At 47.0% G+C, this 72,089-nt stretch overlaps 1 protein-coding gene and 1 long non-coding RNA gene across 3 annotated transcripts; both read left to right on the forward strand.

Moving 5' to 3' along the window:
• The first annotated feature begins 7,134 nt into the window (after positions 1-7,134).
• On the forward strand, positions 7,135-44,327 carry LOC126536651 (uncharacterized). Its single transcript, XM_055073664.2, has 2 exons — positions 7,135-9,390; positions 40,904-44,327. The coding sequence occupies exons 1-2, from the start codon at positions 9,379-9,381 to the stop codon at positions 42,917-42,919; spliced, it is 2,028 nt and encodes a 675-aa protein (XP_054929639.1). The 5' UTR covers positions 7,135-9,378; the 3' UTR covers positions 42,920-44,327.
• A 12,925-nt stretch (positions 44,328-57,252) lies between these two features.
• On the forward strand, positions 57,253-61,996 carry LOC126537045 (uncharacterized). 2 transcript variants are annotated; one of them, XR_011893594.1, is made up of 3 exons: positions 57,253-57,556; positions 59,463-59,590; positions 61,655-61,996. It is a non-coding gene; the product is annotated as an uncharacterized lncRNA (long non-coding RNA). The 2 variants fall into 2 exon arrangements; XR_007600740.2 differs by lacking the exon at positions 57,253-57,556 and adding an exon at positions 57,916-58,487.
• The last annotated feature ends 10,093 nt before the right edge of the window (positions 61,997-72,089 follow it).

Genomic DNA, 72,089 nt, shown 5'->3' on the forward strand with positions numbered 1-72,089 from the left:
GCCCAAAAAGCTTCGCAGATCTTTCACCGTTTGTGGCTGTTGGAAGTCGCGAACCACTGCTATCTTTTCAGGATCTGGTCTTTGCCGTCTTTGTCGACCAGAAAGCCTAGTACGAGGGCTTGACGCTCACTGAAATGACATTTCTTCGAGGTTAAAATAAGGCCAGCTTGCTGGATACAGTGAAGGACCATCAACAGGCGCTGATTGTGCTCGCGAAATGTCCGGCCGTAGATAATGACGTCGTCTAAATAGCACATGCAAATTTCCCATTTGAGTCCGCGGAGCCCGGTATCCATAAATCGCTCGAATGTCGCTGGAGCGTTGCATAAGCCAAGGGCATAACGTTGAACTCAAAGAGACCGTCAGGTGTCATGAAGGCTGTCTTCTCCTTGTCTGAGGGGTGCATTGGAACTTGCCAATATCCTGACCGTAAATCAACAGAAGAGAAATACGACGCGGAGTGGAGGCAGTCGACGGCGTCATCTATTCGTGGTAGGGGGTACACGTCTTTCTTTGTGGCGGTGTTTAGGCGGCGATAGTCGACACAGAACCTCCATGAGTTGTCTTTTTTCTTCACTAGGATCGCAGGAGCAGCCCAAGGGCTACATTATTCCTGGATCGCTCCTTTCTGTAACATTTCTTCGACCTGCTCGGCGGTGACTTTTCTCTCTGAAGGTGAAACGCGGTAGGGCTTCTGACGAATTGGCGTTGCTTGCCCTGTATGGATGTGGTGTTGCATACGAGACGCCGGTGGTGTATGGGACCCTCGTTGACCTTGAGCAAAATCAAACACTGTGGTGTAGCGAGCGAGCACAGCTTCTAGCAGAGACTGCTCACTAGAAGACAGCGACTTGTTAATCATGCGCTTAAAGTCAGCAGAATTATCATGGTTGGAATCGGGGTTGGATTTTTTTTCGGCAGTTGACATTTCGACCGTTCCGACGATGACAACGGCTTGTTCATCAAAACTTGCCAGTTTAAGTCCTAGCGGCAATGTTATGGATTGGGTTGAAACGTTTACGGTCCACAAACGAGTACAACCATCAGTGGTGACAACGAGGGAGCGAGGGACTATCACATTTTTCTTGAGCGCACTGTTATAATCGGGCTCGGCTAAACCAGAACAAGAACCCCTACGAGGGCGAGAAGTATTGACAGGTACAAACATTGCAGTCTGAGGGGGCAAACACACATCTTGTGACACGGAGAGAACGTCGGCGGCATCACTGGTGCTATCTGTCATTGAAGTTCGCGCGTCGCGGCGAAGAGAAATCGCGCCACTTCCACAATCCAAAGTTGCCCCCCGTTCACGCAAGAAATCAATTCCTAAAATAATGTCATGCGTTGTACGTGCAAGCACAGTAAATTCACTTCGAAATGTCTGGTCCCCTATCGTAACTGAAACAGAACAGACCCCAAGTGGGCGTAACATTTCCCCGCCAACTCCACGAAAGGTAGCGTTCCGATCCCAAGAAAACATAACTTTTTGTCCAAGACGATTTTTGAAGGACAGGCTCATAACAGAAACTGCCGCCCCGGTGTCAACTAAAGCAAAAGCACTCACATTGTCAACTAAAACACACACGATTTTTTAAACAATTTTACACAAGGGGGTCTTGATGACGATGAACATATTGCGGCCTCACCCACGTCGGTCGCACCAGCTAGCTTCCTAGCGGCGGCGGTGATAACGAGCGACGACGAGGTGATGGAGAGCGTCGTTGTCGTATCGGTGGTGGTGTGAGGCTGCGATCGGAAACGGATGAGTCACTGCGGTTCGCGCGTCCCTGCTGCAGCCGCTGGAAGGAACTGGGATACGGCCAGGGCTCGTCAGCGGGCACGCAGCGTGCGTAGGAAAAAAACCGCGGGGCACGCTGCTGGCGGCGGTGGCAATACCTAGCAATGTGCCCAGGCACACCGCAGCTGTAGCAAATGTGGGAGTCGCGGCTTGTCGCCGGTGACACCGGTGACATGGGTGTCACGGGTAGAAACGTACTCTCAGGCTAGTTGTAGGAGGGAAGAGCCCGCGGAACAAATCGTTGTGGTGCATCTTGTCGGCGCCCCAGACTTGTCGGTTGCGGTGGCAAGTTGCTGCTCTCCGTACGATCAGCATAAGTCCTGCGAGGTTCTCGGTAACTCGGAGGTGCCCAGGTGGCCGGTGGCACACGAGAGCGACGATCAAATGCACACTGATGGCACACATGAACGTCGTTAACAACTTTAAGGCGTTCAAGCTCTTCTTTAACCACTTGCCGAATCACCGAGGAGATGTCGTCGTGGGTTGGGACGGACACACTTGCAATAGTAGTAGCATTGTCCAAGCGTCCAAAGTTTGGCCCAATCCTTCTCATTTTCAGCGCTTCAAACGCCCGGCAGTGTTTCTTCAGATCAGACGGAGTATTAAGTTCTTCCTTCGTTATAAAAAAATTATAAACATCTTCAGCGATTTCTTTAAGCAGATGTCCTACTTTGTCTTCGTCTGTCATGGTAGCGCTGACAATTCCGCATAATTTCAGAACAGCCTCTATGTACGTTGTACACGTTTCGCCAGGTAGTTGAGCTCGTCGGGAAAGCGTCTGCTCAGCCTTCTTTTTCTTAGAGATCGGGTCCCCGAAGCACTTGATGAATTCTTCAAAATTATCCCAGCTTGTCAGATCGTTCTCGTGGTTTTCAAACCAGAGGAGCGCGGTTCCAGCGAGAAAAAGAACCACGTTATCAAGCTGCTTCGTAGTGCTCCAGCTGTTGTGGCGACTCACTCTGTTGTAGTGTTTAAGCCAGTCGTCGACGTCTTCGTTCGCCTTCCCCGAAAAGGTGGGTGGCTCTCGCAGCGGTGTCCAGTAGCCAGCCTGACCTGCGTGATTGGTGTCTGGTCCGCCGCAGGTGGGGTCGTCATTGCCTTCTCAGGAATCGGCCATGACCGCTGCTTGTGGTCGTAAACCGGCCAAGCGTCTACTCCGTCGGACAGTTGGTAGAGCCGGGTCGTCCAGGGTCGTCCAAGATTTACTCCGTACGTTCACGAAAAAGGTTACGAATGATGTTTATTTACAGGGTGAAACGAGGTCCGAGAGGGAAGCTACAGGCCAGGCTCAGCCGTCGCCGAGTACCACGAAATCACGCGTGCACACTCTACTTCTTCTTTCTCTGCCTCATTCGCGCAGTGTTGCGACAACATATATATATATATATATATATATATATAAAATGATAATTGTGAATGGCATCGCAGATTCACGTGCGATATGGCAGCGCGAGACCTGTAGTTCGGCTCATAACGTCTTTTGGAGTGCACGGTATACACACGGGCAGTCATTAGCCAGAACACCGCATAACTTCAGCAACCTTCCACCCCATGTTTAACAGTATGCAGCGTCGTGTGCAGACATGTCTTCGAGCCGGTGGTAGACATTTTCAGCATCTTATAAAGGATTAACTGCACTGCCGTAAGTGAAAGTTTAAATCTTAAGACCGCCGTTTTCATTACACATTTATTTTTCAGACTACCAGGAGCATATGCGCAGCGGTAAAGGAACACCATGGGCGAAATGTCTGAAATCAATACGAAATCTTGTTGGGCAGAAAAAATAAATAAATAAAAGATGGACACCATCCGCCATTTTATGCGGGACAGGACAAAACAAAACAATACAGTGTGCACCTTGTTTGCATTGAACGCGAAAAGCCATGAGCCAAAGCTTCACCGATGCTTTTGTTTTGTTTTGTTTGGTTTTCATTCTTGTTTGCTTACCTGAACAAAAGGCGGAGGCAACGTCGCCTTGCACGTATGCAGGTCTATGGGTGTGTACGAGTAAAACGAGCTTACGAAAAAAACGGAGTTGCGCAGAGCCTTCTAGTGACGCGGCGCTAAGCTTTATAGTTGCCTTCTCGCGTGCTTTTGCAGTGTAAACGAGTTGTTCCGTCAGCGCCGGCCTTTTCGTAACCTCTGTACGCGTCTTCTTAACGCCGATGCTCGAGCGCGCTGTCAGTGTTGCAGCAAGAGATGCTGCAACTCGCAGTTCGCCCTTTAGACGTCTCGAAACTGCTTTGCAAAACGCGCACCTTCACCGAAACACAGACGGAGGGCGTCGTCTTCTTGAAGCGCCGCTTCCGTCATCTTCCAGCCACAAAAGACGTATACGATAGGCGCGGCTCACTTCTTTTGAAGGGAGGCGTGAATACGCGAGTTCCAGACGCGGGCGACAAACGGGACGGCGGCACAAAAAAGACACTTTGCTGCGTGAAATCGTTAAGTCACGGCGTCCACGCTAGTAGCATGCAGCGCTACAGAATATACGACATGCGTGAGTTACTGAAACGTTGAAATAATAAAAAAAAAAATGTTACTGGCATGAAAAGAGAGAAGAAAACATTGCTTTCTCAAAAAACAACTTTCGTTATGGAAAGTTTTGCGCACACTAAACGAAGACAGCAAGAAAAGGACACAAACACCAGCGCATTTGACAACTGAAATTTATTCCTAAAAACAGCACATATACACTCTCGAGAACCATCTCATGATCACCGCGCATGGGCAACAGAGCATCCATTCCACACGATATCATAAAGAAATGCAGCATTATCGACACACTATCTTCAGTTATTGAGCAAGTTAGTAATTTCGCTGCCATTCAAACCGATAGACGGATGACCAACACATGCTGCTGAGGAATCACGAATTACCAGGATTTACGAAAAGCGTGAATGCGTTAATCGAGGCACTGGTCAACCCCGAACCTTCTTTTGTTTTGTAATGATGCCTTCGTTAACGCTCCTTCTGACGCCAGAAACAAAAGGAGATTGAAGACTCGTATCTATGTCTTTTTTTTTTTCGAGATGCACGCCATACTCGAAAAGCATAGGCGCAAGCGCAGCAGTGAGATATGCTGATCTTAATGAAAAGCTGGAAGAGATTTTTGCCTCGTGGACCCTCTGTACGCTGATTCAGGTGCAGGGTGGTTTGTATGTGACACACAGAATAAATTCGACGTCTGGTCCGCGGTGGCCCCTTACAGCTCAAGCGTATAGCCTTGGGAAGTAAAGATGATTATATTTATGCGCATACCCGTGCGGAAGACGTTATTGAACCAGGGGCTCAATTTACGAAGGTTCGCATCTGAAATCCCTGTTTGTTACTGACTGACACCAGCTTCGTCGTATAGTGCACTATCATGATTGAATGGTGGTCGTCGCTGAAATTGCTTTTGCTGCGAACGGCGACGAATCAGAGTATAGAATGTCTGTGATAATTTTAACAAAATTCCTTTCATTTACGAAAATGTGGCTTGTCCTTTTTTTCAATTCTAGGGTTGTACGTGCCATAACCACGATCTGATTATGAGGCGCGCCGTAGTGAAGAGACTCCGGATTATTTTGGACCCCCTAGGGTTCTTTAACTTGCACCCAATGCGCAGTACACGGGCGTTTCTTGCATTTCGAAATGCGGCCGCCACGGCTGGGATTCGATCCCACGACCTCGTGCATAGCAGCGCTACACCAAAGCCACTATGACGGCGGGTTGGCTTGAAGTTGACCAAGCGGAAACCTATAGCTATCAAACTGCGGAGACTGAGGGTCGACCAATCATGAAGCGGCCTCAAACAAGAAACCTTCCATAAGCCGCCCTGGAGCCTCTGTTGTGTTCGTTGTCCTTTTCACGCACCGTCTCCTTTGAGGTGAAGATTTCTTAGTGATCCCTCCCGGACTCTGCTGACTCTGGCTGCTGGTGGCGTCTCGCACATAAGTAATCAATCTATACATCAAACTCGAGAGAGCTTTAGGTGCCATGACCCAGATCATGTTTTTTGGGAAACCATAGTTGGGTACTCCAGATTAATCTTGACCACCTGATGTTCCTTAAGGTGCACGCAATGCCCGTTCACGAGCTTTCTTTTTGCATTCCATCTCCCACTGGGATGCAGCCGCCCCGGCCGGAATTCAGCTCGCCACCTCACGCTCAGCAGCGCGACGCCTAGTAGCGACTGAGCTATTGTGGCGAGTTTGCCGCAACGCTCACACATAGACAAATGTTGACAGTCACTTTAGCGTATGCTAAAGAGAATAAAGGCGAAAGCCTGCCCGCTCACGAGACATTCATTATATTACTTAACATTTTTCATTCTAATGCGTTGTTACTTCCTATTACTTGTTTTCGCTCACGAAAGGTTGTGGGTTCGAGTGTCTTAATTAACTATGTCTTAATTACCCGTGCCTTAATCAACTTCGCCCTAATTGACACCAAAGATCGTGGGTTCGACTCCCACCAGAGGTCGAGGGTTGGACTCTAGCCCTTTTCACAATGTCAATTGGAATCCAACTTGGACATATGGCCGGTTCGCCCACATCTCCAAGTAGGCTTGACTCCCACGGAAGGTCCTGGGTTCTAGTGCCTTAATTAACTATATGTTAATTAATAGTATCTCAATTAAGGTTACCTTAATTAACTTTGTCTTAACACCACAGGTCGTGCTAACGCTTCTTCTTCGCCTCGGCTTCACGCTTGTTTATAGAGAAATTCAAGGCCTCATTCGGCCCTAATGAACGGCAAAGGTCGTGGGTTTGACCCCCGACAGAGGTCGAAGGTTCGGCCCCCTATGAATTTTGGTGCCATAACGCCGGACATCGGATTTTTTGTCCCGCGAGGCGTCTAAGGCTTTCACCTTAATAAAATTAATTGCGTGTCCGGTGGTGGGATCGAACTTCGATCTCCCAGAAAAGAGCCCGATGCTCTAACCACTAGGCTGTAAGGTTTTTATTATTTCTTTTAATTATAAACGTGAAACGTCATTAATGTTGGTCAGAGGGGGTCGCTTGCTAAAACCGCATGTGAGAAAAACATGTTGGAGTAGCGTCACTTACATCTTTACAGCAGTGCTACCCACGCGCCTTATTTCGGCATTAATGTCGTTATGTAACGGAGAGAACCCATTACTAGATCATCCATGTGTCGCGTGCGCAGGTGGCAATATTGTCGAGCCATGGCGCAATCGGGGCTACATTTAGCCTCACGCTCATAGGTCGCTGAAGCGTATAGCTCCCCAGCACGGTTTGTCAGTTCGATGGGACATTGTCGCGTTTGAGAGAGCCCACTACGATATAGTAGGTACGATATATATGAAACTTATACTGGTGTTCCCCAGGAGTTATAAGGCCTTGAAGTGCACAATTTGTTATAGAAGTTTCACACTTGCTCGGCTATGTACTTTCACGATAATATCTCTGCATAAACAAGGAGGAGCACTTGCCAGAGTAGCTCAGGAAAATAACGATGACGTCGCCTAGTTCCTGCCTACATGCAACGAGACATTGTTAAATCGTAAAACCAATATTCTTAAGCGAGTTTGCAATATCGCTTGCGGCACCATCGATAATCTTGGATGTCTTTGTCGTCTAGCAAGAAGATCGAGGACTACACACATAGTTTGAACTATGAAGCAAACAGCGGTGAGTGTAGTTCGCACAGATTGCAATTCACAACTCGACACTGAGTGCCTCAAAGAAAGCAGGAAGAATTCCGGTTCCGTCGTGATGTGTCGAATCCTATAAGTAAAAGCAGGTAAAAGCCTGAGCAAACCTGCTGTGCTGGGAGCGCTGCGGGCGTGACTCGCGCTGCTGACGCCTCAAATAGGAACATACTAAATAAAAAAATAAAAAAATAACTATGAACAGGTGCCGATCACGCTGTGCCGCCAAACGCCTTCTCGAAATGGAGTCGCCAGTATTAAGCCAGAAGCTTATAAAGCGGTACAACAGCGTCTGCTTTATGTTTTCTTTTTATATGGAGTTGGGGATGGTGTTACTGCGGGGGCAGGGGGGGGGGGGGGTGAGCGAGGCAGGCGCTCGTTTACACTCCGGAATAACTGTGCACTCCGGCAGAACTTGAAGGACAAAAAGAAAGTCATACTCGGCACAAAAAAAAAAAAAAAACGAAAAAAAACGAACAGTTCTTAACCACATTATTATACAACACACACTACGGTACCTTGTCCGGTGTAAGCGAGCGAAATATAAAGTTTAAGGAAAGACGCTCTCAAACGCAGTATTTCATTTAAAGGACATTCCTATTCGTACAACTCAATATCATAATTGAAAGAAATCACGCGGACTACAATCTGATAAGACTTGGTTAGCGTGAGGGCGCAAAGAGATAGAAGCTTACAACAGCTAATCACACTATAGTGCAAGACTTCATTAGAGCATGATCGCTTCTTGCACTGCACTTCACTCCGATCGTATACTTTCAAAACACCGGTAGGTCGATGCCAGTAGTCATCAAATACAAACATAAACATATAGGACGTTCGCCGCCGCTCACGTAATCAAGATCGCCCATCACTCAAGCACTGCCCGGAGAAGCTAGAAGCAATTTCATCAGGTTTGTGATCCTCGTCCGTGGAATACATGTGCACTATACCCTCGCACCGAAAACAAAACGAAAGCAAAGAGATGCGCGCATGCAATTTCACGAGCACGGAATTATAGGCGCGGCCCTGTCGTCGGGCCACGTTTACCCAATCCCCGCATGCAATTTCAATATTGCACGGTGATACCCGTTGACACCGAGCCACTATCCCCGTCCCGGAACGGGGATTTAAGCGAACCGTTACCGGCGGGACGGCGCGTTCTCGAGGCGCCTTCCGACAACGGGACGCCGCTGCAGAGCCTTCACCCGCGGCCGGCACGGGACACGCGTTTTCTTCGCGCCCATCTTTCACTTGGCTGTTTTATTTTCTTTTTTTTTTTTTTCTCCGGCTGCCACTCAGAGCCGGCATCCCAAACACGAGGCGGCTGCGGCGGCCGGCGCCCCGAGCAGCGCCGAACGGCGCGATGGCGGTTGCCGCGAGAAGGTTGGGTGTGGGGTAAGAGGGGGGGGGGAGGGGTCGGGCTCGGCAGACAAGGAAACAAGGTCATGACTAGTCCTCCTCTCTGGCCGAGCCCGCCCGTCGTATAAAATCTAGAACAAGTTCAGGGTGAAATAGTTGCTGGCTTGGCATTGATCCCTGTGGATGCGGCGCACGACGACCTGCGACGAGCCACAACGTCGTCGACGCTTCGCAACAGACGCCGCCGACCATCGGCGGGCCACCGTTCACCGCCCCGGCGAAGGAGAAGGACCGCCGAATCGGTTATCGCCCCAACGCGCGCTGCAGTGATCGGACGTTTCGTACGTCGACTTCGACTCTGTGCGTTCGCGAAGGAAGGCTTTCTTCCCGCACCTCCGTTTGTGTCGCCCGATCCTGTGCCCACGGACGTTTTTCTTTTTTTCTTTCCGACGATACGCCGCTCGATTCGTGCCGACCTTGCTGGACTATAGAGTGGACTACTACTCGCTGCCTTTGACCGTGTTGTGAAACATCGAGTCGGATCACCGCCGCCGTTGCCAGGATGTTGCCGGCCGTAAGTATACGCGGTGGCGTTTCTCACCCGTTTGACAAACTACCAGTGTTTTGAGGCTTTTCGCAACCTCGCAATAACGAAGTTTGCGGTACCGAAGAAAAGAAACGTATTAACCGTCACTTCAGATAAAAGGGAAATCTCGTTCGCAACTCTTCCATACAAGTGCTACGTTTACCATCTTGTCATTCTGGGAACCGCGAGAGAAACCGAGCGAACCGGCACGGCAGGCACGAAGGAATTTCGTTGTAACGAGTTGCCCCCAGCGCGGCTGCCACGTCTCGCGCAGCTCTCGAGCTGTGTTCAGTACTTTTCTTCGATTTAAAATATGCATTTATCTCCGCACGTCACACTAGGAAACAAATGATCTCTCTATGAGCAAGGATTTTCGTTTCCCACTCTCGCTGATAACGCCGACAATTTTTAGAAATTCTGAGGCGCCAATGCTCCTGTGCATGATGCCTTTACTAAGCGAGCAAAATATACGTTCTACTTCGCTTAGAAAATTTCGAACGGCTCTTAGGAAATCTAAAGAAATACATACGGCGAGTTTATCTCAGATACCTTTTCAAAAGTGTCGCCAATTGCGGAAAGTCTTATTGCTCGTAATGTCGCGGGCGTTAAAATGTAAAATGTTGCTTTAAGTACTATAAGGGCAAACAGATGAAAGTATCGACGGAAAGACCCCCGTCTACAGTTCGCAGCCGTATCTAAGGATATTAATGCTGCATGATAGACAGAATTCTCAGTAAATAAACGGAGGCTATATCCAAGCCAGCCACCGGGCTACCATCTGTTATTCATGATTCACATCCTGGACGCCTGTTGCACTTTATTGAACATTATATTAATAGCGAGTTTTAGAATAGGGTGCCCGAAAGTTTGGGGCCCAAAAGAACTTTCGGGTATTAGCGTTGGGGCACGCATGAGCGAAGAGTTTCAGAATAGGGCTTTGCGTTTGCGGTTAGCGTCTTGCTCTTGCAGCACCACTACAGCGTCCATGAAAACGTATTATAAATAATTAGATAAAATACACCATTTTATGATAAGAGCAGCAATTTTTTTACGTTAGTGCTTTCGCGTTTAATTACAATATAGAGGCTATTCTATTAGAAGTAAGCAATCTCTCGCGCTTACGTTTGGATAACCAACAGTACGCACCTTCAGCAGCCAAGATAAGCCGTATTAGGCCAACGAGCCATGAAATCGACAATCGAATTTGGAATTGGCGGCGTGTAATGAATCAATATTCATGACACACGCTAGTTGAGGGAAAGCGATAACCGCAGTCACTCCTCTTAGCTTAAGAACTTCGCGCGTTACCACGAATCGAGTCCAGTTTGGTGCTAGGTTAGAGTCGTCGCTTCGGTGGCTGCGGCCAAGTTCGTTGACGCAAAGATTTTGGGGCTCCCGATAGATCAGTGAAATAGCGCGCTCGACGCAAAACCCAAAAGCAGTTTGCGTCTTGCGCATGCGCAGTGGATTCGACGCCATTTCATTGGGGCCATTTTTTGGGGGGCCCCATTCTAAAGCTCTCTAATATATACAAGAACATATAAGATGATTCACTTGTTTTATGTCGTAATAGGGCCAACTTTCGAACTAAAAATAAATAAATCGAGCTATATCCATGGTGTCACGAAAAATAATAGACGCAGTAAAAAATGGAATAAACAATTTCCTTCATCCGTCGCGAGTTCGAAATGTAAAAGTGCACACCTATGTCGATCTATATGATCAAATGTGCCCATGTTTTAGTGAGTGGTATAATAAGATGTTATTGTTTCGAACGCGACGGCACGTAATATGTCCCCTTTACAAGAGAGGCACAACCTAACAGAGTGAAAGTAAACGACGCAAAAGATGGCCTCCGCTCTCATTTGATTGCTCAATGAAGTAGTTTGAGTGAGCGAAGTTGCAATAAAATGATAAACATGACTGTACGGCCGGTTGCAAGCGAGAATAGGGGACATATTATCTCTCAATCGTTAGACCTGCATATAGCAGGGCTGACATCTCCAGCCGCCGTTAAACTCTCTCTCCCTCTCTCTCCTGCAAGTGTCCTCAACATTTTGCTCATAGATTATCATCTCAGAGCAAAAAGATAGTGCCTGCTCCTGCGACGAATTCGATAAAATATACGAATTTCGATGTCACGAGTAGGCAATCGCTCGGAAAACGGCGTGAAAGCCATACGCATTTTCGTATACGCTGTTAAATCCACTAAAAGGAAGGCATCGAATCGATGAAGAGCTCTGGTCGCACGCTTGGATCGCATCTATTCGAACAACTACGGTTCTAAACCGTATTGATATGTGGCTTCCCCATTTATAAGAAATGCAACATGCCTGCATCTTTAACGTGACCCGAATGCGCGAAGATACGGTCGTTTTTGCATTTCGCCCCCATCGAAATGTGGCGGCCGCGGCCGGCATTCGAACCCGTGACCTCGCGCTTCGCAGCGCAACACCACAGCCGCTAAGCCACCGAGGCGGGCGGAACGCAGACCGAATTGGTCAATGTGGGGTGCAGTAGGATACTTACTTTGGATATGCTCAGAAATCAATATGAAATTAAAGACGCGGTATGCCGCCTACAGAGGGCCTGCCCCATGCGCACATCTAAGCGTTACCTGAAGCGTGTGGAGAAATCAGGAAAGGCGTTCTACGCGTGTTTATTGCCTTACATCGAGACAACTGAGTTGATCAATGGTTGATTGAACACCAAGGTTAACAACGTAAGAGAGAGAGGTAGAGTCAGGAGCTCTTTAATTACCCTGGAGAGATTTGCCCGGGGGCCCACTATTACCACGTTCAATAACATATGTAATCGTAACTAAGAGGCAGAAGGAACTGCTTTCAAGTGGGCCAAGGTAACACCACCTGTTGAACCAGCACCACCACCTTGTTACGCAGCTGCGTATGCGGTATAAGTGCTTTTTGAGAGAACTGATAGGCGTACGTGTCTTAGACAAACGTGTTTAACACAGAACGCCAGACACGCACACAGTGGTCCCAGAAATATCCAGTACGTGAGCCCCGTCGTATAGTTTTTGTCGAAGGAAGGAAATGATATAAAAATAATTAACGCTCACTCGCTCGCGACACAGACGTATAACATATGCGGTTGCGTGTAGAAAAGATAAAAAAAAAGAAAAGTCACTACAGTTGCGCTTTAAAAATAGCCGCGTAAGGCGTTACGTAATGAACAAGCGAGTGAATAAACGCAAATGACACGGTGGTCTATTTGCGCAACGTAATGAGGTCACTTTACCGCCGAGGCTGGTGCGGGGAGGAAAACGCGCGGCGCAAAACGCTTCGACCTCTTTTGTATGCAGCTCGCGCGTCTCGCGGGCGTTCGCGGGCTGTAGTCGATAAGCGCGGAATGCGGAACACCTGCTCGACCTGCTCGGCGCGGGCTTACGGGGCATGCGTTCCCACCCGAAAATCGCTACACTGTGTGTGCAATGTGTGGAACATTTGATTAGCGCGCTTACACTTAGCGTAGTCGCGAGAATAGAAGCCAAGGAACGTAAAACTTCGCTGTTCGATTGTAGGTCGCACTGTGGCAATGGGCGCTACAGGTTGGCCAGCACTCACTTATCAGTGCATTTCTTCTGGGGGGAATGTGCACTCACGCGCACTCATACCTCTCTCTCTCTCTCTCTCTCTCTCTCTCTCTCTCTCTATATATATATATATATATATATATATATATATATATATATATATATATCTATATATATATATATATATATATATATATATATATTATAGCAAGAACGTGTGTGCGAATACTCGCTGCCGCTGCTAATCTACATTGGCTCAACAAGTAAAGCTTCAACGCTGAGCTTTACGCTTTCAAGCTTTACTTGCTCAGCCAGTGCAGATTAGCAGAGACATTGAGTATCATTTGCACAGACGTTCTTGCCACGTCGAAATTATCGCTGCTTCCGAGCGAAATATAGCCGCCTGCTACACGTTGTTTGCTGTAGAGCCAACCTCAAGAATGCCATTTCTAAAGATCGTTTGAGATAAATTGGGAATTTGAAAGGCACGACGAGCCCCTACTGGCACCCACGCATTCAACGTGACGTGAGGTTTAGAGGAGCTTGCAAGACGGTGCATCGCTGTACTTCACGGAGTCTGCGAGACAAGAGCGTGGGTGATAGCTGCTTTCTTCCTAGCTCCGAATTCGGGGCATCGTTGCTGACGCACGCGTTTAGTTGTTGTTGAGCATCCGCGAAGCTATACGCACAAATGCCGACATGCACGTCATCGGAGCAGAAGTTTGGAAAACAAGTTTCAGCAGAATTCCTAAAACTATGAATACAAATAAGGAAGGAGAGAGAGAGAAAGAGAGAGAGAGAAGCGTCGAATATTGCTGCGGCTATTCGAGTTGATGGAACTTCTTACAGGAAAGAGCTACGGGGCTCCAAACATATTTATTCATGCATCGTATGATTATTTATTTTGCTTATCGCTGCTTGAAGAAGCCATCATCCCTGTAGTAGATGAATAAAATTCCTTTGCTATCCTACATGCTTATACAATTACCTGTTTTAATATGAACAGTGGTTTCATAATAGAAATGATCGACCAAATACGCCATCTGGTCATAAAATTCCAGTATGCGGAACAGAGGTGCGATCAACTATACTATGAGTTGAGTGAGCTGTTTCTCTTGACAGTCTTCTCATAACATCATTAATAACGAGGACGAAAATAACAAAATGAACAGCGCTCATCCTGTCGTATGTGTTCTTTTTTTGGCCTCGTCCTGTTATATGAGCTCAGCCAGATGTCATCACAAGCACTGCATTGTTGGTTAAAAAGTCTGTGCCACATAAACCGGAGTCATACAGCGTGAATGATACTCACTCACACGAAATCCAGGGGTGGTAGACAAAGGAAGGTCAGATATGGATAAAAAAAAAACGTAATTGCATTATGCGAGATACTTACCGGACTTCGTTGTTGCTGTCGCCTCGAACTATATCTAGTGTATTCCAAAGGAAACGTAATCAAAGGCCTGGGTTGACCAATTCTGATATCTTTCCTTGATGTGCGTCCTCGCAAACGGTTTAACCTGATTTTGTAAAACGTGGGTCGGTCCTGATGGCATGCTATCGAATTACACTAATACGTTTGTGTTATGAGGAACTGTGGGATTTTACTTTTAGACAGCGGACATACTTATCAGGAATAAGAGTGGAGGAACAGTAAAGTGGGCATGTTTGAGCTGATATATGATGAGCAAGATTGCGAAAACCAAAAAAAAAAAAAAAAAATTCTGCACGTTCTCTTTTTCCAGTGCATTTCAACATTTTTGTTTACAGAAAAAAAAAAGAATTCGGAGCGGGTTTACAATACGTGAGATGCGGGTAAGTGGGGATCATTCGCAGTCAAGTAGCCTTTTTCGGAGCTTCGCAATAGACTCAATTCGGTTGGTTACGATGATGCTGACGAGGCAGCTCAGATAGGTGAAGCCCGCTGTACGAACTCACGCCGTTAGAAAGTGAGAAGTTTAGAGGACGCATTTTTCTTCTGAGCCCCGGGAACCACGAGCCCAGTTTCCAAACCATTTCATCCGTGGGAGCTGTTTATTATTGACAAGCCGCTTTCGGTGATGATACACTTCTCATCGCGACTGGTTTGCATCTGCTCTCACGAACGTTTGAAGCGTAAGTACTCTTTCTTTCTTTCTTTCTTTCCTTCTTTCTTTCTTTCTTTCTTTCTTTCTTTTTCTTTCTTATTTTTTACGAGCAGTTCTAGCACAAGTACATTTTTTCGTTGATAAAAATCCTAATTTTGCTGAATTCAGTTTCGTCGGTGAAAGACTGAGCAACTTCGTCCTACGCGCAAGTATAGCTGCAGAATGTAAATTCTCAGGAGATATTTCTTTTTGTGTACTGAAACGTTCAGTTGAGAAGGTCCGTCGCCATCGACAATTGCCGTTTTGGCTACATATAACAGATCAACAGATACAAAGACATTGACGAAAATTCGCTGCGAACCCACACGCTATGCGTTCTTTAGTTTCGAAGAAACACATACACAAGAGAGAAAGTTGAAAGATGACACTTCTGGATTAACTACGAGCAAAATTTCTTCAGTGACATGCAATATTATTATTTGTTTTCAAAACGTATACTACAATTGACAGGAGAGGGAAAGCGACGAGCAAGCTGGCAAGTGCCACCGGAAGGGGCACAACGCCTGCCTACGCTTCAGAAAGGAGGAAGAGAGAGAGAAGCATGGAATATAGGAAGGAGAGGAGGAAAACGCGGTGCAACCGCTTTGCAGGCATGAACTCGTGGCTTTGCACGCTTGCTACCGAGAGGTGAGTAGTCGATATTTTGAGGGGGAGGGGGGGGAGAGGCTTTTCATCAATCAGGATAATGTGCGTGGTAAAAGAAAAAATCTTGAATAAAAAAAAATTAAATTGAGACTCACATGGCACCCAAAGCTATAACCGCGCGAGCACCGCATTATGCTAGCCGCAGTTGTACCAAATGAACACTGTACACAGACCTGACAATTGTGGCGCATAGACAGAAGCGAGGGGTGTTGTGACCTCCCTTCATCCCCCATTCCCCTAGCGGTTAATCAACACGACAAAAGAAAGAGAGATGTATGTTTTATTGAGTTGTAGTGCTCTACCTTAATGTAACACGCAGACAGGCCAACGTACACGTTACCACAAGAAAGCAGGCACTTGCAGATAACGCCGGCACTGTAGGGCGTAGAGTTGGCAATATGGTTTAGCAAAGCTTCCGCTGTATTGACCAACCCCGCTGCATTTAGTCATTCTTTGAATGGACGCAAAAGTGTTGCCAAGTGCCTTTCTTTCTTTCTTTCTTTCTTTCTTTTTTTTTTTGTAGGTGGAGACCTCAACTTCTTTGGCACTGCCATTTTTTTTAGACGGTGTGATACCGAGCGCACGTATGCAATCACTACATATTTGTCCTTATTTCGGGAAAGGAAGTGTTCATTAGAGTGCTTCCATCCAGCGAATTTTATCTTTTCAAACAATCTCTGAGAGAGAAAGAGATAAACAGATATATATATATATATATATATATATATAACATTTATTTCATTTTAGCCCCCTGTCCGGGGCTACTGGGCCTTGGTGTGATGGTGAGAGGCGGAGTGAGAGTGCTATGTTGATGGCGTCGACCCTTGATTGGGCTTGGTGCGCTTCTACTGGTAAAGTGCGCGCAAGGGACGTGTTAAGTTCCGTCAACGCGGTCACTTGGGCTGGTGTGGCGTCAGTCGGCCACTACTGAGGTGTCCCAAGTATAGATTCAAGTGCGCGCGCTCACTGCGCGGGCAATCCCAGAGTAACTGAGTCGCTCCACCTGCACATAGAAAACTAACTTGCATGGTACGGGTTCATGATCTCGACAGTGCAGCATTTAAGCACGATAGTATCAAACAGTTTTCTTGCTATGTGAGAATGCCCTTAAGAAACATCCAAAATGGCTTAACTGATGTCGATACATACACCTAGCACGCATCCTTGTCTAGAAATGTAGGCGACACATAGAAACTGCAAGTTTTTACAATTTGAAGCCTCGCATCTTCCCCGTCCGGGTCCATATTTTGCATGGTTACATCAGAAACGTAATCCAACTAACCCAGTCCTCTCTACTTGTGCTGATGCACTGACCACCTTCCATGGCAAAGATCACAAGTAAGCATCTCTGGAAGGCTCTATTGTAGAACGAGAACGAATCACAGACGTAATGTTCGGTCTCTAGAAGGAAAAAAAGAACCAAACAAAATGCGCGAAGGAAAGAAGGAAGAAAGAAAGAAAGAAGGAAAGAAAGAAAGAGAAACGAAACAAGAAACAGTAGGCCATTCATATTCCGGTGCTAATGTCGTTTTCATTGCAAATTCGCTGTATTCGACACAAGCATACTGCACATAGTCCAGAAATCTGGTCATGTAGTTGAAATGGAGTTGAGGCGCAACACAGGCTTCCACTTTAGACGAGGGCATTGTGCGAAATATCTGTGCAGAACTTGCGATCGCTATTCTTCTCGGCGATTAGGACACCTTATAGGCCACGCTCAAAAAAAAAAAAAAAAAAGAAAAACGATGACAAGAAAAAAAATGAGTACATCGCACACGCCTCTGCACATTTGGTTCACTGGGAACAAAAAGCGTGCTATGTTTTTCCTGGTGACCCATTAGCTCAAACGACTTTTGCAAAGTATCACACAGTACCAGCTGTCGAAACCTATAGGCCTATAGCGCCCCAAGCGGGTCCTTAATGGCACGTCGTTAAAGCCGCCCGAGAAGCACGTCGAACAACGTTAAAGCCAATGGCCGCGCGTCTTTTATTGCTCAGCGGCTTCGTGTGCGTGCCTGCCTGCTCGCGCAACACTTACGATGAAGCTAAGCGAGGCGAAAGGGAGCACCTGTAGCGTAACGGTGACTCGAGTGTGTAAGAGGGTGAGGGAGTGGGAGAGTGCGAGTGGATCAAGCTTCTGTCTAATTGCATTAGTCAGAGCGCGAGCGAGTGACAACAGGACCGGCGTAATGTAAAGATTCACATTGCTCGCGAATCTATTGCGTTCTTATCATCCAGCATTCACAGTCGGCTGATCGCCGTGATATGGGTGCAGCGCCGGTCCGACCACTGGCGAGGTGAGGAAAGGAAAAGAGTTACAATAGATACGCTCACATTATCCCGGCCTACGTGGCTCTCATGTTACTTATTTCAGTGAAAAACAGACCACGTGAGTGACTCGTTTGAGGGAAAGTGAGTTTGCTCTTCGACATCTCTCGCATCAGGGAGCGAGCAAGTAGTCCTCGATAAGGTTAACCTGTTATTGATTTGACTTGCTTCAAATTTCTACAACGAAATGAGACGGATTTCAGCAGCTCCCGATGATGTTCACGTGGCCAGACATCCTAACCGAACTCTCCCGTCGAAGAAGAAGAAAAAGAAGAAAAAAAAAAAGACTTGGGCGTGCCGGATGTACTTGGGTGTCGCATTCCCGAACACTTACTCATTCCTCATGGCCAACAGCGCCGCATGTCACCCTTGCGGATGTGTCGAAACTATATAGCACATGCCGTACCACTCTCCATCCTTCGAGTCTCAGCGATATGCTCCGGTTACGACTTTCCCCCACTCACACGACAGACCATACTCGGAAGCGAAGACCTTAGCCGAAGAACTCTAGTATACACAAGGCCACCAAAGAGCTAATGCGTTTCTTGAAGGCAACTGGACTGATCTACATATCATACTTTATCTACCTATCTCTCTCATCGAATCAAAGATTACATGAGTGACTCTGCTGGGTGACGGATGAATACAAGTGTGATAAAACCTTTATTTAATCGGAGCTAGGGAGCGAGTGGCTGAGTGAAATACAAGGTAAGCTCTACGCTGATTTCACCGAATGACAAAAGCATGAGCCGTGAGTCGAGACCGAGCTTAACAAGCAGCTCGAAACTCTCGGACAGCAAATATTGGCGAATTCGGAGAGGTAGGTATACCGAGGACATCGTTGTCATCCACCAAGAGCAGGCTGCAGATGCTTGCCAAGGTCCCGTTGTTCTTCGCTTCTTTTTCTTTCTTCATTTTTACGCTTCGTTTCCTCGTCCCGTCAGGAACCGCGTTTTTTCCGCGCCGCGCGCGCAGCGCTCGCGCCGCTATACGATTGCCGGAGGCGCCACGCTGACCGCGTTTAATTGCAGTCCAAATAGGAGCGAGCTCACGCGCGCGCAAGCCGTTTCTTCTTGTTCTTCTTGCTCGCCTCGTCTTCGTTTTGGGCTCCGAGAGCGGCCAACCTTCCGAAATGAGGCTAACACGTGACCGGAGAAGAAGTGCCGACGACTCGACAACCCTCCTCTCGTGACCGGCAGCCGACTTCAACCACCTCCGCCTCTCTCTCTTTCGCCTTCTCCTTCTTTCGTGCTCGCGTTGAGAAAAACGGGCGAAAATAAGATCGCCGAGAAGTCAGAGTGGTTGGTGCGGGTATGTGGTGCTGGTATGGGGGGAAGGAGGAGGTGGAGGGGGGGGGGGTCATCAACAACGGCGCAGCTTCTGCTGGCACGGGGCCTCAATTGACCCCTTTCGGAGCTGGCTTATGTGTGCCGCGCCATTCCAGCAGAAAACCAGTAAACTAAATACACCGCCGGAGGAGCCGCGCACAGATACCCCGCGCCGGCCGATGGGGTGCATTGGCGCGAGGAAAGGCAGGTATAAGATTGACACAATAAAATTTTTTGCCAGGTTTGCAGATAAGGCCGGTGCAGATCGCACAGATTTCCAAGGGCTACGCGTATCTGCTTAAAATCTGCTCAGAAGTAGGCCTCCGTATCCTTTGAGGACGCGAGAGACGATGTGGGTGGCAGGCCATTTCGGTTAAATGGAGGTGTGTATAAACAGTTACACGTCTTTTTTTCTTCTTTTTTTTGCTCTTTAGCGAAAGAGGCTAAGACGTGCCTACTGTGCCTGAACGAGTAAAAGCTGGCAATCGAGCCCTCGACCTCGCAATGAGCAGCATGTACGTGGCAATGTCAAGCTACTCGAGTTGAAGATCATAGGATAACAAGAAGGGCGTTCGCTGGTGTTGACATCAGACCCGAATGTCTGACGTTGTAATATTCGCCATACCTTTTGACTTCAGTTTGCCCCTTTGTTTAGATTCATTTAATTCGCACAAATGATCACGGGTGCGAGTTGTATTGGAATGAGTTGCGGTTCATGAATTGAGAACGAATGATAACGTCAATCACAAATGTGACAATCATTGTTGATATGCTGAAGAAACTGGTTCAAGAGCGACAATGACACGACGAAGACACGACACGATGAGATGGCTACAAGATTAAAACGACGTCGTGACAACAGTGAAGCGATGTCTCATGTGTCGTGATCGTGGTACGGAGTCCTAGATGGGGACTGATTGCGTGTTCTTTTGCGGTGACTCTTTCTGCTTCAGCAATTTGACGATTACTAACGCGAAGATGATATTTCTCTTTCCTACGTCCCAGAATATCGAGGATGAAATGTAGCTTAAAAAAACGTTTAAAGGAACATTAACCAACTATAGTAAGGTAAGTTGCAATAATAAATCAAGCTTCTGCAATAGCTAAGCGGCCGCTCTTACCTTCAGATGAGAGAGAAAGAAAGAAAGAAAGAGAGAGAGAGAGAGAATGAACTTTATTCAAGAACCCCGGTCCAGGTTCGCCCGCATTGTTCTAGTTGTCTGCCAAGCCGAGCGTTATGACGAGCTCGATCATGGCTTCTACGTAGTCGGAGGAAGAGTCCTCCAGCAACTCCTTAAGTGCTGCAGGTCTACGGGTGGGTGAGAGGTTGGCAAGGCTAGCCTGAATAGCGAGACGGCTCCCCGTACAATGTCATAGAATGTGAGCATTATCCGGGAAGCCGCCACATGCCGTGCAAGCAGGTTTACCAGGCAAACCTTGTATGTAGTGCTGGAAGTGTGGGGACAAGAGAGAGTGCACGGATTTGTAAGTCAGGAAAGAAACAAACACGAACGAAGGCCAAGTAGCGACGCCGGCCAAAAAACGTTGTGACGCCCGGGATTTAGGCAGGTTTATTCAAACCTAATTTAATGCTTATCATTGAACAACGATTACGTTACATTCTATAGATACAAAGGAGTCAATATATCGAGTTCCGAAAAGCTTCTACACGCTGGAACAGCCAAATAAACAAAGAATAATTTTAAATCTGTGAGGTTACATTGACGTGCTACTCTTGAGGCTCTTGCGCGAAATTCTAAACAGAAAAACTCACTCTTCATTTTTTCCCGTAATAAGCAGCCTTTATAGCCAAGTCAATGAAAATAGTATCTAAAAAAAATACTTCACTGGCATAAACTTATTGAGCGTTGAACGAGACGGAGGAAAACCGAGGGGCCCGGTTTCTGTTAGTCGCAACTATGTAGTGTTGCCGTTTGGTATCACTCCAAATAATAATAATAATAATAATAAAGAAAAGGGGGCCCGGAAAGCTTTCCTTGATGAGCTGCGCGATACTGTTACGAAACACGACCGTGGACGCGACATTTTTCACGCAGCGAATCCAAACTGATCGCACGCGCAGTCCGCGACGCCCCCGCGGAAGGACCCCCTTCGAATGCGCGTTCGTTTCACAGGCAGATGATCCCCGAACGTTATTTGCTCGTGCCACGAAGAGTCAAGGACCCCGCAGGGTGGTGGCGATGTACACGCGCCTTCTGTGAGTGAATCGGCCGCCCCGCTGCACTCACCCCTTTGGCTGGAAGGGGCCGCCCTCAAACCACTCGGCACGAGTCGCGTTGCTGCTTATTACACAGGCGCACACGAACGGCGTCGGGTGCGAGGTCGAACGTTGCCACCTCTCGCCGAGCGCGGCCGCACCGTCGCGCTCCACCTGCTCCGTGGCTCCGGGATCGACCCTCAGATGCATCACATCGCGGTCGCACGAAAAAGTAAACGAAAAGCCCATGGGAGGCGGCACAGAGTATGTGGGCTCCGTGCGTATACGCATTGTGTATAAATAGACGCGCCGCAGCTTTTGTACGCCGCTACACCACAGGAGCACCGCCCCCCCTTCTGCTATATTCCTCGATCTTTCTATATTTCCCTGCGATGGCAGAAGAAGAGGTTGCATTGCCAGCAATACGCCGCGGCCTTTCTTTCGGCAACCCGAAACTCCTTTCTGATACTTGGTTCACCGCCCCCCCACCCCCTACCCTCACTTTCTTATTCCACCTCACGTACCGAGCTGGCGCGAGCGTCTATTTTCGACATTTTCTGCAATTCTTTGATTGCTGTGGCATACGCGCGCGCACACACACACACACATGACGTGAGAAACTGGCCTGTGTATCTATCTATGCGTGCGCGCGGATAACCTCCGTCACGAGCGTAAATCTTGCTTCTTGGTCGGCGATGGCGGCGTGGCGCAGTGTCGTGAGCGTAGCTAGCCAGCCTTTACAGGGTGCCGCGGTGTGCTATGGTGCTTGATGGAGGAAAAAGTTGGGCATAAAACGAGGTAATGCTGCATATGGGACGCGAGGAAGAAAAGATAAAGAGGAAATAAAAGGAAGAACCTGCGGCGTACGACGCAGAGTCAATACCTTATGAATTATGGGCGCAGAGAGGCGAAAACGGCCCGGCGATAAAAATAAGAAAGAAATGATGATCCGGCGCGCCGTAGCCATCGTGAAGAGAAAAGGACCAAGAAATGAGGACGGAGAGGTTTTATTATATATGGCTACGCGAATGCTGGAGGTGATGGTAAGAGCCTCAGCGTGGGCAACAACTTCGTGCAGTCGTAATAAGCAAAAAAAAGAATAGGTATGCACGCCGCGTACTCTGACGCATTCGGTCGTTCGCTGCTTAATGATTAAAACGGGTTTATTTATTAGCATCGCTCAACATTGCACTTGCATATATTTTGTCTTACCCTAGATACAGACAGAAAAGTGCTTACTGCATTCCCGTCGAAAGCACTAAGGAATATGCTGGTATTAGACTTGGGAGTCTGAGCCTGGGAGTCTGGGTGCGACCACAGGGGGTCAGACTCCTGGGTTTGACCCCAGATAGACAAAATTAATCCCGAGCCTTCTAAAGCAGCGTCCCTGATTGCTCAAGAGTTTATTTGGGACGTTAAGCCCTAAAAATCAGCCAGTTAAATAGGAAGCTGGATCAGCAGACGTGCTGGTCCTGCGCGACATCTTGCCCACCACGACAGTTCTCATGCTGACGTAGTACGTCAGAATGGACGGAGCGACGTCTCTGGACTTCCAAGAATGCGGTTGGCAACTCGTCCTGCATGCCTCGTATACGCGGTTGCGTGTGAGCGTATGTGTGAACGGCGGCGCAAGTGACCACGCGGCCCTCAATCGCCTGCAGCCGTACAGCGAGACGTGGTTGGGGAGCTCCAGCCTACAACCAACTTGCTTTCCGGCTGACCTTCTCGGTCGTGGCGGAAGTCGGGCGCGCGGTTCAGTGTCAAGAGCGGGCCGACAACGCGCACGCCGCCGTCTCCGCACGCACGGGCGGCTCGCCGTTCGTTTGCGGAAGCTTATAGCGTCGTGTATGTGCCACACACGCACCCTCTTCTGCGCCCTCCTCGCCGCACCCGCACGGAATATTAATCGAGCCAAGGCAGGGGACACCGGTCTGTGGGCCTTCGCGTTCGCTGCTGCTGCTGCAAGCGTGCGTGGCACATCGCGACTCGGCCATCGCCGCCCGCAGGCGCGCGTGGTGCGTGCGCCTTCCCTCTTCGACGAGCTGAGAGCTCACGTGCCGGAAAATCAGCGGCGCGCCCGTTGTCGCGTGCTTCTTCCCGCCGTGGCTGTCAGACGAGGGCACGCACGAGGAAAGAACCAACTGCCCGTGTTGTGTGTTGAGCGTAACACCAACGGCGCGGAGGCCTTATAGCAGCGCTTGCATCGCCTACCCCCCCTCCATTTGCGCAACAGAAAACGAGTCAATCGTTCGTTGGCCGAGCGGAGATTTCGGCGTTCGACAAGACGCTCGCGGAACCTACTATAGTAGTGCACTGCCGCGCCGCGCTATCTGGCGCGATGAGAGAAGGACGGCTAGGAGCAAACTGTTTCAGGAGGAACGGGCCATCGTCCCGTGTGCTGGCCGCCGGCCCTGTTACAGAAGCCGCGGTGACACGAAAGCGCTTAGTTCTTTCGACATCGATGGGAGGTCGTGTCGGGTGAACGCGCTCGGGCAAGTTGCGACTGAGATTTGGAACGGCTGCTTTTTGGTACGTTCACGGTCAGTGAGTCGGGCCGGGTCGTGTACCGCGCTCCGTGGCCTTAGAAGCTGGTCTATGCGGTGATAGCGCGATTTCAGACGCTTAACGCGTTCGCTTACGGCCTTGCGAAGCCACAGCGTGCGTCGTTTCTGATTCGACATTGCAGCAAAACAAGTGAAATGAGCTAAATCTTTATCGCTTTTTTTGTTTCTTCAGTATACTCAGTACGCCTGCACGCGGATCAATGAAAAAATCCGGCAAAACGGCATGAAAGTCGCCGTTAAACCGTGAGCAGATTATGTGTGCATGCATCCCTTTTCTGTGTGTTCCAGTCTTCCGCACTGTGCTTGTATTCGCTACCCATATACGTTCAAGACAAAACTAAATTAAGCGACCATCCATTCTTGCCTGCGAGGGGCGTCTTATAGTGTTTACTGATAAAATGGTCACCTTGCGGGCAGGAATTGACGTAATCCGTTGGGGCAGTAGGTCTATAGAATGTCAATAGATAGCCCGCGGACTTGGGATCTAACGTAGAGTTGTCGACTACAGGCTGTTCATAGGCAGCATATGAATATATGAGATAGAGAGAGAGAGAGAGAGAGAGAGAGGGAGGGAGGGAGGGAGGGAGAGAGAGAGAGACGATGACGGCTGCATCAAGCTGTGTTAAAGAAGCAACATAGAAGTGGCGCCGCCGCTAATTGTGAAAACACGCGGAGGTCTCACGAAGGACAATGATCATGATCACTGGCTGATTTATGCCAACTTCAACGCGAACGTCTCTCCCAGAGATATACAACTAAAGCTACACTGTGTGAGCCGAACACAGCCCATGAATCCAAATTGCGTTGTCTCGCAACACCGTCGAGGCCTCTGCCTCACTTGAATGCCTTTCTATCGCTACGCAGGAATCCAATGCCTTACTCTACAGACTATGGGTTATCTGTACTACTCAGTACATAACCTGTCAAACTGCCTTTGTTTGGAATCTCAAGGATAGCGAACCCAACGCATTTCTGATTAGCGTCCCTGCTTTCTTTCTTTCTTTCTTTCTTTCTTTCTTTCTTTCTTTCTTTCTTTCTTTCTTTCTTTCTTTCTTTCTTTCTTTATTATAATATGAACTGTCCGCGCTTGCCTACCAATATATGCTGCCCTATTTCTATCGCTTAACGTTACGCCTATCATCTTTCGTTCAATGTTTCTTCCTTATCCTCTACAATTCAGTCCCGCAAAAGACAGCGACGCGAAACCGCGAGTTGAAAGCGTTCGAGTTGCGCGGGCAAAAATAATTGCCACCCTCCATCCTGTCGACTGCGCTTTTAGAGTTTCCTTCCATTTTAATTCCTGCTTCTATGCCTAACCGACTTAGCTTAATAGCAGCGCGAATTTGTGGCCTTCACCTCTCCCTTCTTTGATGTCACCCCTAGTTCATTCCACCCAAGGCGTCATCCTAGATTGTCACTGAGAGCATACATCGGTTATACGCTTTCGTTCGCAAGTATATCCGTAAGCTATACCGCGCTTAAGCTGGGAGTGCTTGCCGAACGCTATCCATCACGAAGGGCGCGGGATGAAGATGGCAAAAGAAGAACGCGAGAACAGATGCACGGGCCGATGCCACAAGGCGGACAGTCGCGAAGCGCGGTGCACCTCGACGTTCTCCGTTGCGTGAAAGCCGTCGACGGCCCCCACAGGAGAAACATGGCTTCTGCTAATACTAAGCCGCGCCACACCAAACGGCCACAGCTGGTGGACGCGCGGCTTCCTCTAACGGGACGAAAAGAGCGCCAGCTTGCTTGCTTGCTTGCTTGCTTGCTTGCTTCCTTGCTTGCTTGCATGCGTGCGGCGGGAAATCGTCCGTGTCTGATGGCCGTCACCCACTGACCATGGCCATGAGGATAGATGCACGCCGAGCGGAGACAGATAGAGAAAGAGAAGAAAGCAGTGCGCCTCATGAGGCTCTACCAAGGCCTTGCCGGCGCACCGCTCGATAGATACCGCGAGAGCAGACGCGCACACCGACTCAAAGAAAAGTACGGGAGAGAGGGTAAGAATGAAAGAGCTATGTAAAAAAGAAAAGAAAGTAACGTTCAAGGGAAGGGGTATATCTAGAGCACCTAGAGCCGCGAAGGTAAACGCATTACACATTTGGAAAGAAAAGAAAAATATAGGAGAGAGAACTGCCCTTCGGCGCAGGAGGCGCAAGGACCTTCTTCTCCTAGGTCCCGTAAAACGGCATCGACCTGCCCTGGTGTGTGTGCGCGAGTTTCTGTGGACCATCCGAACAGAAACAAGGCGTGCGTCAGAGCGTGACATCTTGCTCAGTGCCGTAGGAGCGCGTGGTGCATAAGAACCAAAAGAGAAAGAAAGAAGCGCCGAAAGAGGAAGAAAAAAAAACAGAAGAAAGAAAGAAAGTTGGGAGAAAAGTCAACAGGTACTCCTCCAGGAGGGAAAGCGAAAAAAAAAAAAAAATAAGACGGCAACTGGGCTCGATTGAAAGTTGCTACGGCTTGATGGTTCAGTCTGGATTGTGGAGACGCCGCCGGCTCGGCGTGAAGCTACGGCGCGGCACGCGCTCGCGGCAGTGCCGGCGTCGTTGACGCCTAAGGTCACGAGTTCCATTCCATCCTCCAGAGGCTTTTCTGTTAATCTTTCTTTTATGCGTTATTATTGCTATTTTTCATTCCTGGAGGCGCGTTTTTTGAAAGGAGGTGTCTCCGTCGTTCCCTTTCGCGCTCAGCTCACTCACTGACTGCGCTCTCGCGGCGGCGCCGCATCATTTAAAACCAGCTTAACGATCATTCGTGAATGGAGCTCGCCTTTGGACGGCGGCGCGTATACATGAAAGCCGACTGACTGCCCTCGTGAGTGTCTGGTGGGAAGAGAGAGAGAAAAAAAAGGATTAAACTGCGGGAGCATGCACACCACGAGCCATGACTAAGCTTCTCTGTGCAGTATAAGGCGCCCACGATGCTCTTTGTCGGAGGAATGGCGCAATCTCCGCCGCGTGAGCGCGTCTCTGGAAATTGAGCGCCGTGTCTGCCGGCGACGCTGACGAGTCGGCAGCGCGTGTCACTGCTGCGCGCCTACTATTCCTGACTTGGTCTATAAGAAGTCTGTGCTTGGTGCAGCGAACACGCGTTAAGAAGGAACTCGGTCATACTATACCCGTGTCGGGTATGCGCGTGTACGCGCGTGACTGTTGGGTTAAGTCTGCTATGCCAGAGTTGGCAGTGATGCCGAGTTGTCCGAAATGCGAAATGAATGAAGTGCTCCCTTGCGCACGCTGTACGCTGGCTCCGTAGCAGACAAATGAAGATTTAACACGGAGGCTCCGCAAGGCGAACAACAGAGGAGCTCTTGAAGACCGAGGAATCAATTGCCTCCTCTTGTGACCAACTGCATGCAGATTGTCAGTCTCGCCTGGACCTGACGTGGTGCGGAAGGCCAAACCGCTGGGCGAAACTCGCCGAGGAGACCGCAATATTCAAGGAATACTTGCGTATCTTGCTCGTGAAGGACGCCGCCTGTCTCAATGAAACTGTAGCTGTTTTGTCTTTTAGGCGCTCTTACATATGTCGTTTGTGCTACCTGCGTACCCAAAGTAAGCGTATCTTTGGTTCCGGCTTAAGGTGAATAAGGGTTTACAAACAAGTCCTGAAAGATGAAATCAACTCGTTGATACCACAGAATATCGAAGACATAACAGTATACTAGATACAACAACCAACGTTTCTCCGTCTTCTTCTATTTTGTTGATTACTGACTTACATTTGTGAACGACCTCGAAATGTACTAAAGTGTGCCAAGTTTATTCCGCAGTGTGCTATTATGGTTTCCTATTTTCTCTGTAACCGACGCGTACTGCAGTATGGCGGATCTCGGACATGCGCTCTCAAGCATTAGGCCGAGGAAGAGGAAGAAAGTATATATACGTTGGCTGGGCCACCGTCAGCGCGAGTCCTCGACCTGTCGTCTCTAAGGTCGGCCCGCATTTTGTCGCACACGGGAAGACAATGCATCTTTGTTTCCGTGTTTCCCACGACCGGCTACGACGACGACGACGATGTAGACGCCGTCCCGTACGACACAGTGTCGCCGCGTGGAGGACTCAAGGGCAGCGACCTTCCAAAAGTGGCCTTTATAGGGAGGGAGAGAAAGGGGGCGCCGACTACACGTAAAACCACAACCAACACCGACAGCTTCACGTATAACCCTTTCCCTACAGGGCCAGATGCACGGATAACGGAGTTGGCTCGACGATTACGCACCACGTGAGTGTGCGTGCGTGTGTCGCTACTTATGGTTTGCTTGAGTGCAGCCCAGTTCCATGCGGAATCCGCCGAGCCACCCTTGTGACCTTCTTAAAGAGATACTGGCCGAGATGAGTAGTGGCGGTCGACGAGAGGGCATCGCCACACCGAACCTGGAAGAAGAAGAAGGTACACGCCATCGCACCGTCGCATCAGAGGAGGATCACCGCTTGTTTGCGCGGGCTGAGCTAGTAATGCCCCCCCCCCCCCCCCTCCCTCCCCAACCACTCTGTACTAAAGAAAAAGACACCGCAAGGGTTCTGAGTGGGGTCGGGCGACGAATGGTTGCGACGCGCTCCGCGGCTTGAGGTGTCCCCCCTATGCAGGCGCTTCAAAAGCGCACTCTTCCTCGTTCTAAAGCACCCGACTCGTTTTACTTCGCCGCGAACTTGCCCCCGCTTCGTCTGCAGGCGCGTTAGTATACGCGAAGGGTCGTAGAAACTTCGTCACTACACTACAGCCGTCAGTTCTCGGAGTGGAGCCACCGAGTGCATTGAACTTTGTGAGGGGCGGGCGTGCTTTTATCACTTTCTCAATATAGCAACGACGTAGCTATGAACTTGATCGCGCTATTCTACACGTTTTCAACGTGAAAGCAGCCAGTCTTGTTACGGGCTCCACTGCTGTGTGCCCTAATTTGCATGAGCAGCTAGTGCATTAGGTTTCTTCACAGCATCAGTCAGACGGCTCACGTTCAACTCTAGCGTACGCGTAGCTTTTGATTACCGAAGAATAACAAATAGGCCCCTGCCAAATCTTTTGCATATTGAGATATGCATATTTCTTGAGGCTTAAATTTCAATGAATGACGCAATGACGGTGGGTGTTTATCCATTTCCTTCAATTCCTTGTGAAGGCCCAAGAATTTAACAGAAGTTCAATACTTACAAATCGTCGATTAGTGCGGCAGTGACCTACAATTACTAGAACGCCTTTTTGCAAGACACACATTAAAATGGAGAGAGTGAGAGGGCAGTATGCAGGCACCGCAATTTTCGGCCCATTTAAGTGCACTGCGACCGGAAAGTTCCGCAGCGAAAATTATTCAGTCTTGTGAAAGGCAGGGCGGCATCAGCTGAAGTATTCGTACGCACGAATTGCTACATTTAGAGCGTAGCAAAACCACGTTTATCGCTGCGAGAGATGTCCCTAGTGTCCACATTTTGTTCCCGAATGGGCAGTGCTTCCACTGCAGAAAAGAAAGTTGCCACCGACATTGAATTAGCCCGAAAATACAAAGAAAACCCCCTGTTACGTCTCAACACGGCCAAAGGGCATTATTTGGACATTTACCACGAGGCAACCCCACCCATTCATCAGCGCCTACCGAAAAGTCAACGCAGCGTTGATACCGATTGCTGACAGGTCCACAAAAGACCCCTTCCCTTGCACCTGTCAACCTGAACTAATGATGAAAAGGGCCAACGTCGAATGCTACCGTGGGAACGGCTTCAACCTCGGATTGCTATGCGGGGCTTATTTAGATATGCGGGGCATATTTAGAAACACTGGAGGTGAGTTCGGCGGAATGGTGCGATATCATGGGCGGGATACTGCTACCGATTCGACGATTGTGATTGGCCGTGATACAGTCATCAGATTTCCTAGTCTAGTTGCTTAGGGAATATGACGGTATTTAAAGCGGTGACCTTGGTGCAGTGAGCGGAGTACTTACGTGTACTGATGTAAACTCAGACGTTTAATATGCTTCTACATGGAGTGGGCTTCCGTATCTGGAGTGAGTGTAAAAATGTAAAATAAACCTTTTCCCCCTCATTCCTACCAGCGGACGTACTTGTCGATGGCCTTGGTGGATTCTTGGCCCAAACGGCACCTCAAGCCGCAACACCCCCAAAAGGGTTCCTCAGAAATAAAAGCATAGCATTTGAAGAAATGTTCATCCCATTTCAGATATAAAACCTGGCATAATCGCTTTCTTCTTATCCCGCTATGTCACTCTACCAACTAAACCAAACACAATACGGGATTGTTCGAGTTAATTAGTTGTCATGTCGATGCGCTTAGAGTTAGGGAAAATCCGAGTTAGGGAAAAACCTTAAAACAACCTCATGACATTCGGCGGATGCCGTGGTGAAGGGCTACTGATTAATCTTGACCACCTAGACCTCTTCAACAAACATACTCTCAGTGTCAGGAATTTGCAGAGTGTAGGATCTGCCAAGTAGAATTTTCGCAAGATTTGGTGATGAAACTTGGTTTTCGCGAGCATTATAATTAGAGTTGCTGTCCGCAGCAGGATGCGAAACTGACGGAGTATTGCATTACTTGTCTGTTTGTTTCTTTGCTTATGCAGTTAGCCCAAATAAAGGGTCATTGCATGAGCGGAAACGTATGTCACAACAAGTGACATTGATTTCACGTGAATATCTTTATAGCTAACAATGGCTCGCATTGATGACGTCACACATGACATAAATGAACGCTACACAAATGAATCGCCGCAAGCACTGCTCAGAGTTGTAAACTAATTAGCTCAGACCCCTGTTTTTACCAGAGCAGGCAAGTTAATCTAGAGGCTGTATCTCCACATAGAAAAGAAATCGAGGTTTCTTGTGGAATCAGTGCCACGTAAACTTTCCCTACTGACTAGATCGTTTTCATAATCTTAAATCTAGCTTTGCCGTGATGCACTTTGTCAAACTAATGGCTACAGTGAGTCATTTTTGCAGTTCACACAAAACGAGCACAGTTTGCTTCTCTTATGTCATGAAAAATATAGGCATGGCGTGATGAAACTATGCACAAGAGACAAGCCACAGCATGTGCTGCGAGCACTTCGTCTTCATGTCAAACATGACCGGAGCGGCCATTAGTTGGGGCAAATAAGCATTGCAGGAAAGTGCACTTCCAATTTGGGAAAAGTGTTATATACAAAAAAAAGGGGGCGGGGGAGGAGCATTTCTGCGTTCCGGTCACATCGGAAAGCTGCAGTCGCTATGAGGACTCAATTGCACGTCCTGGTGCTTGTCATAAAAACGCTGCCGCCGCTGAGATTCAGTGGCTAATTGCGATTTGCCTGGCTGTAAATATAGACTCGCCAAAGAGTGCCACTTTGGCTTTTCCGCAGTACACGGAAGGCAGAACATTGTTAAACCCTCAATTACTGTGTAGCTCGCGTGTCGTCCTTGCTTTCATGCGCTTAACGTGAATGGTTATAAACAGAGATAAAGTGCCTCAGAATGGCTGGCCGACGTTTCGATAGGAAGACGCATCTTCGTCAAAGGCCCTATCTTCGCTTTTGGCGAAGATAGGCGCCGAGACCGAATACGATGCTCCAGCTGAGCACTAATGCTTCTTGTCAGCGATGTGTCGAACGGCACACTTAAGGCTATTGTGCATTGCGGGAAAGCTAGCTTGGCGCTTTTCTTCGAAAGCATCTGCTGCGCATCGCGCATCCTTAGACCGTGTTGCTCCTTCATGCTCGAAGCGCGACCGCTTGTCGCATGAAGCATCGCTGCTCCCTTACACGAGGCATTGTTTGTTTATTCTTTTGTTTGTCTGCTTGTTTATTTGTTTGTTAGCTCGCTGCTCGTCGCCTCCGCTCAGCGAGAACGCCGAAGATGAGCGGCAGGCCAGCGTCTCCACGCATGGCCTGCACGTTTTCCTATTGCGCGTGCGCTCGAGGGTTCCTTTCCTCGTACCGAGGTGCGCGGAGAAGGCGAACGGAGGGGGGTCGCGGGCGATGTAAGACGCCGCCGGCGTAAGCTGCAGCTCCCGAGGCGAGATCGAGAAACTGGAACGGCGGGAATCTCGTGCCGTGGCCAGAAGCGCCAACTGGTCGCCCCAGCGTCGTTCCATTTTTTCGAGGGCAGCAGCAGCAGCAGAAACAGGCGCAGCCGTTTCTCTGCCGTGGCGTCGCCCTCCCGACGATGAACGAGTGCTCAAGCTGTGCGACGCCTTCCTCCGCGGCGACAACCGCGAGAGTCGACCCGCGTACCTTCGCTCCCGAGATGCGCGGTACTCGCGAAAGTGATTGATTGGTTGATTGATTGTGGGAATGATTGCTCGATCGATCGTCATGTGTGCTCCGCCAGCTTCAGGGTGTTGTCAATCATTACGCGCTGGTAATGTGTTGTATATTTGCTATAAAGTGTGAAGAAGCACCATGGAGAGAGAGTGAGAGAGAGAGAGAGAGAGAGAGAACCCATTAATGGATGCTGTGATGTTCCACTAACCATACGCTCAATATGCTGCTACAGATAATTATAGTGTCTGTCGAGGTAAGTTTCCCGTAACCATACAAAGGGCCATCGTTGATACACTAGAAAAAAAAAAGAAGGGACAGTAGAGGGGCGTTGTAATCAACCGAAAATGACATCGCGTCTTCGCGACGACACTAATGCATCTCCGCCAGCCAACCCTGCTTAATTAGACTCGAAAACTGAACTCACCGACTGCAGCATGCTCGCTCCACTTGGGGCTGCTAAGCACGAGGTCGCGGGATCGAATCCCGGCCCCGGCGGCCGCATTTCGATGGGGGCGAAATGCGGAAACGCCCGTGCCCTTAGATTTAGGCGCACGTTAAAGAACCCCAGGTGGTCCAAATTTCCGGAGTCCCCCACTAAAGCGTGCCTCATAATCAGAAAGTGGTTTTGGCACGTAAAACCCCATAATTTAATTTTAATTTTTTTTCACTCCACTTGGGAAGACGTTTATGGAATTATATTGGCGAAAGCTTTCCAGAGAGAGACAGAAAGAAAGAGAGTGATATAGATAGATAGATAGATAGATAGATAGAGAGAGAGAGAGAGAGGGAGAGAGAGGGGAGCGAGAGAGAGGAGAGAGAGAGAGAGAGAGAGAGAGAGAGAGAGAGAGAGAGAGAGAGAGAGAGAGAGAGAGAGAGAGAGAGAGAGGGATGTTAAACAGGAATGTGTCTGGTTGGCGTCCCTTCGCTGGGGGAAGGGAAAAGGGAAGTATAAAGAAGGGAGAGTGAGAGGAAGTCGGTGATAGTGCGCATGTGCATGGACAGCACTACGCAGTGAAAGGCGCGCTCGCGCAAGCCAGTCGCTTTCAGAAAGGATAGAAGTCCCTTTCAACGTGCCGACAATGTCTGGCGCCATATTGAGCCATTTCGCAGTGGGAGACGCGTCGTAAGAAGGCTTCGCCACGGCGCTGAAACGCACCTAGTATTGCGGCAAAGCTAGCCTTCGATATGCTGAAGACAATCTGGTGATCTCCTAATCGGCGTGCAACGCTGCGGGAGCTGCGAGACTAGTGCAATCACAGACTTCGTATCACTCCGTGTGTTTTGTGGCAAAGTGGCTAAAATCTGCGGCGCTGTTTATATAACAACCTTATCATACGTTAAAAAGTTCTGCGACGTATGGATTGAAAGGCACGATAAAGACGAACATTAAATTACTTAACGCTCGCAGATTTAACGCTTTCAGAACATCCGTCTGCATTTCATCAGCGCAATAGCGGCTCCTTATAAGCGAAAGAAAAACAGGTCCAATTTTTTTTTGGCAGTGCATGAAGGCGCAGATTTGACAACACAGATGAACACGACAGGATTTAAATTCCCGGTAATTTTCTCGTGTGAGAGGTTTTTATGCAGGCAAAAGTGAGAAAATGTTTTTATGAGAGATTGAATATTCCTTTTTTTTATCAATCTACCATAACCATTTTTTTGCCATAATCTATTATTAACGAGCCTCACCAAGACACAGGCAAAATTAGTGACGCAGTGGACAGGTGCTGCAGGAATTTTAATGCTGCATCGCCACCAGACCTTCCTTTTTTACGCGTCCGATCGCGGAATAAGACTAACGTGTTTGTCGCTGTGAAAAACGTAACCCAGCGCTCTATCGCTAAAGCTAGACCACACTTACGTGTCTAGCCTTAGTTTTTAGTCGCTTTTTAGTCTGATAAGCAATCGCGTAATGTATTCCTTTTTTATTATTTCCTACACATTCACGCTTGTTCTTTGGGCCACAATGCGGCAATAAAAAAAAAAAGGAGAGGGGGAGGGGGAGGGAGTCGTTATATATCGTGCGGCACTACCTGCACGCGAAAGGCAGGAAGAAGCGTATGTGGCGAGCCTGTGCACACTCTGCATGTCTTGGGCCATCTTTGAATATCCGAGCCTCGTCATCTTCTATACTGGCTCTGTTCCAGCCACGTGGAGGTTCCCGCCTACCGGAATATTCGCATATCGCGAGTTTTCGAAACGCGGCGTTACCTCGTCATGTATCTCGCGGCTGTTGTAATCAAAGGCCACTGCCGGCAATCAGAGAATGTACAGATTCGCGTATTCCAGCGCTACCGCTGAACAAATGTATTGGGATACCGGCAGATGCGTGGTTTCCTCCTACAATGAGCAATGAAAGACGCGGTCGTTTATGATAATGTTTCCGTCCATTGGAAAGCGCTCTTTGTTGTGTTCTATCACATTAACTTGAAGATTTCCTCGTTATTTATGTGTATGTATGACGCAATGCTCAGATCTATGTGAGACACCCAGTGGTCAGTTCATCGTTACACCGTGACGATTAGCGACACTATAAAGACAAATCTTGTGATCAACTTCAAGTAAGTAGGGCTTTACTATCTTTTAGGCGAAAAAAAAAAATACTCGCGGCAAATGTTCGCGGCAAGCGCAATATAACCACAGGGCGCTACTGGTAAAAAAAAGGTATTTGAACAACGTATATTGGTATTGCTAGCGCATCAGAATACTTAGTTCATTTGACCCTTTATTGATGAGAAAACATTTACTTCGCATGCCGAAATTCAAGCCGCGGATTTTCGACGAAGGGCTGAATCCAAAAACACCGGCGTGCTCAGATTTTCGTCCACTCGAAACAACACTAGCTGGCGAAATGCAATCTACTGCCCCCAGTTAGCGGCCGCTCCTCTCGCAGCTCCGGTACGTTCTTAGCACATGAAGATGCCGTCGATATAATAAGCGATGAGCATAAAACTAATGGATAAAGACTGCAAATACTTGTCCTGCATTTGAATACAAGCGTGCGCATCAGTTACACATAGAGGAAGTTTTGCGTTCCTGCAGCCCGGCAGCCTGATCATTCTTGTAATTTCCATTGCATTTATGGTTCTTAGCAGCCGCTTCCGAGCGTTCTCTGCTAAGGCCAACACAAGTGGCTGTGCTAGCTGGTTCGACATCTTGGCGTAGCGAAGGACAACGAATAGATGAACGTAGAACAGGCGCCCCCAGGAGCTGTTTTACGCTCTTGTGTGCGTAGGTCTTCTTGCGCCGCTGATTTAAGTACAACCTGCCAAGCCTTCCCGCCTCTCACGTTGGGTTCTATCTGTGGCTGCTTTTCTTGCAAGCTGTAAACTCGCCGCGTTTTTCACTTCACCAAGACTCGCCAGTGTGAAAGTACGCATATTCGGGCGAATTGCGAGCAGGCCTCGTCGGTATTATTTTCTTTCCTCCCGAAACGCTCTCAGGAGGTGCCGAACAACGAACCCGAAGGTGTGCCCTTTTTACTGCAGCTATGTGAATTCGAAGTGCCGCGAGCGTGCTCCGAATGCCGATGCACGAGCCAAAAGCCCAAGTATAGAGAAGGAAGCCTTGACTGTGCTCGTTGCGTTGAAGGAGGCTCACCGGATTAGGGGAGGCTCAAGCGAGTTCTTCGTAAACCTGCGCTCAACTGTTCTCCAGACGTGCTCGGAGTTCAGGAGCGATGACAGGGACGAGAACGGATCGCTCTCTCTGTAACCTCTTGGAATGTGGGTTCCTTGTTTCGGATTCGAAAGGCAGAAGGAATACACTAAGAAGGCTGCAGAAGAGAGAGAGAGAAAAAGTGAGCACGCAAGTGACGAAGAGGACGAGGAGCCGTTGCTCTTCGGGCACGCTGGCGCTTCCTTCATTTTCAGCGACTTCGCGAGGCGCCCCGTAAAGGTTCGAAGCCGAGTAACGCGAAAGCAACACGCGGCGCTCTCGCGGGCCCATAGCGCCACAGGTCGCCGAGGAGACGGCGAGGACGGCTGCCGCGGGGTTCGGCCGCGCCGCGCCGCCTTCGCAAGCAGCGGCCACGGAATGTGGGTCAGCGACGTGGGATGCCTTCGGATATGGGGTAAACACAGGGATAGAGCTCGCGCGGCCGCGCGGCGCGCGCAGGTCCGCGGCGCCGGCGACTTGCCTCGCCCGAGGGGCCTTGATCTTGAAAAAAAAAGAGGCGCGATCGGCGGCGGCGGCTTCCCTTCCCTGGAGCAGCGTCGGCTCGTTGGCGCGCCTGCCACGCGGGGCCCCAGATACGTAATCCCTCCGCTGCTGGTGCCCCGTTGCCTCCGGGGCGCCAGCGGAGGATCCGTAATTCAGGTCTGGGATCGTTGCCCTACTGCCAGACTGCGTGTCGCGCGCCGCTGCCGTTCCGCTGCGCCCGCAGCGTTTGCGCGGCTGTGTGGCGGCGCGATCCGCGCGCGCAGGTCGGCGATGACGCCGCCGGCGCAGCCCCAGCGTGTTCGGGCGCAATACCACCCGCCAGTGAAGGCGCTGCGCGTTACGTTGTCGTTGCGCTGCCCGCGCCGTCGTACGCGCCTGTCCTTTCTTTTGCTGCTTCCTCGGGAGCGGCGCACGTAGCGCTTGCATGACGGTGAAGCAGCAGGCGAGGCGGTGTCGCGTTCTGACGCGCACGCGATAACGATTCCCTGCCATCGGTGACGCCGCGCCACCGCGACTCGTATTCTGCGGTGGTTTTGACCAAGAATGCTTGCCAGCGTCGTGTGTGACCTCTGTAGCTTTCACGGGCGAAAAGCTCCTTTCCTGACGGATCACCTCCCCCTGAATTTCGACCCCCAAGTGACGGCCTTCGCCCCCTTTTCAACTTTTCTCTCACGACTGTGACCTACGCGATATGTACCGTGAGCAACCGGGCAGGCAGACAGGCAGGCATATCCGCGAATAGCGGTGCTCCACTTTTGAAAAAACGCTGCTCGCATCGGTATTCATCGCGCGCATTGGCGCCGCTGAAGGGGCGTGAAGACAGCGTCGCCACCTGAAGAGGCCGACCTGTGCTTTTGTGCTGCGCACGGCCAGAAAGCGGGCTCAGCGCATACGTCGACGGGCGAGCGAAACCCGACGCGGCATCGGCGCTCGATTGATCACCCGGTATATTCTTTCAGCCTGATTCCAGAGAAGTTCACAATAAGCGGATCGGAACGTCCGTCGAGCAGCCTTCTTCACTGTTTACTCTTCCCTTTTTGCGAATGTTGTCAGTCATGGGAAAATGTACCACACCTTCTAAAAAGTGGTCCCCAATAAAACGACGGCCATTGAGAAGCGCAATCAAGCGACCTGATGTCCGACGAAAAAAAAAAAAAAAACCCTAGCTGGACCATTGAATAATTCATCTGCGCAATGAAATAAACATTTTGAAGATGTTTGTTTGAAGCTTTTTGTTCCTTTTCATGTCTAAAGTGACTATCTGTGGTGTTCTAGAAGACTGTTTTCTTCGGTGCCTATATGAGATTGTACAGAAAGTCTTATATTCCTGTTTTCGCAACCCTATTCATTATTCAAGATGCCTGCCACGCATAAAGCAGTGAACTTCTTTACGGCTACAAGATTTTATTGCAGCTCGCATAATTATTTTGTTTATTCAACAACTTTAATTTGATAGATGATTACGTTAAAGATACAAACAATCCCTATAATTCTGAGATATCAAATATAGATCAGTCACACAATCACCTCGGCTTGGCAAGCAAGAAAGGGTGCAAATATGCAAGATAGGCGGCAGCGCCACCTTACAATTTGCGCACTTACTCCCCGTGTTCTCAAGTGTTTAGAGGCTACAGTTCTACTTGTCAATACGAAAATATTGTACTGCATTCTAAAGGCGAGTAAAGGGTAAGGCGGTCAGCATTTTGGAGCCTTTTCTGCATAGCAAAAGCCCAAATACGGGAAATTACGCTGGAATTTGTGAAAGGAAAGTTGTTCTTTGTTTTGTCCCCGTTCTACTATATAGTTCCCGCCAAAATAAACGCAAACAAAATTTTCAAGAATCACGCTCGGATGTCCCAAACGTTTCCAGCGTCTCTTGTAGAGACAGCAACGCGCCGTCACCCTATATCACCGCCCAGTGTCTACGTAGACGTGACTCCCGCAGCCTTGAGTTTTATGATCCACCCACACGTGTTACCACATTCTTTCGGCATCGCTTTCACTGATAATGAGCAACCTTGCGCTCGTCTCCGGGCCAGTATACAAGGGCGATCAGCAGAGCCTATATACGCGCGCACGGCGAGGAAGTCGTAAATGTAGCGCATGCGATTAATTTCGCTTCATTCATTCCGCCGTGAAGATTGGGGCTGCCGCTTAACAAACAAGCGAGCGCCGACATACGTGTGCACGGAAAGACCATAAAAATAAAAGGGGGGGTGGGGGGTGGGGGGGCTCCGGTACTCAATGAGGTTAATGTCAAAACGCTCGGTGGTGCGCCGTGCTTTCTCCTAAAGACGGCCGAGATTAATTACGGACTCCTGATAGAAGTTCGGCCCAAGTACATGGCGGTGCCTCCTAATGTATAGCACGTCTCATTCCTTGATGGGCAGCGCGCGAGCGCTATGGACATGCATATGCGACGAGGTGCGCATGCGTGGTCGTCGGTGCAACGCGTCCCGATAACGAGCCCCTCGTTCTTCACCAGGGTTCGTGTTGCGCTTTGCTGAATCACGCGCCGGCATGTGGATTCGTTAATTGTGGAGATTGTGGACGAGTGGGTGTATAGCGTACTTGCCGACAGATAACGCAATCACCATAGTCATACGTGGCGCTTTTTGTGTGTATGTGTGTGTGTGTGTGTGTGTGTGTGTGTGTAAGTGCCTCATCTTTTTTGCGTAGTGCAGTTCATTGCGCCATAAGGCCTGCACGGGATCTTTATTTTATCGCCGTTCGAAGCAAGCCGTCGTGTCCTTGTTTTTGGTTGCGGGAACCGGCATCACGCAAGAGCACGTGATTGCTTCTAGTGCGGTACAGTTCGTAGCAACGCAAAAGCGATATTTCGAGGAAAACAACAAAGTGTATCAAGATGCAGCCAATCTGCATGCTCTACACGCCAGAAGTGGCTAAAGCGCCGCATGAGGGTTATAAATGCGGTTGTAAAACGTACTTAAACGTGGCTTCCTTTTATTTCTGAGCCCGCAAGACGCTTCTCAATTCACATGAAGGCGCTGGAAATCTTCCCATCTTCTGCCACAAGTTTGATTGCGAGAGATAATAGTCGAGGAAAGTCGCTTTTACAAACATAAGCGCTGTTTCTTTATTGCTACGCCAGCCAGCTGACTCGGCAAGAGCTCCAAAGTATGGCTCGTAAAACGTTGACTAATCGTATGTAAGGAAAGAATGCGCTGTTTTCGAATGAGTAACACATTCCATTTAACGTTTTATTCTTACTACCAACGAGTAAAGGAAAGCTGCAGGCAAGCTCCACGATCGTAATATATCACGTTAGCACTTGCGTGAGCGACAAATACGGTTTGTGGTTTTTAGTGACGGTTGGCAGGTCGATTAACTTCCTTATTGTTTATTGATGCTTCAATTCCGTATATATTACTTATTTGAAAAAAGAACGTTTAAATTACGCGAACCAAATAATGCTCTTAAAATTATGCCCACACTTATCTTATGATCACTTCTCAAGATCAAATAACCTCCTCATGGTTGCACAATAATATCGAAGGCAGTTTACGCCTGTTTTATAGAACCAACAGGAGGAATGGAAATCCGCAAACACAAAAATAAGTTATTCGGGTTGTTGGCACTATTTTCGTCCCAGTGCTGATTTCAGGTATTAACACATGGTGTTGACGACGTGAGCCCTTCTAGAGTGAAAAGGGAATTGTGCAATTTTATTGCCCGATATTTATGTTTTCAATTTAAATTAGTATAAGTGATTATTCGGTCAAATAATGTAAGAAATGTTTGCGTAGTTTCCTTTCTTTCTTTCTTTCTTTCTTTCTTTCTTTCTTTCTTTCTTTCTTAAAGGAAGATGACTGACGCCCGATGTTAGTTAGTGGGAATACAATGCCTGCTTTCCAGATTTCGTTTGTAGTCTGTCCCGCACGAATAAGATGCAGACACCAAAAGAGAGAGAGAAAGAAAATTGAGGAATCAGCTATAAGAAGCTGGATTTTAACAACTGGGGCAAAACCTTCGATTGTGGTAAGTGGTATGAATCGGTGGCTTCAAGGAGCACAAAGGCAACGCAAACAGTAAGGACAGACAATTACAAACGCTTTTTATCGTCTGTTCTCCCTGTATGGATTGATTTGGCTCATCCTGAAGCCAAATCAATCCGGCTTCAATGTGAATGGTGACCATTTCGGAAGGTACATCAAGTCCGTCGCCTATCGTATTTATCTCGCCAGCGAAAACCGCGTAGCCTTTTGAGTGTAGAGACTAGACCTGGAAATTCCGTGCGAACAAGTTGTAACACTCTTTTCCTTGTCCTGTCTCGCAGGTGATATGTACGCTCCTGTGCGGCATGGCAACCGCCCAGAACTTCTACCTGCAACATGGTCTGGCGCCGCCATACATGACACCTTCGGTGATGCCCTACGCGCCGGCCGAGTCCAGTCCCAAGCCATCCTTCTTCCGGAAGCCTTTCTTTTCTTCCGGTAGCAGCGGCGGAAGTCGTCCGCCCGGCAAGGGCTTCTTCAGGCTACGGGCGCCGTCCTTCCTGTCGGGACTCCGGGGCTCGGCCAGCTCACCGAGGCCGAGCTTCTTCTCCTTCGGGAGGCCGTCGCAGCAGCAACAGCAGCAGCACCAGCCGCAGCCCATATTCGCGCACCAGATCCCGCTCCCGCCGCTCCAGGCAGCCGCGGCGCACGCAACCTTCCAGACGCTCCCGATGCACGGAGGGCCACGGTTCACCTTCGCTCCCGAAGCCATGTTACAACACGGACCGACACACATGGCGCAAGCGACCGAATTCGCCGAGAGCCAGATCGACTCGGACCGATCCCCCGGAAGCTTCCCGGGCCTGTCATCGCTCTTTCAGCCGCAGACCAGCGAGTCGTTCGGCTCCTCGGTTGGCGACCAGGACAGCTTCCAGCAGCACGTGAACTCGGTCGTGCAGATTTCGCCGTCGTCAAACAACGCTTACAGCTACAAGACAGGAGGATCGAGCGTCTACAACGGAATCATGACGGCGCAGCTAGGAGTGCCCGTGAGCTTGACCAACTACGGCGACGGCCCCGTGGCCATTCCGGTCGGGGCGACTAGAGGCCAGCAGGGAGATGGATCTGGAACGGACTCGCAGAGCTACACGCCTTCCGCCGAGATCTACACGCAGTCGCAGGGATCTAGCGCGCAGAAGGAGCAGTCGTCGTCGGCAGACCAGCAGTACAGCACGTTCGCTACTGCCTTCCAGCAAGCACAGCCGGCCTCGGCAGGGTACGGCCAGAGCAGCTCCTCGGGAACTCGCTACTCGTCGTCGCCTTCGTCTGATCCCACTTTAACTTTCTACGCACCTCAATCTAGCTCTGCCTACAGTGGTTCCCCTCAGACGTATACGCTTTCATCTGGCGGCGGATACGTCGGCTCTTCTCCGTCGGCATTTATCGGTGGACTCACGAGTGGCTATGAAACGAGCATCACAAATCACGGATCAGGCTCGAACAAATACGGGCCGGCCTACAGCCTCGTAGGGAGCGGCAACTATCCTACGTCCTCTTCCGGAAGCTACGGTAGTTCACAGCCATCGTCATACACTTCCTCTAGCGGCGCCTACAGTCCGTCAAGTTACGGCAGTTCGTCGGGCCGCTACACAGTGCCAACCAGGTCGTACACTTCGAGCCAGCCGTCGTCCGGGTACTCGTCGGCGTACTCTAGCGGATCACCCTCCAAGTACAGCACAACGGGAAGTGCCTACTCAAGCGGCTACGGTAGCAGCTCGTCGTCCTCTCTCCCGAGCTCATCCGTTGCGTACGACAACTCTCAATCGAACTACGGCTCCTACGGACAGCGCTATCCTTCGTCCTCTTATAGCACCTCTTCGCAGTCGTCTTACTCGCCGAAACGACCAGCCACGAACTATGCCAGCACATCCACATCCTACAAAAACTCGCAAGCAGCTGCGGCCGTAGCGCAGGCTCTGAAGGCGTACGCAGCTGGGAATGCCAAGTACGGGTCTACAAAGACCTCGTCTCCGAGCACGGACAGCTCCTACTCGACGTCTTACGGCTCTTCGTCGGGCGCGACGAGCTACGGTGACAAGAGTGCCGCAGCTCCGTACTTTAGGGCCAAGACGTCGTCCTCAGCGTACAACAAGTACAGCGACGCTTCCTTAGGCTACACAGACAGCGGCAGTGACAGTGGAAGCAGCGGCACTAAGACGTCGTCCAAGTCGTCGTACGATCAGAGGACCGTGGGCCAGACGCTTCGGGTCAGCGGAGACAGCGCAAGCAGCAGCGACGCGTACACCACGTCAACGAGAACCACGAGCAGCACACCCAGTAAATCGAGTACAGTCTAGGCCAGGTCTATAATGGCGCCGTTAGGTTGAGAGGCACACAGATAAGATAGTAATGAGCTTCGGAAGAGTACCATGCCTCGCACAAACGCGTCCGGGCCGAAGTATTGAGCAAAAGCAGCAGCAACGGTCCCGAACAGAGTACTCACAAAACAAGCAAACGAAAACGCCTAGTGAACAATACTTGCAAGACAGTTACGCGATTTCTTACTCATAGACTACTTTCAACATTATGATGTCACTTGTGTCCCTTGTAAACCTCTTCGAGATAACGACGACCGTCTATTTCTTAATCTTTGATTATACTAGCCGGCAGCGCCGGCTAATCTTCAATGAGAAGCGCATTCATGTTATTTACTCCATGCATTTACTCTGTCGTCATATGCAGGTATATAATATTCCTTGCTGCTTTTATTCTTCACGGGTTGCATAAAGGAAACCAGGAGCTATTTCTCGTGCTACTTATCTGGAACGAAGGGGTCCCACCGCAGACATATAATTCCAAGGAAGCAAGCATGAGAAGGCTCCTAGTACGGTATCCCTGCATCAAACACTGCCGTCCTACATACATTTATCGCGGGACAAACACCAGCGCTAAAATTTCGCAACACTCCAGCAGCTGGACTGTGGTGGTGTACTCGAGTCATACATTGCACTGAACGTATGTAGAGCAAGGCAGCGTTCCAGGTGCCTAGACTTGCCGCTATGTGCCTCTCAACCTAATGGGTGGAAATGCAATTTACAAGGAGCGCATGGGAACGGGTAGACGAGCCGGTCAGCCTTTAGAGTTTGGCCTTACGAGGCGGTAGTGAAATGAGCGATGAAGAAGAAGAAGAAAAAAAAATGTACATACCGAGAACGCTCCCAAGGAGCTTGTTTCAGACCTAACGCTATGTGTCTTTGCTGTCCTTCCCTTGCTTAACGCTTTTTCAGTGATGTCTTCCCGTACCTTCTCAGTCATCTCCCTCCTCTTTTATATCGTCGTGCAGAAGAGAAAGAAAAAAATCATCTTCATCATACCCTAATGAGAGAGCGAGAGAGGCACCTACCAATTACATGATATCAGCGCCCTGCATGAGGTCACCATGTCGTGTGTGTGTTCTTCTTACCTTTTTATTATTTGTTTTTCGAGTGCTTATAGTGCCCTATTTATGACATACTGATCGTTTCCTGCCTCCGTTCACCACCTAATTCCTACCTGTAGTTGATTTTTCTTTACATATACGTGTATGTAAGCAACTTGTATTTCCTGTTTGCATCCGTGTCAGTGGGGCGAGCAAAAGAAGAGACGTAGCTGGGCGCCTACAGCATACATGCATTACCTCTACTTTTGAATGACCGTTTACTTTTGCCGCCATTTTTTATTTATGCCGAAAAAAAATAAACAAAAAAAAAACACACATCTAACAAAGAGTGTGTGTGTCGTTATTACGCGCGAATGACCCAGCTGAAGCAAGTCAAGGAGCTCAACCATGCGTGCGCTGGTCCTGAGTGCATCGAAGGATCGAGCGAAGTCGCTCGCAAAGCACTTTTGCACAAAGGGCGTTTTCACGGTATGATTGATGCTTCTGCTCTTCGGATTCCTGTAATAAAAGCAAGTGACATCTGGGCTGTTAGTAACGTGTGAAGAAGGCGGACGTTGAAGCCATTTTATTTATGCTCCGAACCACACACGTGCAGCGGTCTGCCGTGCCATGTTCTTCACTGCATTGCTGTAACGTTGTAGATTCCTCCTGCTTCAGTCATATAATGCGCTCTTTGTCTAAACAAAGGAAATTAAATACTTGACAGGGGATGCTTTTGCGATAAGCAGGAGTCAAACGGATTTCAAGTGCCAACATGGGAAGTATTCCGTTCTAGTGGTCGGAAATGCTATCGTTGCTGTATCTTCAATTTAACGATACATATTTTTGCGAACCCCAGGACATCCATACACGTCTTTCTGGCTTAGCATACATGATTAAAAATGGTGTCGCGACTATTCTACGTTAATTCTTGTCTATGTTTTGTGTTGTATATATTGTGTATTCGGTATTTCTTTCAGGCGCAGCTATGTTTTGCAGTTTGGCATATAGCCTACCGTGAGCTCCTATTGCTTTGGATAGCCTCGTTAAGTATAGTTAAGCCATTTTGTTCGCCAACATGAACACGGTGTTGAAATCATTGCCGAAACGTGTAAATTCAGCAATGTGCAATGCACGTCTTGCTCGTTTTCTTCCAAAACTCTCCCTACATGCAAGCTATACCCACGCAGTCTGAAAGTCAGCGTTTTCGTTTTTTTTTTCCATACAACACCCAAATGTTGGCCGTTCCGCGATCCAAAACAGAAGCCCTATACTCTGTTCGTACCGCATGGAGCACAGAGACGAGGCAAACTGCACTGTAAAGACATCACATACGAACACGCATTCTCTATTCAGACGTCATCTATGCACTCCGTTGGATTGCCTTCAGCACAGCGTGGACCCGCCCAGAGAATTGAAATAACTATATGTGCGCGAGTTTTGACTGCGGCGCGCCTCCAGAACTCGTTTGACGAAAGACCGCATCCACAACGCTTTCCAATCGCTCTCGCAGTGAGAAGCCCGGCAAGGTCGACTCGACTGGCGCTCGTGGAAAGCGTTTAATGAACGGAAGCCTTTCACTCTTCGGTCGTTTGACGTCACCGCCGACATACACTCGATTAAAGTGAGATTCGGCTGACGTTAATTAAATCCGCCAGGCTTTGACTCCCCACACTGAATTCGACTGGGCCTTTTCTAGCTGTACCGTTATAAAATAGGCGGCCAAGCTCCCAAACGTAAATGCCGTTTCTGAGAACGTTCAGCATTGCTACTGGTTCCATTAGTGGTGGAACAAATACAAAAAAAAAATTACCGCTCAAGTTCTTGTGGGCAGATGAAGGAAGAGGTGCGCCTTGGTAATGAACCTTGGAAGACAGGTGATGCCCAAGTTTTGGCAGTTTTACAATATTGGCTTCGCATAAACTTTAGCGCACGTCGTTTGAGTTCCCTTCGTTCCCTTTATCGGAAACAGCATGTGAGGGAAAGCCTTTCGAGAATTACCTTCGCACTACTAAATAGTGCACAAGTTCTGCAGTTCTACCCACCAACACTTTCGGTGAAATCTGATGAAGGGGCTAATTACCGTTCTTTGATTCAAGTGAAGTGAAATCCCGAGAAATGCACGTTGTAGAATGCTGAAAATGGAACTCGCGTTTTCTAGCACGATCAGGTTTCTTCCAAGAAAAGGAATTGCACAGCAGAGGACAGAATCGTGTCTTTTAGAGGATGCTGTGTAATACGCTTCGTAAGCAAAAATAATTCAGCAAGGCATCCTTAAAAAGTAAGAACTAAACAAATTCTGACAGGAGAAGAATATAACGATATTGAAGCAACACAAATGATGGTGAGACAGCGTTAGTAATGTTTTATTGTGCTTTCGCCCTTTTTCTCACTCTCACGCAAATACACACGCACAAAGAAACAGAATTTTAGCACTCGCCTACAGCAACAAGCTGCGTGGCATAGAATGGCACCTCAGGTAAGCGTAATCTATACGAAATGCCGGCTCTGTCCTAGGTTACATTTGAATAAGTCAAGCAGAACTGTAAAATGAATTAGTGAGCACAGTGACTTCGTTTCACGGTTATAGAAGGCAAACAGCGCTCGAGCGAGGTTTCAAAATGCGAGCCATTTTCGCGTTTTTGGTTTTCTGCACCAGATGACGCCCTCTTGGAAGTGGTGGTAATTTCGAACAACAGATGTCGACACTGCGTCGCTTTTTGTTTTCGGGGACGCTAAAACCACGCGGTTTCTCTTGTTGATTAAGCAAAGATCTGTTTAAAAAAAGATTATGAGTGTACGAAACACCATATTTCGTTACCTTCCGCGCGAAGTGTTTCACTAATCTTAAGTGGAACGCCTACCGGCGTTTTTTGTGATACCGTAGTGTTACGGTAGTGACACTCCGCACTGCGAAGCGAACACCCTGAAGTTGACGTCAGATTTTACTTTGCGTTAATAGAGTGAAATAAAGAAAGATTGTGTAGGTGCTCTTGCCGGAGTATCGTAGTTTGAGATTGCGTCATGCATACAACGTGGAAGATTAACATATGCATAAATGAAAACTTAGAACAACAACAACAATAAAAAGGATCAGCCTACTTCAGTGATTCCTTCGGCTCTGAATTCATTTACTCAGACAGTAACGGGCTGCAGCAGCAGAGCCCGCCATCTTCTGAAGAATAACTGCTTTTGAAACACATGCGCAGAGGCTGCTATAAAAAGCAAGAAGTTAGCATACGGGAGAACAAAAGAAGGAGAAAAAGAGAAACAACTTAATTGCAAGGTCCGCTCATGACGACGCTTCTTGGATTCTTGGCACAGAGTTTGCGCCCATCGTAAAGGCCAAGGTCAAGAAACTATTGTTATTATGTCTCGTATTAGCTTCACCATTGCTTTTACGAGTTGCATCTATGGTTTATTTATGACTGTGGGCTATATTGTCGCCACGAAGCCACACTCAGCACGCCGAACTGATACTCCGAACATCACTTGACGGCCAAGGAGAGAAACTGCAAACTAACGGCATAGTGGTTAGCCGGTCCAATGTTGGTTTTGCTGCCCTACAATGGAAGAACGAGTGAGTGGACAGAAAGAAAGCAGCAGGGGAGGTACTCAATAACACACAGGATGAAATGATGAAAGCTGCGGTACGTGCACTGCTAGTAAAGGGTCGTCGACAGTGGTGCAAGCTGCAATCTATTTGACACCACAAACCTGCAGTCACCGCAAAAACTTAATAAAGAACTGCTGTTGTATTTGTTCATGCGTGTTGGAAGCTGATTAGTCGCAGCTGATAAGGGGAAGATTTTCTTCTTTTTTTTCAATACAATAATACAGAAGAAAGATCGGGAACACATGTGGGTTATGTTGTTGAACAAGCTAATTGACTGTAAATTCTTTATTGTAGGAGCGCTCTTAATATAAATAAAGGATAAAAAAGTTCAAAAACATTCCGGCACGTACCTTCCCCTCCTTTATACGAGGCACTTTGTAATAACGGTGTTCGCTGCAAAACTTGTTCATCAGCTTTCAGTTCAGCATATGTAACGGGGCACATCTACTGCGCCGCGGAAGCCTTCAGTCATTAATTATGATGGACCGTCAATAAATGAATATAATTTTATTTCGAGTTGTTGAAGACTCCAGTGAAATATATTCGTGGGGTCAGGACAACCCTTTGGGTATCCTTCTAGTGAGTCTTCGCAGTTATATGGCTGAATTAAACCTCAATTTAGTCTGCCTTCAGTCATGTCGTGTATTCTCATTAAAAAAATAAACACCACCGAGTCATAGCGGTCGGGCAAGCTTATTATTGATTGAAGACATTACGAGGCCGGATAAACTATGGCTTCACAATTGATAAGTGAACGTGGCAGGTCGAATATGCCGTCAAAGGCGGCAGTGGCTTCAGTAAAGCTGTCGTGTGTAGCGACAGACTGCAGTGTGAAGTGAACTGGAGTTACGTGAGGTGAGCAGACGATGAAATTTATCTGCAACACACTGTCCGCGTCTATTGCTTGCCGCTGCTGGACACAACTAGCAGAAACGAGCCAAGCACACAAAATATGTACAGCCTAACTGCAGTGAAAAAAATATTGCAATAATGATCACATGAAATACGAAAATCTATAACGGTGCTTTTTAGCCTCGCCTTCGGTTATTCCTGGTAAGAAGCTGCGGAGAGGCACACGGACAGATCTGGTGCGGGGCTTGCCGTTAACACTACGTATGCGAAATCTTAGATGCGGTGGTGAGGCAATGGAAGAGGTAATAAAAATAAATGTTACAACATTTACAGACCGCATTTTAAAGCGAAGCTGTCTCTGATTCTTTACCCCGCTGCGCTAGTTCTGGAGGGTGTCTTGCACGATTGGTGGAGAAAGGTCAAATCTAACCACAACCAGGAATGTTACACGCCGAGCGGTGACTCAAGCGTCAGCAGGCACAAAATGGGGCTGAAGTCAGTACCGTGTGCACAGCAGACGGAAGCCCGAAAGAAGCGTCGAGTGGAGCAGCGGTACGAATCGACACGTGGTCTTCGATACGCATAGAAGCGTGGTTTGTAACGCGAGCGCATGCTGGCTTGAAAGTACGAAGAGGGGCAACGTCGTGTTTGCTACGCTGAGCTTCGAAAATCGAGGCGAAGATTTCGCCCTGAAACGCGAAGCGGGGCTGTTGCTCTGATCATCGTCGAATCACGCTATATTGTTGAGTTCGCCATCTTGTCAGTTCTGATTGGCCGAGAGGGCTACTTTGGCTTCTCTGATTGGTTCAAAATGCCGCCATTACTGAATTTTACGAAATGGCGAAACTTGAGAACGTCCAGTATATGATTCGTGAGCAGCATCGATAGGCTGCGAAGAGCAGCTTGAAACGCGAATGCGCGCTTGCTCGTGAACGCGAAGCGAAGTGGCACCGACGTGCACTGATGAGACGGCAGCGGAACGAGACCGCGTCGTTACGGGTGCAAACAAGTATTCTGAGAAACACTTCGTGCAGGACGAGTTCGGTTAAATGGGTAGCGTGTATGACAGACTTTGACTTGGTGTCACACGTGTCTTGCGGCGCATGGTTAGGTTGAGCGACAGCTTTCCCAGTGAAAAACTTTGTCGCCCATCGTAAGCAAAAGACGCCTCCTCTATGGACTTGCTAGTGAGTACGAAGGCAGGTTTTGTAGCTTTGCAGCGCCTTCGAGAGAAGGGCCGATGCCCGTTCACATCAGTCCAGAGTGCGTTATGGCGATGCCCAAGGAGCTACCGTTGGGATGATGTATACGTGTAAATGGTTGCTAAACAAGAACAGCATTCATCGATGGGAAATATACAAACGTTTCTTCCTTAAACTGACTCGCACAGATCATGGTATCCGCCTAATTTTTCTAAGGAAGGTTTTGTAATAGGCAACCAATAGGAGTGATCGAAAGTTCGAAGTTTCGAATATGAACAAAACATTACGCACTAAATATTCGTATTCCTATTCGAAAAGGTAGGATATGTTATCTTCAAATGCTTAAAAGCAGCCAAATATTGTGCAACAACCGTCTGTTAGAGTCTAGAGTCCTCCGCCCGCTAGACAGAGTATCGCAAATTATCAGTGGCGAAACAGCGACAAAAGTTTTCGAACAATGCTGAAACAAAATGGGTAATGCAAGATTTATTTTCGATTTCGCGGCGGAAGCCTACATGACAACCCGTGATTTTTTATTGTAGACTCTCATGTATATTTTTTGCGGTGTAATCAAGTGGCAGTTTTACAACCGTTGAGATTTTCCTGTGTAACGGGTCCTTTTACGTGTGTTTATGGTATACAAGTCCCTGAACAGCTTCTTGTTTTCTTTTTCCACAACATTTGTTCTTTTCTTTCGACAACAATTTTTTTGGCGTTTTTGAAAAGGTACTCGTACATCAGCCATTTATTCTCAGAAACATTGTTTGCAACCACGCTCTAAAGATTTTGAGAGCTTACGCGTGCAGTTTATTAAATGCTAAGCAATTAGTGATCTTGCGTTTAAAACTAATCATAATTCTCCCGTATTAATAGGTTTCTTTTTTTTCGTTTTTCAGTACAAGCGTTATGCCTAATAGTATATCAGAATAAATGTTCCCGCTGTTAATATAAGCATTTGGGTTTACCTATTCGATATTCGATTCGATATTCGATCCTTACTATTAACATTCGACTCGTATTAGAAAAATTTGATTTTCGGTCACTTCAAACCGCTTACGGTAACCACTTATGGCTAGGTGATATGACAGCGAACTAGGCAGTAACCAGGCGACAGCCGAAGATATTGCGAAGTGTGGCTTATTACTCAATCAATCAATCAATCAATCAATCAATCAATCAATCAATCAATCAATCAATCAATCAATCAATCAATAATTATGAGTTGAAATCTTCGCAACAAGGACAATAGGTCTCCGGCTTCTCCCCAAAGTGAAATTATTCAGTGAAATTTAGGAGGATGACGACTGGTAAAGTAAAGCCTATTAGCTATTTAGCAGTTCGAAGCCGAATGCGGGGCAGCTAGTGGCAATAAATATAAATGATCAATAAAGGGCAAAAAGATTGCATATATCACATTTCTCATGGTCTGATGTTGGATGAACCTGCTTAGGGAATTTGTTGTGTTCAATTATTAAAGTTGGCGTTGGCTGCCTCAATTGCTATAATATTGTCAAACATAATGACTGACCGTAGCCGGCATACAAGCAGCAATCCTTGCATGCCAGTAGTGTTGACAATCTGGACCGATCCCATCTGGATACCCAGCACCTAGGGCTTTATTCGCACGTACACAGCCATTGAGCAAGAAATTATTCCTTTCATGCATGTAGCCGATCCTTAGCTGACACCTGAATAATCTGCATCACGTCACCCCTGCGCTACCACATCATAGCGTTAGGAATGGCGCCTGACACACTTACGCTGTCGAGGCGTGATTTCAGGATCGGCAACGGCGAGTGCGCAGCCTTCTGTGTGAACGGCACTTACCGCCAAGTTCCGTCGTCGACTGCCGCCCTCTGTCGTCGTGCAATGCACTCACTGGATGTCGAGGTCGCACCTGGACGCCCTCCAACAGCGACGCGCCGCTTTCAAATGCGCAAGCGCGGCTGTACGAAAGCCGAGAACAAGAGCAGTACATGCATCACTTAGCTGATTGCTTGAGAAAGAAAAAGAAAGGCCTCCTGGTACAAATCTTTTGGAAAAAAAGGTATAGCAAGAGAGAAAGAGAGAGAGGGATCGAGGGAGAGGCAGAAAATACAGACTGGGCAGCGTCGAGTCGTTGACGGCGCTTTGTCCTTCCGCGGCAATGTACCCCTCCCATCGGCTAGAAGCCCTGAAGTCATACAACCTAACGAATGTTTTCATAAGCAATGCTGAAGATCGGCCTCCACTTGAAGACTAAAGGTTTCACCGCATTTCCCACTCTCCCGCTCTTGTACCCTCGTCTTAGAAACCCCGCTTACAGACGTCAGACGACAGCGCTCATTTTCTTTGCAGTCTCTCCCTTTGCGGCCAGCCGCCACCAACAACAACCGCACGTGATGTCCCTCTACTAACCCGATAAAACTAACCTGCCGAGGATGACGAGGCCATCTTTGACGAAGATAGTTCCTCCTATCGGAACGTTGGCCAGCCTTTCTGAGGCACCTTATCACTGTTTATAACCTCCATACCACAGTGTGCTACTCGTTCTGTCAGCCGCATTCGTGATTTTGAATGTGCACTGTTGTTATTTTGTGACTCTACAAACGGACAAACTCATCCTCAGCTTTATTTTCGTTTCTCAGGCTTAGAGCGGGGAAGTTAAAAGGAGTGTTGTTACAAGCAACCGTGATGTTACAAGTAGATTCCGATTCCTAGCCCATAACATAGCGTGGAGAAGAGAGAGAAAGAGAGAGAGAAATAGAAAAGAGGAAAGGCAGGGAGATAGCTTGGTCAAAGAGAAAGCCAATGTATTAGTACTCCACACACGCTGTGAACTTTTACATCTCCTGGCAAAAGCCCCAGTGGAAAACACAGAAACTGTTAGTTGTCTTATTTTAATGTATGTTACTTACCTATTTATTTATTTATTTATTTATTTATTTATTTATTTATTTCATTACACTAAGGGTCAGAGGGCATTACAGAGGGCATTACATTCGATAAAGTGGAAAACGAAAAATAACAGCTGCAAATTTGTATAGAGCTAGAAAGAAAAGGGGAAAGGTTACATCAATAGAATAAAGGTAATTAACAATAAATAGCGCACAGTACATGGAGGAAAAGAAAAACAAAAGAAAGGAAACCACTGAGCATACGAAGCATAAAGATATCTTATCAACAAATAAAGAAAACAAAAGAAATGACACTGAAAGCAATAATAATGCCTACAGAACAAGATTGGTGGGATAAAAAGAAGGCCACGCAAAATTAAGAAGGATGATAGTGCTACAATCTCTCATGTTTATGACAACAGCAGGTTAGTTAAAGAAGCTTTGAACTTAGGATTATTAGATAGTTCGACGACAGATCGAGGAAGGCGATTCCAACTTGCTGACGTACTGGGGATGAATGCGATGAAAAAATGATTGGTGTGGCATGAAGGAATATACCAACCTCATGACAATGGTCTATGCGAGCTAAAACGTAACAAGGGAGCGTTATCAATTTATTCTTAAGAATGGGATTGTCATAATATATATTATGGAACAGGCAAAGGCGGAATATTTTTCTACGTTGGGTTAGCAATGGTAATGATAAGTTTGCTTTCATAGTAGTGACGCTGGAATTGCGGTGATAATTAGAAAGAATGAAGAGAGTCGCTCGGATCTGGATAGATTCAATTTGATAGATGAGCGTCTCTTCACTGGGGTACCAGATAGATGCAGCATATTCAAGTTTATTACGAACTAACGATTTATAAAGTACACACTAAACATTTTTACGCCCTTATGGGTGTTAAGAGGGGTGCTTTCTGCATTTACACCCCTGTCCACACCCTTTTAGCACCATTTTCGGTTAAAACACCCTATCACAAGGGTGTACACTACACATAGGTGCGACTTTGCTAGAAGAAGGGTGTTAAATCGACGACTGAAGGGTGTTGAACGCATTGATGCATAAATCTAAGTAACGTGTACACGTCCACGCATTGAGCAATGTGTGTAGGTATTGCATTTTTAATGATAAAGCATTTTATGGCCTTTCAGGTAGGAAAGATGGCGTTCTCCGCAACAACAATCCATACGGGACCCTGCTCATGTCAATCTTGTCATTTCCCTTGAAAGCATTCAGAAAGCATGCATTCAGAACCGCGCCGCCCTTTTATTCTCTCAAATTATTCACGTCATTTTAGCGTCACGTCCATGAAAAGAACACTAGGTCAACCTGACCTTTGGTTACGTCGTAGGTACCTTCGTCTGTGTATTTTTCATAGAATATGGTACTTTAACCATTCTCTTAAAGAAAATATTTCACCACACCAAGTTGTATCTCGTCTCGCATCGACCATCAACACAAAATTGATGTGCCATTCTTCCTTTTTGCCAAGAACAGCCGCTGAATGGAACCGCCTTCCCGCCTCCACAGTCTCAATTTGTGACACCACTAATTCAACATCGCTGTTCAAAGTGTCTTACAGTTTAATTTTCTATTCTTGCCCTGCACTGCAAATATTGTATACTTTCACCCCTTCTTTCTGTTGTGTCTACTAGGCCTTGAAAGTATATTATACATACTTTCAAGGCCTAGTAGACACAACAGAAAGAAGGGGTGAAATTGCGGCATTATTGCATTATTTAACCATAATTGCTCATAATTAACGTTGTTCTATTTACTGCCTTCTGTATCACTACTGACGTCATACAAGACGCTGATGACGTCACATTTTATTGCTTTATTATACAAAGCAATAAAATGTGACGTCATCAGCGTCTTGTATGACGTCAGTAGTGATACAGAAGGTAGTAAATAGAACAACGTTAATTATGAGCAATTATGGGTAAATAATGTGAATTAGGGTGGAATAAATTCGGTTAAGGTTCGTACAAACTGTAGCAAGGTGGATTACGGCAGATGAAGGTAGAATTGTGAAGACACGTGACAATGTATGACGTATCACGGTCACGTGATAATTGCAAGTGTACATCCATGAAGTGATTAAGTTTTCGCATTCCTAAGTGGCTGTCGATCTTTTTCTAGGATTCTGATGTTACTGGCATGACGGCCACTCCAAAATGCATCATCAAGAAAATGTACGCACTTTCACTTACAATTTAATTATCACTATATTTTGTGCTCACAATTATATTATCATGCAATTAAACACTTCTAAGACTAACTGCAGTAGCAGAATGAAAACGCGCGAGCAGCTTGCACAATTCTGCACGAATATTTCGGTGCCCTTAAAAGCCCAACAAGAAGTGGCGAAATTAAAGAAGCTGTCTGGATACATTGCTGAACAAACAGGGACGTGCTATTAGACGAGCCTCTGATGTACAATGGCATCAACGTACAATTTGCTTGGTGAAGCCATAACGAAGACATTTATAGCGGCGAGATCACGCTGGAAGTTCTCAAATCCGAATCTCCACGTATCTTGCGTAAGTTATTCAGAGTTTTACTAAGCTACTGGTCTGCCTTCTAAGCGCATCCTCGGACACAGTTTGTAAGGCTCAGCCTATATATTAGGGGCTGGTGTCGTCAAAGCTGTAATTGCTTATCCACAGCATATGCTTTTACAAACGCATTCTTCGGTCGCCTCATGAATGCTTACGCGTCGCTGTCGCACGACCAAGATGTGAGGGTCTTTATCGAGCCAGGATATCGCTGTAACTACGCTGTGACCTCGCAAGTTGCTTCGTTTGGACGCAGCGAATAATATAATCGCACCAGCAGAAGAGCGCCGATCGTCTCGCTCACGGTCCCGATTTGTGTACTGTACCCTCAGTCATGCAGCGCAGACTGCGCCCCCCCCCCAAAAAAAATATGCTCGGCACGAACCGTAGTAGCAACTACCCGCCTCACCGCTCTTGTTGGAGACCACAACGAAGCAGCAGCTAACAGGCGGCCATTCGAGCAAGCAAACCTGCCAGAACAAACGTTCAATTTGCGCGCCCGCCCCCTGCCCAATGAAAAGCGACCGGAAGTGACGGGACGACGCTGTACGGCCCCGCACACTCTCAAGTTCAACAAATGGCCACAGAGGGCGAAAAATCAATCGAGGCGCGTTTCAGCGTAAGCGCGCAAGTGGAGCTACTGTAATTTGGTCGACTACTTTAATTTGTGCTTTCTCTGCTAGGGGCGCTGAACATGCTGAATTTTTTAATTTACACAAACCATTGACATGAACAATCGAGGTGTCTAAGGATGCTTTTTTACCTCAGGCAAATAGGCAGTTGATTTTTTAAAAATTTGATTGTTGAAGCTGCTTTTTAGTCATAGCGTCAAGGTTTTTGTGCTCGATTAACCACCGACAGCCGACAGCCTATTGGTATCGATGTGTTTCCTGGCCGTTGGCGTTCGAATACTACGGCGGTAAAACATTTTCGAAAGCATGCTGGTCTCGTCTGCGAGTCATTACATAGACTTGCTGTAAAAAGGTCTACTCTTGGCAAAGAATAGTGCCTCATTTTGTTTAGGCGTTGATTATCATAATGAATGCGGCGGAGGTTGAGGGAGTACGCTTGAAGGTACGTTTTTATGCCGTTGATCTCCATAACACCGCAAGTACGCAAACCGATGTCACAGAACACCCGATGCATCATTGTGTGTTCTCCGTCATCGCTTGTTTACTGTATGCCTACTAATTCTTCATTTCTTCAAGTGTTGTATCCTCCTTTTGTCCTTGCTCTCTTGTGCTTCACTTACAGTATGTCGTTCCGTCAGCTGTAATGCGCATTTGCAAAACCAATACGTTTGATGAGACGCAGTGGTTATCATAATTTCACTACACGTGTATTAAGCTGGCACATATGGTTCAGATACAGATACCTGTATGCGAACTTGCACGACGTTGATGCGGAGATTAGGATAATTATGACACCCGTAAGGAAGAGGCAGCTGACGGCCGTATAAGCGGTTGCGTTCTTTCCGCCAAACTACCCGGCCTGGTAGTGCTGTAAGGATGCTGTATAAAAGTGACACGCGGTGACAGGGAAATTATTATACTTAGCAGCCGACCGTACGTTTTGTAGCTTAGGTCTTCTTTCTTGTGCGTTTGTGCTACCCTTATTAATGAGCCATTTCTTGACTATGTAACCGCGTTTGTGTGGATGCGTAGACGTGTGCTTTTTGTTGTACTTGTAAAATGCAAATAAAATATTTTCAGGCTTACTCAATCTTTGGTGTCGTGTGCATTTATTCCAGTCGAGGCCATCGTGCCATCTGGAAACCGCATTCTGTCAGTAGCCCTACACGAAATGCAACAGCTGGAGCGCGGCGGCACAATTTAACTCAGGGTAACGGCGGCGTAATAAACGAAAAACCGCTCGGGATAAAAGTCAGTTTAGAGTGTGCCTTAACTCGATATGACTCAGCGCTACATGTATTCTGCTGCGCCTCGATCGTGCTCCCGCCAGTTTGGTTGCTGTGTGGCAAACGTAGCGCCAAACCCAGTAAAGCCACAGACACCTGGTAAAGCGTGTGCAAAACCCCGTTTCCGTTTCCTGTTGTACAGCGCCACCTGTGGTCGCATACTTTAGTTCACGACGCCACCGCTATGCTTATTTCCGTAGCACTGTGGAAGGTACAGTTTCCCTTCTCTAAGTTTGTATAGGTGTTCTGTGGCTGTACAGTCACTTCGGCGCGCGGCACGATGGGAAGGCGGAAGCTACGCCATTATTGCATTCTTTAGCTACGTGAAATGCGTTCGCGTCTCGCGCTGTGCGACATAATTTTAAACGTGTGATTAGTTTTGTGCGCGGTGTAGAAAAAGGTGTGGCCCGTGCTTTGTGTATTACTCGTGCTCCACTTCAAAGCAAAGCGTTCGTACGCACTGGAAGATGGATCCACGGACGCTGAGACGAGCAGTTGCAACGTGCCCTGTGTCGGCGGTCGGTAGTACTGCCATAATGGAAATTTTCAGGCAAGTGCCCATTTATTTGGTATTTCCTTGGTTTGTTACGTGTTTTTGTTCGCTCTAGAAGTATCTTACTGTGATCTCGTAGCATAATTCACTAATGTAAGAGCAAGAGCAGCTGCACTCCTAGTAGGGCAAGTTAACTACCTCGATCGCGCCCCGTCTTACATCGGGCGTGATGCGCCTGCATAGTTACGCTTTTCTCAGCGCTTCAACGTTCATAGATGTGCTTCTTTTGTGCGTTCAGCGCGGCTTCTTGTAATACGGTCGCTCGCACTTAAGTTAAATGTGGTCGACCACTTTTGCGTCGCGTAGAAAAAGGACGACTGACTTTGACACCTTTCGAAAGAACTGGCACGGTATTGGTTCTCCCTGATGCGGTCGCGTGCTGCTGTTGCTGCTTGCCGGGCGCCTTTAACATGTTTTCGGCTGGCTTTGTCTGTGCGTGTGTGCGCGCTCGCGCTCGATTCGTGTGTGTGCGTGCGCTCAGCTCAGCTCGCTTTGTGTGTGTGTGTGTGTGTGTGTGTGCATGCGTGCGTCTTGCGCGCGCATACATGCCGGTTTGTATGGGCCGGCGTGCTTGCGTGTGTCTAGTGCGTACGTGTTTTGTGAGCGTGTTTCTGTGTGGGTCACTGTGTGTGCGTGCACGTGTTCGCGTGTCTGCCTGCATGTATGTGTGATTGTTTGTGTTTATCAATGTGCGCGTGCGTGCCTTTGTGTCTGCGCTTTGAGAGTGCGTATATTTGTATGCGCGCGAGTGCGTTTTGTGTGCGTGCGTATGTATTGCATAAGGCCGGTAGAGTTTTACTCGCAATAAAACTCTTCCAATTTGGTGCAGCGAGTGTTGCCGCCTGAAAGCCGAGTTTGGTTTCAAGCCAACCTGGACAACTGCTGTATGAGGCGCTGTTTCTCAGGAGGATCAGTGGGAAGGCGTCAGGTATACGCTTCCTCCTTTTTCCCGCCTCTGCCCTGATGAATCGATATCCTTGATTGTTATTCTAAAAGAAACGTTACATCCAGAGCACAAATAAATGATTAAGAAATATGGTAGTGTGTTTCGCCATTACACTAATTCTGATCTTAAAGACGTGAATTTCCCATTAGCCCACATTTCCGTTGATGCATACAACCGCTGAAATTGTGAGCAGCAGGTTATTAAGACCCCCCGTCCTACGTATATAGCAATTGTCTTCAGGAGCTTTAATGAATTCTGAAAATTTGAAGTGTTGTTGCGCTTTAGAGGTATCATATGCAAGCTTTAGGTCTCTCCGGGTAGTTTGCATGCTCTTCGAGAGCTGTCGCCTATAGCCCTATTGAAATTCGTAACCACAGTTTGGAGCACTAGGGAAGCTAGAAGGCTTGTCCTGGATCTCGAGAAAGTGTTTAAGCTGGAAGTGTAGGTTGAGGAGTTTAAGGTTGGTCACACGAAGGCTTTTTATGCCTTCGCAGTAGGAGTGTCAAAGGATAAAAAATGCAGTGTGTCAAGCGTGGGAAGCTGCTTATGTGGTAGAGGCTTGTGCGTGTGTGTGTGTGTGCGCGCGTGCATGCATGCGTGCGTGTGTGAATTCGCTCCTCACAAGGGAGTGTGTGTGTAAGTGAGCTACTTCTTTGCTGGTGCTATTTGCCAAAAATTGGCAAGAAAACACAATAATCAATATAACTTGAAATAATAAGGTATGCAAAGCATGCTGGCACAGTAGCGACAGCAGCATATGGGCATACAAACATGCAGCTGTGTGCAATCTTAATGCATGACTGCAACATCTGGAAGGAAGCTTGCTTCATTTTTAGTAAGCAGCGCAAAGTCCATATTTTTTTCTTTTCTCGTGCAAACCAAAACGAGGCCCATTACCAGTGATCTTGTCTTTCATTCTAATAGCATTTGTTTAGCTTAGAGTGTTGTTTCTCGCAGGTCATGCAGATGATAGCATCAATTTCACAATGCCCAGCCTTGGTGCCCTCCATTAAGAGCAAGCCACTTGCGTTCGCCTTCAGGCAGATGGTTGATGTCTTCTAGGAAGCAGTTGGGAAGACTACATTGTAAGTAGATATAGGTGTGTAGTTTAATATAGTAAGTCAAGTTATAATTTAAAACTCTGAGGCTCTTTGGCGACCTAAGCTTGATATCATATGCAGTTGTGTGTGTTTTTAAATATTGCCGATTGTAGTGCATACTGCAGGTATGACTGTTGATCCAAAGCATACACTTGCATTTTCTTGATGGCCTTTCGTAATGAGGATTTTCTTTGTGCAAGAATATTCACAGATGGGGGCATTCCAGCATGATATTCTTTATTGTGCATTCAGTGCTAATTTCGTATGACCTTCCTGCTACCAATGTTTTTGCAGGAAAGGAATATTTCCTTACTCTATGCAATGAGCTTGTTATTTGCTCGTTGCATTACTTGTCTACCTTTAATTTAATCCCGCATAATTCTCAAAACCTTAATATTTGAGCTGTTTTTATTTCAAATACAATATTAACATGCGCCGGATTGCAATCTAGACTGCAAGGGATTTGAAGAAACTACAAGAAACTAGGACCTCTCATGGGTGTTAAAAAACATTTCCGCAGGCATTGCACCTATTTCTTGTACTGAGCTAGCTGCTCATGAAAATTGCAAGCATATGTCATTTCATACAGTTTTGCAGGATATAGCAGGCCTATCATTGTTACTAAGCACAACCTTTCCTCATTTGCATCATGAAAATCTGCCTCAGGCTTAATTTGGGACAAGTCTTGAAAAATGAATGCTTCATAATTTTGAAACTACACAAAGTATTGGTTGGGGCTTGGCAGTTTTCAGACTTGACCATGTTGAACCTAGCCATTACAAGACGAGAAAAAAAAACATGCACAGGAGGACTCATTCAATCAAATGCAATGCTGTGGTCATTTTCCATGTGGCAAAATGTACTTTTAGGCGGGGGAGTGCAGGTAGCCAATTTACAACCATTGCGACTCATGCGGGTAGTGGCAACACAGGATGAGAAATGGTTGTGGCTCTGAGGTTCATTGAATAAGTGAACACTTATATACAATCCCTCCCCACCCCCCAAGTGAAGGGTAACCGTGCAATATATTTTGGGCGGTAAAGATGATTTTTTTAGGAGACAAGAAATTTCAGGCTCTAGTTGAGATGCTACACAAAGGAGGACCATGTATGTATTCACAGAATAACATAAACGGCCTAGGAGGGGTATCACAGTTTAGAGCATGAAGTAGAAAGTGGGAGCATGACGAAGGATCATAAGTTTATTTAAACTTATGATCTTTGAGAATACTACTTGTCACCGTTTGCCAAGCTAACCTATTGAAAGAAAGGGGCCTGCTCTAAAAAAATAGTTAACACATGCTAAATTTTCAAGGAAAGTATGCCGAACTGTCAATTCTTACTAAATTAGTAAATAAGAAATACACAATAAATTTTAGGATACAGAAAGGGTCTAATAAACTGCATTGGGGAGTTGGAGATTGTTGGGCTGGATGCATGTATTGCAGGGCAAATGATAATGCCAGTGGGGGTTCCCTCATTTTCATTTTGTGTGCACTCTCTGTAAAATTACTCTTTGTCTCCTAGTGTAATAATGTGTAAAGACAGCCGTTTTTTAATGTCTTGTGCATGTCAGTCTTAATATGCCATATCCCGTAAGGTTCTCAGCTGCAGTACTTATAAAGTGTAATGCAGAGATATATTCCACATTTCATGTCAATTTTATATTAAGGTCACATACACACTCTTGGACAAATTGCTGTTGTTGAGAGATGTCATTGGTAGTGTCCTTAAATTTTATTCACTCTTATTTTCTATGGTGAAAAGGCTACTGTAAATTTATTTGCTTTTGCTGCTGTATGTGCCTTGTATTCACAGTGACATAGTGGTTTAGTGTTCACAGTAAATGCAATTCCTAAATTTGCAAAATAGAAATTTCTCCTACCTTTCAGCTGTCTTGCCCAGTTGCCTGAGCTGTTCATTGTTCCCAGTCACATTAACTAAGTTTGTTACTTTCAGGAGCTTGTTGCCTTATCAAATTTTCCACAGTGCACATGTGCAATTGCACAGACTGAACTCTCATGATTCTCTTCTTATTTTGCTAATGCAGGATGCAAGATTCCAGCAATGCCATGCGCTGCATTTATTCGTCAAGATGCTCAGAGAATGGAGTCCCTGCACCTCGTGGTGAAACGTGAACATTTTTTTTCTTTTGGAAAGCTAAACGTCATTTGCTGTATCAATTGCATTCTTGCAGCTCAGATGTGTACTATATTTTTTCTCATTTTGAATAAATTATTATTCACTGTTCAGTATAAAAATGACGTACAGTGTGAAGGACAAGGACTGCGAGAGACGACATACACTGCGCTGACTTCCAACAATATTTTATTGCGTTGCCACATCGTGTGTTTATACACAAGGGCCATGCGCAGAAAATGAAAGGCAGTCACAAGGGGCGTTCCTACAGCAAGTCATTGTACTAAGAACATGGTCACTAAAAAAAAATCACAATTTCTATCTGTGGAGATACAAGACTTCACTAGGGGTCAGCGTTATAGAGGGGGCACTAACGCACACACTACCCATTTTTCTGTTGAAATAAGCATCAATAATGTACCGGGTGAGCTGTGTTTCGCTAAAACTTGCGTATCTTCAAAGAGGGGCATGCAGCGGCAGTCCCGGCAATGAATGCCCAAGTGGCCTTGAACAGTGTTATGGACGTTATAGTGCACTTTTAAACGATCATTTAGGCACCTGCCTGTCCGTCCAACATATTTACTGCCTCAAAACGGGAATATGGTAAACCACATTCGTTACACATATCGCAAAACGTTTTCTGTGCCCGACAGAGCAAGAACTCTGACACGATTTAGGCGCGTTTACACGCTTACAGAGCTTTGCCAGCTTTTCCGGGGCTGAGAAAAGGACTGGGATTCCTGTAGGTTGCCAAATCTCTTTTTAGCCTATCGGAGACATCATGCACATACAGTAGCACTGCGAACCAGTCTTTCAACCGGCTGGTTCCTTGACTGAGTGCGCTCATCACGTTTTGTGCCCTTCAGAAGCTGTTCTGCTATGGCTGAAATTAAGGCCAAAGGGTAGCCAGCCCAAGAAAGGCGACAACCTGTGCAGCAAGACTATCTTGCATTTCATGTGAGCAAGATTTATTGAGGCTGTTAACGAGGCAAATCTTTACAATACCTCGTTTAACAAGCTTTGAATGTGCAGAGTTAAAGGGCAAGAGTGACTTCTTACTTCTCGGTTCAAAGCACTAGCCCACCTGTTTATTTGTAAGGCACTGCCTGAGATCAAGAAAGCGCAAAGAATCATCAGTGGGGACCTCATTTGTTAGTTCTAGAGGCTGCAGCTCTTAAAGATCTCCAAGTCTCCCAAGCAGCAGGCTCAAAAGCATGATCAGTGCAATCAATAAATACCAGGTAGTCGTCCACAAATTTGCACACTTTGACGAGAGACGCATCTAGGGGACCTTGAATATTTCAATCATGATTAGCTAGATAAATATCACTCAGTGGCGGCGCCAGGCATGAGCCTGCACAATATACAAATAAATGGTATTCGTATAGGATCATGCCTGGCGCCGCCACTATGTTATATTTATCTCGCTCATCATGATTGCAATATTGAAGGTCACCTAGATGCGTCTCCTGTCAAAGTGTGCAGGTTTGTGAATGACCACGTGGTATTCATTGATTGCGCTGATCACGCTTTCCAGCCTGTTGCTTCGGGAGTCTTGGAGATGTTTAAGAAAGCCTCTACAACTAACGCATGAGGTCCCCATTGATGATTCCTCGCGCTTTGTAGATCTCAGGCTGGTGCTTCGATCTGAGAAGTAAGAAGTCACTCTTGCCCTTTAACTCTGCACACTCAAAGCTCGTTAAATGAGGTATTAAAAGTTTTCCCTCGTTAACAGCCTCAATAAATCTTGTTCACACAAGATGCAACATAGTCTTGCTGCACAGGTTGATCACCTTTCTAGGGTTGACTACCCTTTGGCCTTAATTTCAGCCATAGTGGAACAGCTTCTGAGGGGCACAAACCGTGATGAGCCCGCTCAGTCAAGGAACCAACCGGTTGAAAGACATAGGTTCGCAGTGCCACCGTATGTGCATGATGTCTCCGATAGGCTAAAAAAGATTCGGCAACCTCCAGGAATCACAGGCCTTTTCTCAACCCCAGAAAAGCTGGCAAAGCTGTGTAAGTGTGTAAACGCACCCAAATCACGTCAGAGTTCTTGCTCTGTCGGGCACAGAAAACGTTTTGCGATATGTGCAACGAATTTGGTTTACCATATTCCCCTATTTTGAGGCAGTAAATATGGTGGACGGACAGGTAGGTGCCTAAATGATCGTTTAAGAGAGCACTATAACGTCCATAACACTGTTCAAGGCCACTTGGGCATCCATTGCCCCGGCACTGTGACTGCGAGCCCCTCTTAGAATATACGGAAGTTCTAGTGAGACACAGCTAACAGGTCATCCGGGAAACTATAGAAGCAAATTTCACCAGAAAACTGGGTAGTGTGTGCGTTAGTGCCCCCTCTATCACACTGACCCTAGTGAAGTCTTGTATCTCAAAAAATAGAAATTCTAATGTTTTTTTTTTTTTTTTTTTCAGGTGACCACGTCCTTAGTACAATGACTTGCTGTTAGACGCCCCTTGTGACTCATTTTCTGCGCATGCCCGCTCTTGTATACATACACACAATGTGGCAACGCAATAAAATACCATTGGAAGTCAGCGCAGTCTATGTCGTCTCTCGCAGTCCTTGTAATTCACGCTGTACGTAATTTTTTCACATTAATTGCCAACTATCTCAAGAAAGCACCTTTTTCAGTATATTTATAATGTTTGATACGACCATTTGCTGGCAAATGTTAACAGTGTGATGTTTAACTTGAACTTTTACATGACTGCCTGTGCCTGTGTTCTTTTAGTAACCAACCCGCCGTGGTTGCTCAGTGGCTATGGTGTTGGGCTGCTGAGCACGAGGTCGCGGGATCGAATCCCGGCCGCGGCGGCCGCATTTCGATGGGGGCGAAATGCGAAAACACCCGTGTACTTAGATTGAGGTGCACGTTAAAGAACCCCAGGTGGTCGAAATTTCCGGAGCCCTCCACTACGGCGTGCCTCATAATCAGAAAGTGGTTTTGGCACGTAAAACCCCATAATTATTATTATTATTATCTTTTAGTAACCAGAGTATGGCTAATTTATTAAACCATATTTGCTAATTTGTGTACTCACATGCTACAGCAAGCCCTAATCTTGTGTTACTGCATGTAAGTGCAAATAATTTAGAAATTTACTGTGTATTTTAAAACACTGTCCACCTTTCGTGTTCAGCAAAATTGTTTAATCAACAGTGGTTTGCTTTTATCAGGCCTTTTACTGCACCTTGCACCCACACAATAGTAAAAGTGGAATACTCACTCTTGATTTATCGTAAGAAAAGAACCTATTTTCAAACTGCATATTGTATATGTACCAGTGCCTTCGGGTTACAAGACAGAAATTTATAGAAACTGGAATTGTAGTTAGAAAATCTCCTACACAGCACTTTTAGCACAGAGAACTCTCGTTTCACAATAGAGGACAAACTATGTAGGCACTAAAAAATTCTACATATTTTTTGTGCTCAAGTAATCTTGTTGGAAAGAGAAAATTAGCAATAATACTGCTGGCTTAAACCTCACTTAAAGCACGTCTATGCTTGGAAAGTATTGTTTCAGTCCGAAAAATGTTGGCCAGTTATGCTTACATCGACTTTCCGAACTTTTCATAATGCCTTGCAATTACATTAGTGTACAAAGTAACAGGTGTCTTGTGCATTTGCTCTGCATTTCAATTACTCCCCTAATTCACCTTTGCAATGTCCCTTTTTTTTTTTCAAGGCATCAAAACTTGAATTTTCGTTCATTGAGCCTTATACTGAAAATTTATTCCTTTGTGTGGCCCAAAACACTGCGAGGTCAACTCAGGCTCTTTCAGTGCTGCTATACATAGTTTCTTCTCTAATAACAGATTTGATCAATACTTATATTTTAGATACCTTTGTGGGAAATGTACATGTTCTTGTACTTACCGATGTGTTTGGTGATTGTGCATGTTTATATTTCATGTGATTTATCTATATATTGTACTCTGTATTGCAGCATGCAATAAATATATTTACATTTTTCTTGAAAATGCCATATATCGTACCAGTCTTTGTTGCATTTTATGTGGATGTGGAAATCCTGATAACCGTTGGTGTTGATATACATGCTCAAAAGTGAGATTTGCTAGGTTGTATATGTGCAGCGAAGACAGGTTTTGCAATATACACCGTGAATTACTAATATGTAATGTGATCCACTGGATACGTGCGTGTGTGCCCATCGAAGCTTCAAGGCCGGCTGTTCGACGGTGTGTTTGGTAGCCGAACTTGAACCTTCTGGCACACGCGAGAGTTATGCGTGGATCGCTGTACATAGTAGTAATTGAAGGCGTGTACTGCCGAACCTGCCTTCCATACACACTAGCAATAAAAGGGTGTACACCCTTCCAACACCCACATAGATGGGTGTTAATATGGACTTGCACCCCTACACCCTAAATTTATTTTGCTGGACACCCTTCCTCTAGGGTGATATAACTGCACCCCAACTGTAGGGTGTAGACAACAGCACCCTTAGGGTGTTCGTCTGGCGACAAACTGATTTACACCCTTAAGGGTGTTAAAATGTTTAGTGTGTAGTTTCACAGAACTAGGAGAGGTAAAAATTGCGGCGTATGTAGCCTAGCATGTGATTAGCGTTGTTGGCTAAATGATCTACATGCATCTTCCAGAAAGATTAGAAGAATTTTTTAAAAAATGCCTAGATATTTGCGACAAGACATAGATTCGAAGTTACTAGTATTAAGATGGGTATGAGGGCAGCGTAGTATTACGACGCGAAACACGCATGTATTTACATTTGTTAATGTTTAGTTCCATTTTCCACGTGTTAGCCCAGTCGAGAGCATGGTTGATATCAGACTGAAGACCTATATCGGAGTCACTGCTAATTTCGCGGTATATGACACAGTCGTCTGCAAAAAGATTAATTTATGAGCATAACCTAACCTATCAGGTAAATGGTTAATATAAATGAGAAAAAGCAAAGGTTCCAACACAGAGCCTTGTGGCCCGCCTGATTCAACTGTAGAAGAGGCAGAGCAAGTGTTATTAGCTGTGACAAATTGTGAACGATCGGTGAGAAAAGAGTGCAGTCATTGAATAACGTTATGATCAAGGTTAAGTTACTTAGTTTTAATAGAAGCAGTGGATGAGAAACCTTATCAAACGCTTTCGGAAAATCTAGGAATATACAGTCAAGAATGGAACACCTGTCAAGTATGGAATTTATATCGTGTGTAAACAATAAGAGTTGAATTTCACAGGAAAATGCCTTGCGAAATCCGTGCTGATGTTCTGTAAAGATAGCGTTTGACTGTAGGAAGGATGCTAGGTGGGAGTAAATGACATGTTTGATAATTTTACAGGGAATGCACGTAAGTGAAATGGGCCGATAATTATCTGGCGAATGGCTATCCCCACACTTGTGCAAGGGAATCACCTTCCCGACCTTCCAGTCGTCCAGAATACAGGCTGTCTGAAGAGATTGCTGGAATACATTAGAAAGTATTATACCACTGTATACTTTAGTACTGATTAAAAACTAGGAATTTATATTATCAATGACACATGACGAAAAAACCTTTAACTTATCTACTATGATTTCTATGCCAGCAATATCAAAGGCCATAGGGTCCATCGGTAAAAAGTCAGTACTGGGAAAGGTAGGGGTTACAGAACACATGTTTTTGGAAAAAAGCAGAAATAAATACCGAATTAAGAACATTTGCGCATTGATCAAGTTGGATTAGTCGATGGTTTGAGTCTTTGAGGGTGCTGGCTGAGTTGTCTTTTTTGTTGGCTACGCTCCGAAATTGCCTAGGGTTAGTAATTAGAAGAGATGGTAATGTAGTATTGAAAAATGAATGTTTATGTTTATGTTTGAAAGTTGTTTGTTTCTTGGGCAGTTTTTTGTGTGTTTTTTGTGGTTGACCCGCAGGGGACTAGCCAAAGCAAAAGGATGGGCAGTTTGGCGAGTTGGTACGGTAACATATTCTTGGTTTGTTGCACGAAGGGACACAAACGAAGACTAGAAGACAGGACGAGCGATCGTCCTGTCTTCTCCTAGGCTTCGTCTGTGTCCCTTCGCGTTACAAACCAAGAAAAACTAGCCAAACTTTTCTTTGTGTGATATGATTTCCCGAGCCTGCTTTCATCTAAGTCTCATAAACACAAACATTGGAACAACTATATTTGATACAATGTGTAAGAGCTTGTGATGTGCCCTGGCCGCCCGTGTAATTAAAGAAATAAGTCTGTATTTACTTACGGCAATGACGATTTTTTTAGTCACAAGAAGGAAAAGAAAAAGAAAATCAATTAAAACTAGAAGGTACCGCTCACACATAATAACGTTCTGGTTCACCACGTCAAAATTCTTACGGGCGTGATTGTCTCAGCAATAATAATAATAACAAAGACATCTTCGTTTCCTCGCTTTGCTTTGTTGAATTCACCATAAATATGAGTTACATGGCGTATGAGTCGCTGGAGCATTATATCCAGTCAACCTAGTGGATCAAAACTTCCTTCGTTTGTTCAGAAGAACCCAGCTTTTTAGAAAAAAAAAGGTGAAGCTCTTTCATCTGCATATCAAGTCAAACCTCGCCGCCATGCAATGACGTCAATGTGACAAAACGTATTTTTCGGTCTTTTTCGATGGAGATGTCATTATTTTTTCACTATGTATAGTAAACGACTTTAAGCCGGTGACAACCTAAGAAAGCAAAGGCAATTACATCACTTTCCAACTAGAGATAAATTGTATGGATGCGCGAGTCAATTACGTTTCCTCATTGTCGTGACATCATGGTGGAGGGGAACTTCTTTACATATCAGCATCCTTCGGAAACTGTCTGTGTTAAAGCGCAGATGAACAGACGGCATCTCCAATGCGATTCTGCGTGGCGGAGCTTGTATACTGCACTCTGAGGTTGACAACCAAATATAAATTCGGCCAGGTATTGTCCTAATCTGTGAGGTCAACGTCACCTAGTGTAGAACTTTCAAAGTGGATTTGCTGCTTGTCATACATGATTGAAGTTTCATGAGATTCCAACGCTCTGCTCGAGGATAACAGTCGCCTTGTTCATGTTGCATTATAATATGCGAATCTAGTGATCCAAGAGAATGATAAGCCAAAATATTAACGTTCAGTTAGATGTTCTACTTTTGGTATACCAAGCGGGACACTTTTGCCGACAGCTGGAGAATGATATACCAGTCAATGAGAAACAGATATACGAAAGAAAGGAGAGAGTCGGGGAGGCTAACGAGAACAGGAAATCGTGCTTGCTATCCTACTCAGTGGGAAGGAGGGGAAGAAGGTAGAAACATAAGTAAATAGAGGGAGAGAAACATACAGGGCACAGGTACACACTCCAAGCCTGTCACAACCAATGCCAACAATCACAGCGGTAGATCAGAGTTAACCCCCCAAAAATTGTGACAACGCCACATTAGAGTGCCAACTCCAGGTATCTTTAACGCCACGGGTCGTGACACCAATGAACGAGGCTTAGTTGACCGCGCATTAAGACGAACTATCATATAGCATTCGAAGGGAAGTGAAGAATTTATCCTGCCATACGTGTAGATCAATTTAAAAGATATTGTAGTGGCAGCAGAGGAATTCTATACTGAACTGTACAATAACTACAGCGGCCATGCAACCGTAAGTGGAAGTAGTGACGAACGTGATACAGAAGTTCCATGTGTCACTAGCGATGAGGCTAGAAGGGTCTTGCAAGACATGTCGAGGTGGAAAGAGGTAGGTGAAGATGGAATAATAGTAAATATTACCGAAGGTAAAGAAAGTATAATACGGGAAAACATCGCGAGTCTTTATTCGCAACGCCTCAATACTTCGTGTACAAAAGAGTTAGAAGAACTCCAACATCACAATAATCCATTAGAAGGGCAAGGCTAACTAATTCAAGAATTATTGACCCATCAGCTTGCTATCAGCATTGTACGAAATATTCACCAAGGGGTCTCCAATAGAATGAGGGCAAAGCTTGACTTCAATCAACCCAGAGAAAAAAAGCTGGCTTCAGGAAGGGGTATTCAACCATGAAACACGCCCACGTCGTCAATCGGGCAGTTGAGACATCTGCGGAGCAGTACCAAGCTCACTGCATAGTTTTCATGGATTACGAAAAACAGTAAAACAGAAAAACAGAAAAACAGAAAAAATACCATCAGTCGAGGAGGCATTGCGATAGAAATGCCTCCATTTCGCATAGCATTGCGAAAGAAAGCATACGTGAATATTTTAGCAAGTACCTGTAAGTATTCAAAAGCTACTTCAATTATCAAGAAAAAGGACAGGCAGTGATATCTGCGATGTTATTTACTATTTGCTCATACAAGGAGTGTTTAAGTTATTATACTGGGAATGATTAGAAGGGAGGATCAACGGGGAGCATCTCAGCAACTTTCCGTTTGCAGATGACATTGCCCTCACAGCAATGGTGCAGATGACTCGCATCCAATGTGATTGAGGACCTTAAACAAGAACGTGTGAGAGTAGGTCTGAAGATTAATATACAGAAAACTAATGTCTAACAGCCTGGCAAAAGAACGATAATTCGTGATCGCCAGTCAGCCTCGATAGAGTCTGTGCTGTAGTACGTTTATCTAGGCAAATTAGTCACAGGGGACCCTGATCATGAGCAGAAAACTTGCAGAAGAATGAAAAATACGTGGGAGCGCATACGGCAGGCATTATCGTGGCATGACCGGTAACACTCGCCGCTTTCCTTGAAAAGTCCACAGTCGTTTCATTATACCTGCGCTAAAACATAGGGCAGAACCTTGGAGGTTAATAAAGAAGCTCGAGAAGATGTTAGGCGCCGTGCGACGAACAAATGAGCGAAAACTTTTATGTGCAACGTTGCGGTGTGGATTAGAGAGCAAGGGGGCGTAGCTGATATTTTAGTTGAGATTATCAGCGGAATAAATGGATTTCGGCGCGACATGTTAGGCATAGGGCAGATAACTGGTGGTTTATTTACGCGACAGCGTTAAGGAGCTCATGTCGCAGAAAAGCCGGTGTCGTCGGCATCGGTGGCGTTGGCCGTGAGCGAAAAAAATGTCGGGAGACAATTCATAAATAAAAGAACTTGCAAGATGGGCCGGGTGGGAAACGAACCAGGGTCTCCGGAGTGTGAGACGGAGACGCTACCACTCAGCCATAAGTTTTTTTTTCTTTATTGTACCACTCAGCCATGAGTTCGATGCTTCAACGCGGGACAAAATCGCCTCTAGTGATGCGGTGTTGCCTTAGAAACGTGCCGTAGAAAGTTTTACTGTGGTGTATATTGGTAATGAATTATGAGCATGTAAATTACACAAGTCGCAGTTAAACGCGTAGTGAAGTACATTTCCGCTACATTTCTTCTGCGCTTGGCGCGCACGCAGAGCCATCTTGCGGCAAACACAGAAGACCCCCTCCTTGCAATGTACGGCGCTGCCCCGACAGGTGGCGCGCCATGCGCCCGCTTCTACCCTTCGTCTTGTTTGAGCGCATTGGGGCCGTGCGGGGACCGGTGCGAGGATGCCCAATACCCTTGCGTTTAATATGTTTTCTCGCTCTCTCCCCTTCCAACTTCCAGCGTGCGTCACTCGAACTCTCATGTTTAGGTGATGGGGCTCCTCTTTCCGCTCACAGCGCGATTCCTAGGTGCAGCGTCCGATGCGGGACGCCTCTGACGTGATCGCTGCGTCGTAGCGCGTCTGGTGGGAAGCATCCCCGGCGATGTGTGCCGTGCTGCTGGCGAGGAGTCATGCGTCTTCGTGGTGCTCCCAAGCGAGATAGAGGACGATCCCATCGAAGCGCCAGTCCCATGATCGCGTCCGCCTTCATGGCGCGTCGCGGCCCGGCTGTCCGTGCCGATCACGACGTTTGGCTCACGTAGATCGTTTCTCCCTCAGAGGCACCGAGTTCTTTGGTTCGTTCCGCTTGCTCAGGCGTACGTTTCGTCTTTGTGTGACTCAAGAGCATGCCGAGAGAATGAGTGGGCGGTGCGAATGGGGTGCGATAACGCTATCGCGTTCCACTCTTGAAGGCGAAGCTTAAGCTTCCTCCAATTTTTTATTGTTTACACCATGCAGGGCGTAAACAATAGCCGGCGCTGCCAGCGTGCCCTGCATTTTTTCAGACCTACCGCGCAGTTATGTGGGCGTTGATGGCGGCACTTTAGTGCGGCCAAAGCTGCCAAAATGCTCCGAAGGGCCACTTCCACACTGAGCACCCCTCGAAGAAAGCTCTGAATCAAGTCGAATATGACATTCTACTTGCAATGTGGTGTTGTTTACCGAAGCCACACAATGAGGACATTTGTATTTTCCGTGCATTGTAGCA

Source organism: Dermacentor andersoni, chromosome 4 (assembly GCF_023375885.2).
Source record: "Dermacentor andersoni chromosome 4, qqDerAnde1_hic_scaffold, whole genome shotgun sequence".
Lineage (NCBI taxonomy): Eukaryota > Metazoa > Arthropoda > Arachnida > Ixodida > Ixodidae > Dermacentor > Dermacentor andersoni.